Source organism: Ctenopharyngodon idella, chromosome 21 (assembly GCF_019924925.1).
Source record: "Ctenopharyngodon idella isolate HZGC_01 chromosome 21, HZGC01, whole genome shotgun sequence".
In the NCBI taxonomy this organism is placed as follows: domain Eukaryota; kingdom Metazoa; phylum Chordata; class Actinopteri; order Cypriniformes; family Xenocyprididae; genus Ctenopharyngodon; species Ctenopharyngodon idella.
In genome coordinates this window covers 431,111-500,000 of record NC_067240.1, presented here as the reverse complement: position 1 = coordinate 500,000, position 68,890 = coordinate 431,111, and the positions used below count along the sequence as shown (strand labels likewise).

At 37.8% G+C, this 68,890-nt stretch overlaps 2 protein-coding genes and 1 long non-coding RNA gene across 3 annotated transcripts in view; 2 read left to right on the top strand and 1 right to left on the bottom strand.

Moving 5' to 3' along the window:
* LOC127503844 (inactive tyrosine-protein kinase PRAG1) overlaps window positions 1–5,977 on the bottom strand; it is a 29,840-nt gene extending 23,863 nt beyond the window's left edge. Inside the window, exons 1-2 of the mRNA XM_051878007.1 lie at window positions 5,656–5,977; window positions 197–318 (exon numbers count right to left, since the gene is read on the bottom strand). The gene's annotated coding sequence lies outside the window, so the exon portion shown is untranslated. The remainder of the gene's footprint in view (window positions 1–196; window positions 319–5,655) is intronic.
* Window positions 5,978–17,411: 11,434 nt separating this feature from the next.
* On the top strand, window positions 17,412–35,069 carry tmem38b (transmembrane protein 38B). The gene is made up of 6 exons (XM_051878208.1): window positions 17,412–17,739; window positions 24,755–24,911; window positions 29,239–29,423; window positions 31,769–31,856; window positions 32,710–32,827; window positions 34,514–35,069. Exons 1-6 carry the CDS (start codon window positions 17,616–17,618, stop codon window positions 34,745–34,747), a joined length of 906 nt encoding a protein of 301 aa, XP_051734168.1. The 5' UTR covers window positions 17,412–17,615; the 3' UTR covers window positions 34,748–35,069.
* A 2,157-nt stretch (window positions 35,070–37,226) lies between these two features.
* Window positions 37,227–42,610, top strand: LOC127504363 (uncharacterized). The gene is made up of 2 exons (XR_007927352.1): window positions 37,227–39,286; window positions 42,183–42,610. It is a non-coding gene; the product is annotated as an uncharacterized LOC127504363 (long non-coding RNA).
* The last annotated feature ends 26,280 nt before the right edge of the window (window positions 42,611–68,890 follow it).

The following is a 68,890-nucleotide window of genomic DNA, read 5'->3' as shown; positions in this document are numbered from 1 at the left end:
CTGAGGAATTTGAGATCATTTGACTGAAAATGAAAAGCTTCGGAGCAGAAAACACTGTATGTTTCCAGAGGGACCATCATTATAATGATGGAGTTTGATGTTTTTGCTCCTTCGTCTTGTTTCGTTCGAACACTGAAACCTGCTGCATCTCATCAGATTTCTTCCTCAGAAGTGTTCCTGTGACCTTTGCTCTGACCTGTGACCTTTGGGTTAATAATTCAGAAGCCTCTCCTCTCCACGTGACGGATGAGAGATCAGCGAATCACAGGTGTGCCACACCATCACCATCCACAGATCTGACGGAAACCAGCGGTGTTCCTGTGAATGAGGGGAAAATGCGTCTTGGTTTTATGAACGTTAAGGAAACTTTCCATTGTATCATTCCTCGAACATGATGTGAGCGTTCCGAAACAAGATTTCAAAAGCGTTCAACTAAAATGTTTCAGGAAAAACGTTCCATGAGCAACGTATAAATAATGTTTTTGTGCTAACGTTTTCAGAACATCATTGAAAACCAGATAACTTTGAACGAACGTTTGTTCTGAGACGTTCTGTTTAGTGTTTTGGCAGTGAAGGAAAGGAAACTGCACAATAAAAGCAGGAAGACATGTGTGAAAACACTCCTTCATCTGTCCGTCGAGTCGAGGCCTGTCTCTGAACACACACACACACACTCAGATGGTCGTGGCTTTCGTTCGCTGGGAGAGTTTCTGATCCGTGAGAGTTTAAAGTCTTTTGTTTGGTGAATCATGTTGTCTGGAAGCTGTCAGGTGGATCCAGGGTTTCAGGTGTCTGAGACACAGAATACAGTGTCATTGTGAGCATTATGGATCCGTTACACCATATGGACACTGAATGTGACGAAAACACACCGCTTACTATCATCACCGCAGAAAACAAATCATGTTTCTGTCTTGTTTTCCAGCACAAATATCTAAACATTCTTAAATCAAGATACTGGAGAAGTCTTCACCTTCAGACAGTGTGTGTGTGTGTGTGTGTGAGGAGTGTCTGTTTGTGATTAAAACACACCTGAACAGATCAGATTCAAATTCTGCAGAAATTCTCTCGCTCAGATGATGAGAGCAGGAGGGGATTTACAGGAGAAATGTCTCTACACCGACCAAAAACATGATTTGACGTAAAAGATATTGAAAAGTTTCCGTTCAAATCAGTTCTGCTCTGTTCTAATTTAATCTAGTTCAGGAATATCACCCAAACTACTGAGGACACTCGCTTCTGCTGATTGACAAAACAGATCCTGACACACACACACACACACACACACACACACACGGCAGGAGGGGTGGGTGGGGTCGTTGGGGGGGGTCAGTGTGGTACCATGGCAACAGTATGTTTACAGTTCAGGGTGGGCGGAGTCTGGAGGAATACTGGAGAGAAAACTGAAGAGCCTCACCTTAAACACACACACACACACACACACACACATTCCTGCGATGTGTTAATGTGTTCATTCCTGCAGGCAGTAACTCGCTCTGCTCTCTGGCATGATGATTATGAAATAATGTCCATTCATTGGATGTTCGGACGGATTATTACAGTGATTTACTGCAGAATACCATCAACAAGTTTGTTCTTTCCACATCGCACAACTACACATCAGATATTACAACATATGCTGCATTATAAATCACATGCACAAGTGTTTTTAAATAGAACTATTATCAATGTGCACCACTGATTTACATCAATATAATACAAAATAGTCATACTTTAGTTTTTCATTTTTTCCAGATGAAGCTTTAAAGATCCGGGAGGAGTTACAGCAGAAACACTGGAGAAAACAACAACATTACATCATCTCTGTCCGACCGACATGACTAAACACTAATAAGAGCATCAGATAAATATTTTACGCTGTCAGACCGCTGTATCACGTGATGTCTCGGTTTATAAGTCCATCTGGAAGGACGAGATCAATGTAAGACACATCAGTCCATTAACACTCACCGTCCTGCTGATCAAACACACACACACACACACACACACACACACACACACACACACTGCCATCTGTTATGACCATCGCTGCGTCTCAAATGCCTCACAGTTAATGGTTTAAACATGTCGTCCTCACATCAGGAGCTTTACTGCAGACCCTGAACAGATCGATCACGAGATCGTCATCAGATTCTGATCTTCACATTTAAACTCTGACTTCGTATAGAGACAAGAAGCCTGATTCACAGCGCTGATTTACGCTTGAAACTAACCCTTTGCTTAAAATCAGAACAAAAAAGAGAAAACAAGATCATTTTTCTGTGCCCATTGGTGGATCTGTTTTCTTGTTTTAAGCAAAAACTCACTTAATTTTGATAGTTGTTTGGAAAATCAAGACAAGAACATCATTTTTTTGTAATGTTTTGTATGTTTTATATTGTGAAAAAATAAACTAAACTAAAAAAAGCCTGATATTTGACCTTTGTCTCATCTAGTTCACTATCATTCAGTAAGAAACGATGACAAATGAAAGACAGAAAATGATATTTCCATCATCACAGTTATTCAGATGCATGTAAGAACTGGACTGACATACATCTACAGCTGAAGAATTCAGATTACGTACAGTCATGAAGCATGTTTATATAGTGTGTGTGTGTGTGTGTGTGTGTGTGTGTAATATCTGTTCTGTCAGATTCATACCTGCAGGCCAAGAAAACCACTGACACAAATGAAAAACAAGAGCTCAGGAGAGACAGACACACAGACAGAGGAGTAGTGGGTAATTAGTCTATACTCTATAATCTACATGATTGACTTTCATTATAACCTAATCTAGTTGCCTTATAAACCTGGCACTGTATCAAAGCCTCGGCTAAATGCAGAAAAGTCACTGTAAATGTTTGTTTCATTCACCTGGCAGTCATTCTGCTGTACTGATTTACTCTCAAAACATTAGCACAAAAACAATAATTTTGGTCAAAAGGCCTTAATAATAATAAAAAACAAAGATATGACATCCAAAGTATGTAAGGTAGTACAACTAGATCTCTTTTATTGAATCCAAAAGGTTTTAATTATATTTTGCTACATATTTTAAAGATTTTAAAGTGTCATTCGGTTTAACCGTCCAAAGGCCAATACAGCCATTTCATTTGTGATTAAAATATCTTAAAATGTAATAAATGTATATATTTTTTATTCTGGCATGATTTTATAACATCATATATCAACATAGTGCAAAATGGTGTTAAAATTGTGTGTAGAAGTCGTTGCTTTGTTATGAGAAAGAATGTCTGGATAAATGAATTTCATTGATGTCATTCGGAGTAACCAATATAAAGGGACTATTTTGGATCAAGTCATGTGGTCAGTATCATGTGACAGGATGTGACATCATTCAGACACCTGCAAAGGACCACATGGTCGTGAAGCAAAGTAACTAACTCTCTCTTAACTATTTGACAAATTCATGTTTTCTCTTGATCATACGCATGTCCCGAAACATCAGGTCATTCGGTACAACCGCTATAAAACATGGAAATGTTGTAATATTTTAAAATTGTGTACTAAATATAAAATGTTTGATTGTCCTTTTGCTAGATATCAGCCTGTTAGCATTGTTTGAAAATATCGTCATTCGGTAAAATCGAAATTTTGGTTAAACCGAATGACTTTTTTGGTGACAAATTTTGTCCATCTTGTAAAAAATGATGAAATCAGTGTTAATAGATTATAAAAACCACATAATCTCATTGTTAACACTTAATAAAACTTCAAAATTAATTATATCTCCATTATATATTTTTTTTACACTTTTAAAAACCTTATTCATCAGTGTTAATTGATAATATACATCATTCATGGAACGTTTTTTCTGAAATGTTTTAGTTGGACGTTTGTCTAACGTTTTTTAAATGTTGCTACTTGTTTCAAAACGTTCAGAGAACATTCAAAAGTAACGTTCCCATAATGTTTGAAGAATGATAAAATGCAATGTTCTCTTAATATTTGCATAACCAAGGTTTTTAAAGCATTAAAAAAATAGATTTTTTGAATATTCAGAAATAATGTTTTCATAACTTAATGGGATATATTTTTGTTAGCTGGGTAAAATTCAGTAACTGCACTGATGAGAGCAAAACTTGAGCTGAATTGATCTGAATAATTGTCTTTTTAGAGCTGCTTTACAGCTGAAATTGAATTTTGCATCATTGATTATTGATCTGTAAATCTGCTTTGAATCTGTAGTGTATGAAGAGCTATAGAAAAAAAATCCAACTTAACTTCTAAATTCTAGAGTTTTCTATTGTTCATATAAACCCATTACTATCCATCATCCTCTCTGACCTGGACTCAATCTCAGTTCACTCATATGCTAAAAGTTCAGAGTTTTTAGGGTGGAATAATGTGAAATATTCCAGTGAGCCGTCAATCATTAACTCCAGTGCTGAAGCTGAAATGGGTCACTGCGTTAAACATGACGGAAATGAAAAACACATCGGATTTACACCTAAAAACTGTTCAACAGTTCAACACACACACACAAATCACGCGGCCTCCAGCATTTATAATGCAGCAGAGAATCTCTGAGCGCTTCACTGCACACTGGGAAAACACTGCACTAATGACACACACACACACACACACGCCTTGACCTGACTCGACACTCACTAAAGCAGACACAGAAATGATTGACATGAGAGTCACACCCATCACACCGTCAAAACACACGTGTGACGCATCAAAAGCACGCGGCAGTTCATGAGAAAGGATCGATTCAGTGACATCATATTGGATATAATCATTCATTTATAATCACTGATGCTCTTCCTCAGTATTTTTGTCTTGTTTTCCATCACAAACGTTCTTAAATCATGATACATTTACTGGAGAAGCAAAAATCTGTCTTGATAGATGTGAGATGTCGATCTGTTCTTTGTTATCGACACACAGATCTTTGTCTTCATTGTGCGTTCCTTAATCAGGAAGTAGCAGATGGAAGACAGGAAGTGCTTCTCATTGTTCCGTGTCCAGAGGGGCCGTTTCTTATCCTTCCTCTCTTTAGCGTCTGAAAGCGTGACGACAGCTGAAGGTGACCTTCAACACGACAAAAGCATCAGACACGAGCTCGTGGAAATGAACGTGTCGGGGAGCGGCAGCGTCTCTACTAGCACCAAACAAGAACAAATATCTGCCAACGGGGTCAAATAAAAATCAACTTCATTCAAAGGGCTGACTCCACTGGCAGATACTTGTTCTCGTTTCACTAAACAAGACTTACTTTCTTCAGTCGTTTTGCTTCTTCTCCAGTAAATGTATCTTGATTTAAGAATGTTTAGATATTTGTACGGGAAAACAAGACAGAAACATTGAGGAAGAACATCATTTTTTGCAGTTCTGCAGTTCTGATTTAGGACACGCGGTTCGCTGATGGAATGTGTGTAATTATTCATGTAGATTGAGAGAAGGCAGAGCCGCGCGTTGCACGAGATGGAGAGGTCAACGACGGAGGTTATCTGAGACACGGACGATTCATGGCCTTCTTAGTGCTGAACTGGAATCTGGACAGTGTAGCTTAAGTCGGAGTACTAAAATAACTAAATTAACTAAATCATGTGTGAATGCTAGTTAACCTCTCATAACAATCATAGCAACTCAATATGTACGCATTCATATTTATTCGTCTCCCACCTGTCATTGGTCAGACAGACAGGAAGTCCCGCCCACATCTGCAGCATTCCTGCGTTTGGGCGTCCTTGAACAGCCTCACAGCAGGAGAGATTCCCAGAGAACCTGAAAATGAAGCATCAGCGCGAGTGAAAAAGTCTGTCAACATGAAATATTCAAACCTGCCGAGAGAGAGAGAGATTATATGAGAGGAGATGAGGTAAACTATAACAACAACTTCCTGTTTGTCTGCAGGAAGCAGGTGTATTCTGGAATTATTCCATCGCGTTCCACAGTCCCGGTGACATCACAGGAATCTGGTGTTGCCATGGAGACGAGAATTCCAAACATCAGGATGACATCGAAGCTTGAATTCCTGGAACAATATATCAGTAACATTTATTTATGTTTAAACAATGCAGATTGTATCGAAGTATAAAAAAATAAAACAACAGTGTTCATGTTGCAAAATTCATCAGTTATGAAAATGTGAAGCAGCTCTACAGAAGACAATAGAGTCATTATTCAGTTCATGTTTTGTTCTCATCTGAGAGTGTCAGAGCACATTCCCAGGAAATGAAAGCATAATAAATATCAGACTTTTTATGGAAATAAGCATAATTTTGACTGTTGTTTGACGGTCACATGATTGATCATCAGACATATCCATCCTGCACTCATCAGGTTCCCTCAGAAACTTGATCTTTGACCCCATATTTTTTACTGGTCACCTGTCTGTTTTAGTCTCGTGGAGGGTAATCCGTCACTCAGACTCCTCATGCGTTTCTTTATTGATTTCTGCATTAACACGCCACATTAAGAACAATAAAGCCGCACAAGAAGGTCATTAGAGTACTTCCTGTTCACTCATGAAAAGATCTGACACACATCAGACGGTCTTAAAGACGTTCTTTATTCATGTTCCTGGTTATATTGTTATTTCAGTATTAGTTATGTACTAAAAGTCAGCGTTCTGTTTCTGACACTGAGAGGAACTTCTGTCACTCTGAACCTTTGATCCAGTAAAGGAAGAACAACGGACTCAAATTTGCTGCTCAACCACAACAAAAGAGGAAACAGGACGTTTGATGTCAGAGACGGACGTAAGATCTGTTCTGCAGGACAAGCAGATTTTTGTCTATAATCTTCTGGAGAATATTGCACATAATTTCCCAAGACCACTTTAACAAAGCTGCTCCAATGGAACCAAGCATGCATAAAGTCAAGTAGACAGTATCTGATCGCGATCATTTTTACACATCATCAAGTTTACAGTGATGCACTTACACTGGGAGTCTATGGGGAAAGATGCGTCGCTTGTTTGTGTGCTAATGCTTTGAGAACATTATTAAAGACCAAATAACTTTGAACGAACGTTACTGTTTGTAACTTTCAGAGAACCTTGTCTGTTTTTGCTTCTCCTCAGGAACTCGAGGAGAAGCAGGGGCCGCTCTCACCTGTGCAGGTACGTCAGTGACCCAGTGACAGATTTATGACGGATATGATGTGCTGTCTGTCTCTCTGTGATTCATTCGGTCTCACAGGCGTCGCGGTGAGTAATCTCACACCAGCTGAACTCAATGCTGCTTTATCTCCTGTAGATGCTGAAACACTTCAGACCACCTGAAACGACTCAAAAAGATCTTCTCTATTGTATAGTATGTCCATATGAGAGCTCAATGTTTGCATTCATGCTGTGAATGTTCTTATAAAAATATATAATAGTCACCCGGGTCGTGTTTCCCTGCTAACAAAAATATATTTTAAAGGGGACCTATAATGCTCTTTCACAAGATGTAATATAAGTCTCAGAATGTGTCTGTGAAGTTTCAGCTCAAAATACCCCACAGATAATTTATTATAGCTTGTCAAATTTGCCCCGATTTGGGTGTGAGCAAAAACACGCCGTTTGTGTGTGTCCCTTTAAATGCAAATGAGCTCCGCTTTCCAGAAGAGGGCGGAGCTTTAACGGCTCGCGCTTCGGTCGCTCAACAACAACAAAGCTGGAGAATCTCACGCAGCCAAAATGACGACGGTGTTCAGCCTTACATTGTTCAAACCGGAGTCGACACTGATGTTTTTGTGCTAACGTTTTGAGAACATTATTAAAGACCAGATAACTTTGAACAAATGTTCTATTAACGTTACTGGAAGAACGTTTGTTCATTGCCAGAACGTTCCCTGTTCCCTATGTTTCACCTGCTGGTGGCAGACGGATAATAAGAGAGATGAAATACAGATAGAACAATCAGGCGCACAGTGTGAGTCTTAAACGAGACCGAGAGAGATAAATGAAAATCAGCATTATAGAGATGTGTCTGTTCCTGCCCAGCCGAGCTGAACATGTCCGGGTCACTTACGCAACCCACCGGAGAGAAAGACACGCTTTATCCGCCCCGGAATTACTGTGTGTGCGAACGTGTCTTTGCTGGAAAACCCTTGAGGAACTCAGAAATACACATGTACTGGATTCAGACATCTGTCAACGACAAAGAGCAAACACAGAGAAACAGTCACTCGAGGTCATGTGACACAGTGAGGCATTCTCCTTCCACTAGTACAGGGCTCCCTTAAATGAATACTTAAATAAATAATTTAATAATTAAAAAAAAAAAAAAAAAAACGATTCACTGAAAAGCTAATAATTATTGCAATCATAAAATGTAAAAACTTTAAATAAATAAATAATTGCAAAATAAAAACATCAAAATAAAACACCTAAAAAAAATATGAAATATTTAAAATCAAAATAAAATAATTTAGAAGTAAAAAACAACAAACTAAAACGCATTAAAAATATGAAATATTTTATAATGTAAAATTAGAATAAAAATATTTTAAAATAGAAACCAGCAAAATCAAACTTATTAAAAATAATATTAAATATTTTATAAATGTAAAATGAGAGTAAAAATGATTTTAAAATAAAAAAACATCAAAATAAAACACTTATTAAAAAAAATACAAAATATTTTATAACTTCAAATTAAAATAAATAAATAATTTTAAAATAAAACCCATCAAAATAAAACACTTATTTAAAAAGTACATATTTTAGCATGTAAAATTAAAATTAATAAATATCTTTAAAAAAAAAAAAAAATGATATAAAGTTCTGGTAACACTTTACACTAAGATTTCATAGTTAATATTAGTTAACTACTATAATTAACATGAATTAAGAATGAACAGTTTCTACAGCATTTATTAATCTAAATAATTGCTAATTTCAACATTTACTCATACATTATTAAAATCAAAAGTTGTATTTGTTAGCATTAATTAATGCACTGTGAACATGAACAGTGAACGACTGTATTTTTTAATTAACTAACATTAACAAAGATTAATAAATACTGTAACAAATGTTTTGTTTATTGTTATTTCAACTGTTATACATTAACTAATGTTAACTAATGAAACCTTACTGTGAAGTGTTACCAAAGTTCTTACTAAAAAAGATTAAATATTTTATTTGTGTACCTGCATGTCATGTGACCATTAAAATACATCAGAGAACCATGAGCATGTGAATGTGTTGATAAATTATTTAAATATTATCTTAAAATCTCAGAGGGACTTCAAGAAAATATGTTTGGTATATTTACAGCTGTATATTTACTCTAAAATTGAAAACAATTACTGTTGGACTGTTGGTCTATGTAAACGAACATCATTCAGCGTCATTGGTGCTGTCGAGGTAACAATAGTTAAACCGTTATGACCCAAAACCAGCCTAATGAGACAGGGCTTCCTTCAGACCCACTAACTGATTGGATATCCAGTCTACAAGATACAATAACGTCTTTGACTCATGTCAAATGAGGGATCATGACATTTATCGCATCAGAACAGCTAATGACCACAGAAACGGATGCATGATGGGAGAAGGGTGTAGAATAGTGCAAGTTTTTATGACCAGCTCCGGTTTCTCTTCCTGTTATTTAAAGCAACACCGAGGCTGACATCACTTCCTTCCTACTCACAATTAGCTGCTTAAGCTTCACTTCCGTCCATCGTGAAAAAGCGTGCATGCAGTCAGAGATCCTGTTAAAAATGGCATTTTGAGGAAGCTTTACAGGTGCTCAAATAGATGTTGCCGTAAGTGCCATTATGGAAAAGGAAGTATAATGAAGAGAATATTGACTGATAAAACCTGACGGAAAAAACAGCCCATAAAGTGGAAACGCTGTTTTCTGAAAAACACTCTAGACCATCTCAGACCATTGTCATTTTTTTTTCCAGTGTTCATTGGGAAAATGTGTAAAATATGAAATCAAGTCACTGTATTGTCATGATATCATATACTCGAGTTTTTCTTAGAAAGGGCGATTTTACATGCTAGATTTGACAGTGTATATAGACTCACTTTTGATGTAAATAAACTCAAGCAGCATGAAAGCACATCTGATGATCACACTAGCTTCTTGTGGCTCTGTATTTGGTTTCAAATGGCTACTATTTAGTGCATGCTGGTCATTGATTAGTCAATAATGGTCTTTTTTGCAGTGAATTTTCTCAAGAGAACAGAGGGAAAGTTGATTAATGGTCCTCCGGAGAGTTCTCAGGGTAAAGTCACTGACTCATGGTTTTCTGATATACCTCTCTGATTGGGTGGAACTGGGACATCTGATACTCTTCAACGGCTCTGTCTTCCTGGAACAGTTACAGGAGAGCAGTTCAGACCACCACCCCCCCTCGGACCCGCATAGATCTGCTCAAAAAACAACAGAGCATTCTTCGGTTGTCTTGCATCTGATAGCGCAGCAGCCTCTGGCTACAACCGCGGGAATGTTGGGAAACAGAGCCGACCCACAGCGGCGTTCACAAACCCACTGCAGATGATGGAAGCTTGTCTACGCCATGGAATAACTAAATAAAAAAGGTAACATCTCTCACAGTTTAGACTTTATTCTCGCAATTCTGAGAAAAGTCAGAACTCTGAGATATAAACTTACAAGTAAAAAAGTCAGAACTGTGATATAAATTCAGAATAATGAGACATAAAGTCAATTGTGAGATATAAACTCACAACTACAAGTAAAAAATAAAAGTCAGAATTTTGAGATATAAACTCAGAATTACAAGTAAAAATGTCAAAATTGTGAAATATAAACTCACAACTACAAGTAAAAAAGCCAGAATTGTGAGATAAAGTCAATTGTGAGATATAAACTCACAAATACAAGTAAAAATGTCAGAATTGTGAGATATAAACTCATAACTATGAGTAAAAAAGCCAGAATTGTGAGAAATAAACTCACAACTACAAGTAAAAAAATCAGAATTGTGAGATATAAACTCACAACTACACATAAAAAAGCCAGAATTGTGAGATATAAACTCACAACTACGAGTAAAAAAGCCAGAATTGTGAGAAATAAACTCACAACTACAAGTAAAAAAGTCAGAATTGTGAGATATAAACTCACAACTACACATAAAAAAGCCAGAATTGTGAGATATAAACTCACAACTACGAGTAAAAAAGCCAGAACTGTGAGAAATAAACTCACAACTACAAGTAAAAAAGTCAGAATTGTGAGATATAAACTCACAACTACACATAAAAAAGTCAGAATTGTGAGAAATAAACTCACAACTACAAGTAAAAAAGTCAGAATTGTGAGATATAAACTCACAACTACGAGTAAAAAAGCCAGAATTGTGAGAAATAAACTCAGAACTGTGAGATAAAGTCAATTGTGAGATATAAACTCACAACTACACATAAAAAAGCCAGAATTGTGAGAAATAAACTCGCAACTACGAGTAAAAAAGCCAGAATTGTGAGATATAAACTCACAACTACGAGTAAAAAAGTCAGAATTGTGAGAAATAAACTCACAACTACAAGTAAAAAAGTCAGAATTGTGAGATATAAACTCACAACTACGAGTAAAAAAGTCAGAATTGTGAGAAATAAACTCACAACTACAAGTAAAAAAGTCAGAATTGTGAGATATAAACTCACAACTACACATGAAAAAGCCAGAATTGTGAGATATAAACTCACAACTACGAGTAAAAAAGCCAGAATTGTGAGATATAAACTCACAACTACGAGTAAAAAAGTCAGAATTGTGAGATATAAACTCAAAACCGTGAGATAAAGTCAATTGTGAGATATAAACTCACAACTACACATAAAAAAGCCAGAATTGTGAGATATAAACTCACAACTACGAGTAAAAAAGCCAGAATTGTGAGATATAAACTCAAAACCGTGAGATAAAGTCAATTGTGAGATATAAACTCACAACTACAAGTAAAAAAAAAAAATCAGAATTTTGAGATATAAACTCACAATGAGTAAAAAAGTCAGAAAGGTGAGATATAAACTCAGAATTACAAGTAAAAAAGTCAGAATTGTGAGAAATAAACTCACAACTACAAGTAAAAAGTCAGAATTGTGAGATATAAACTCAGAACTGTGAAATAAAGTCAATTGTGAGATATAAACTCACAACTACAAGTAAAAAAGTCAGAATTGTGAGATATAAACTCATAACTACAAGTAAAAAAGTCAGAATTGTGAGATATAAACTCAGAACTGTGAAATAAAGTCAATTGTGAGATATAAACTCACAACTACACATAAAAAAGCCAGAATTGTGAGATATAAACTCACAACTACGAGTAAAAAAGTCAGAATTGTGAGAAATAAACTCACAACTACAAGTAAAAAAGTCAGAATTGTGAGATATAAACTCAGAACTGTGAAATAAAGTCAATTGTGAGATATAAACTCACAACTACAAGTAAAAAAGTCAGAATTGTGAGATATAAACTCATAACTATGAGTAAAAAAGTCAGAATTGTGAGATATAAACTCATAACTATGAGTAAAAAAGTCAGAATTGTGAGATATAAACTCAAAACCGTGAGATAAAGTCAATTGTGAGATATAAACTCACAACTACAAGTAAAAAAAAAAAAAGTCAGAATTTTGAGATATAAACTCACAATGAGTAAAAAAGTCAGAAAGGTGAGATATAAACTCAGAATTACAAGTAAAAAAGTCAGAAATGTAAGCTAAAAAGAGATTACCTTATTTTTATTATATGGCAAAAAAAAAAAAAAACAGAATTGCAAGATATAAACTCAGTTGTAAGATACAAACTTGCAATCGCGAATAAAGTAAATCAGAACTGTGAGATGTAAACTCAACTGTGAGATATAAACTTGCAATTGCGAGTAACAAAGTTAGAATTGTAAGATAAAAGTCACAAATACCTTTTTCATTTTTTTTTATTCTGTGGTGGAAACAAGCTTCCATACCAACCTGATTGAGCGTTGTTGTGTTGGACTCACGTTAAATGAAGACCCCTCTTAAACCACAGAAACATTCACCGGATCCCCTGTAAATAACCAGCCGATTCACCAACAAACCAACACACTTCCTCTCTGAAAGCGTTCAGCATTCATCTCACTCTCCAGGATTTTACGAGGTACCAGAGTTGTAAAACACGACTAAAAGGGTTGTTTGTTTAAAGCCGCTCAGACGTCTCAGGCTTTCACAGCCACCTGCAGAACATAAATCAGGGCCGACGTCCTGAAACCTCCCCAGTGTGTGGTTTGGATTCGGGACTCACTGGATGGGGACTGGGTTACACCTGAAGGTGCCTAAACTCATTGATATAAGGGGGATAAAACAAGGATATTCATGACAAAAGTCAGCCTGGATATGTAGCTGTGAAGGGTTCCAAATATAAAGTGTGCCAAATGAGTCTGGCCTGGGAATGGATGGAAGATAAGATCCATCGGCCTCCCACTGCCACGCTGCAGGAAAGCACCAGGTGTGGAGCTTCTGGATGGTGATATGGAAGAGATTTATGTAGGGTGGCCATTTCTATAACACCAAAAATGAGGACAGGATGCAGGATTTAATAAAACAGAGCGACTTATTTTCTTGAAAATATGTTATTTTAGTTGCAAAAGCTGCATTGTGAAATGTTTCAGAACTCATCAGCAACAAAAAGCACAGAGACGCTCTATTCACTCGCTCTACTGCTGGACGTCTGTCTGCGCTTCACAGAATAAGGGTTGAATAGATAAACTCACATATTCACACTGCGTCCAGTGAGCGAAGGGCATTTACTTCCAGCTCAGCAGTGGCGGGTCGGTCTCTGGCACACTGAGCTAATGACCTTCAGTCTGACCGCGCTGGAAAAGGAAGAAAGCAGCAACAGAGCCGGAAATTGGACATGCAACATTGAAAAGAAAGAATGGGAGCGAGAAGGAAAGAATGTGTTTGGACCTCCTGTCTTTGTTGCCTAAAGCTGAGGTTTTCAAAGGAACTCGGTCACATTTAGACCCAAAACCCTCCTTTGAGCCCGACACTAACGCCTCTGATCCAACCGTCCATTCAGCAGGAATTCCTAAATGAAAATGCTCCGGCTGGGGCCTTTAGTTCATGAAAGCATTCAGACACACAGACGGCACTGTGTCTTTTTTTTAATCTGCTGCTAGCTGTAACGACACACAAACAGACCAAATCAGAACGAATCATGATGACAAACCTTCAGGCCATTTGTTCATTTTTGTAGGACGTCCTTCACTAAAACTAACAATGCCACAGCAACCACTCTGAACACCACAGCAAATGCACAGTAATGCCCTGGTAACCATGCAGAACACCCTAGAAACCACATGACGATGCTCAAAAATTAACTGTTGAAATATATTTAATTTCCAGATGCATCCTCATCATTTGCATGAAAACCCTGTGCAATAGTGTGTGAGGGTTTGTTTAGAAATACTTACTGGCATGTCTACTGCTCCTCCCCCTGGGTTATTACTCTCTCCTGACAGTGACCTCTAGGCTAAAGGTCACGGCGGCGTGTTCAGATGTGGGTCATCTGTGACCTCTTTCAGATCCGCGCTGACCTCAGAACGCAGTGTGTTCACTGCACTTTAACAGATGATCGGCGGTCGGATCACATGATGCTGTTACCAGTGTTGAGGAATGTGACTCATGAAGCAACACATTAACTGCATGTTTCTGAAAAGGTTCTTAAAAGTAACTGAGTTTCTAAACAAGTTCTAAATAGTAATGAATGTCTCTAAAAAGGTTCTAAAAACTAAATTAGTTTCCGAAAGGTTTGAAAAAGTCATGAGTGTTTCAAAAAAAAGTTCTAAAAAGTAACTGCGTGTTTCTAAAAAGGTTCTAAAAAAATGGTGTTTCTAAAAAAAGTTCTAAAAAGTAACTGCATATTTCTAAAAATGTTCTAAGAAATAAATTTGTTTCTAAAAAAGTGACTGCGTTTCTAAAAGGATTCTAAAAAATAACTGTTTCTAAAAAGGTTCTTAAAAGTAACCGAGTTTTTTAAAAAAGTTCTAAAAAGTAATTGTGTTTCTAAAAACTGTTCTAAAAAGTAACTGACTGTTTAAAGTAGTTCCTTTCTAAACACTAATTACATATTGTTACTTTTTATGGAAAATAACGTTACATTCTTTTGCACGTACATGTAGATTGCATGAATAGAAATTAAATTTACCTGGATAATTACATTTGTCTGATTTGAAAATACTCAAATAAAATGACTGTGAAATAAAACAACACATGACAAACAACACAAATAAAGCAAAATGCTTCTTTCAATCACATTGTTAATATATGGTACTAATGTGCTTAAAAGTACATTCTGTCTGAGGTGTATTTCTACCTGAACGTGACTAAGGTCATGTGACCTTAGTCCAAACTGCCAATTCACAAGCAATATTAGGGTCTCTAGCACCACTGTGTGGTCAAGTATTGTAGCATAAACTTCAAACCCAATACACGTCATTTTAATCAGAAAGTCATGATGTTAATATTTACATCTTCATGCATCTATTCACATTTACCAGATTTGATCTGTGTGTTAATATAGTTATGTTTTGTGATGATATAAACAATTACGCAGTTGAGATTTGCAACATAGTAGATGTTTATGTATACTCATAAAGTGACATACTAATAGCAAACCTCATCGGGTTGATCTCTCAAAATACTCATTCCTCATCATGTCAGGGGTCATTTGGCCTGAACCCCAACACCAAAACACTCACACACCATTAAACACTGACTGACACACACTATTCACACACACACTGCTATGTAGGGCAGGTTAAAGTGTCACGGTTTGTGTTGTGTATCAGGGCATGACGGTCGATCTTAATTAAATTCCTGAATAATTCAATTATAGTGTATTTACTCTAACAAATATGGGTTGCACCCATGTGTTTAGTCCCATGAAATCCTCTGCAAAGACTCACTAAATGGTTGGTTTAGCATGTATTTGTCCATTCTTGCTGTGGGAACTTCAGTTATGAAATAAAATGTTAATTCTTCTCAATTGTGCCTTATATCTGAGTGAAACGCTTCAGGAACAAGAACAAATGTAGGGCGGGGCTTGATTTGTTGGGAATTGATTGGATGGTCGTAGTTTGCTATTGGTCGATGTCTTGTGAGTGACAGGATGCCCCGCCCTCGCGTCAGTAAACAAACTATTAAAGACCGCCCTTCAGTCCAGAGCAGTGTTGCCAAGTTCGCGGTTTTCCCGCGTAATTGGGCCACTTAATACGGTTGCCGCGGTTTCATGCAACCCCAAATAACATATTTAGCCCCCAGAATTCAAATTTTACCAGAGGAACCATGCTAAAACCGCGGATTTTACCCCCGGGAACTCGATTTATACAGAAGGACCCCCCTGAAACGCGACTGGGCTAGTTTTGAGTAGCAATTGGGCGGGTTTTGTTAACAAAACTTGGCAACCCTGGTCTAGAGCAACAGAGCTTCTCAAATTCACTCATCTCTAAGTTAGACTAACCTCAATACTTGGAATTATTCTGTTTATCTGGTTAATAACCCGAGATAACCGGCTCAGTTTTTCCTGATGTGACTCATTGTCAGAAATCTTACTCATTTCACTATTTTCTGTCACCACAGTCACGTGTTTTACTGTCTTCGTACGTCATTATCCATAATTTCTCAAAGTCTGAGGCATTTAACACAAGATTACTTTGGCCACAATGGTAAACTTTTTAAGTTTTATCACAGAACTTAACCAGAACGTCTCATTTAGCCTACATTTCACGTACACCCTCCGTTCAGTCCTTGGCGCGCTCATAATCCCGCTCTTTCTGTTTCCGCTTGACAATGGCGCCATCTTGAGGAATATCGCGAGAACTGTCGCTCGAGCTCCTTCTGTTATGCTTCGTTTGTGCAGCAGGTGTCGCTATGAGAAAACCAGGAAATGCCGCATCTCAGGCAGCATCTTTAGTTTATAGTTGAGGAAGAGTTTTTGTTTAGCTACTACAAGAAGAAACCTTTCCAAAACGACCAAAATCTGTGGTACTTTATGTTGTACCATCATCCCAAACAAATATATGTTCTAAAATGGGAACAGTTTTTTGCAATGTCTCTAAAACGTTAAAATGTAGGCTAAAGTTTTCTGGTCGCGTTTAGATAACAATCCGAATATGTTCTCAGAACGTTTTCTCTCAACGTCATGAATGCTTATCACATATATTAATAATGATATAAGAACGTTCCATGAATGTTATTTAAAGAATGTTTTATCTTAACATTTAGCTGGGATGTACCGTAGTATTTCCAAGGTACCAAGTTAAGAATATCACGGCTAATATGTCTAAAAATGTATTATCAAAGTCGTGTTTGGTGCTGTTTTGCTCTGAAATAATAAGTAAATGAGATCTAACTCGTGTTAAAACTAAATGTGAGATCAAAACAATAGTTGTGGCCTGTTACGCAACGTAGGTGGGTGTGCGCGCGCGTCTCTCGCGCTCCAGCTCGCAGCATCCGCAGCAGTAATGGCGGCGGATCCGGTTACAGCTCCGATCAGCTGGATTGATTCTGTGTGTCCGATCATCTTCTGACCGCTGGAACTACATGCGTCCAAACACAAATCGAGTCCACGCGCACGAACCTGAAGGCGGATTAAAGCGCGTGCATGACGAGGATCTGAAGCGGTAGAATCATGGATGTGTTCGAGTTTCTCAATCTAAATGAACTCGCTCTCGGGCTGTCAAATCTGTCCATGTTCCCATACTTTGACATGGCGCATTATATCATATCAGTGATGAGTCTGAGAGAGCAGCCAGGTAAGAGGAATCAGATGCACTTCACTGTCGGACATTAATCTCAACTGTAACAAGTTTGTTTTGTTGCGTTTCTGATCATGTCACAAGTTTTCAGGAAACTAAAACTTGCATTGAAACAATATGTGAACACTTAAAGGTTCTTTATTTGCACCATAGCTTCTTAGCAATGATATACATAGTTTTATTTGTGCATTAACTGAATATTAATCTTGCATATCAAACACATATAAAGTCTGTCTTTTATTTAGTCAACATAGTTGTGTTAATATTCCAGATATTTACTGTGTTTTATGAATGTTCGTCATGCTTTTGGTCAGTTTCGTTCATCTGGGCAGGTGAAGCAACCGCGCACGCGCACACGTTTACAGTGCAGCGCGCGTGCACGACATTGTTTATCAGTGGCTTTATAATAATCCAGGTTGGAGTCAGTACAGAACGAGAGTTCATGTCTCAATAGGGCACATTTATGTTTATGATTTGATGACTTCTGAGTAGGTCAGTGTGTTAAATAAGTGTTTATTTGGTTAAAAGTGTCTGCTAAATGAATAAATGTAATGAGTGTACACAGGACAAAAGGGAAGAGAAATGCATTTAATCATTAACTCACTGTCAATATTATCTCTCTCTGTGTGTGTTTTTCTCCATGAAAAATGCAAATTGCAGTGGTTAGGAAGATTAAACATGCATTTTCACTGCAGGGCGGAGCCACAAAACCAGTTTGGCGGATTGCGTTACCAGTGCTGGGACACAAACATGCTGTTTGCTCCTGAGCCATCAGAGTTTATCTTCACATCCCGGCTAATTAAAATTAATTATAAGAATGTTTTGCTTCTTATACGTTCCCATTAAGCTATGAAAATGATATTTCTGAATGTTATTCAAAACATCCAGTTTTACTTGTTTATGGGCCATTCTACAGAAGTGATGTAAACTGCTGTCCCACGACCAAAAAACACATTTAAAAAGCATTTAAGTATTAAAATTTTAGATGTTTACTAAGATCCTTCTATTATCTATTGAATCCCACAATAATATTTAAAATATCAGTAAGATTAATATATATAAAATCATCATTTATTGGGTACTTTCAATTGGGAGGTGTCTGTCCTGAACCCTGACCCCTAAATCTCAACTTGTGAAAATGATATTGAAATAATTTTTGGAATTTGTAGTTTTTAAAAATATATTTTTGATTTTTTTTTTTTTTTTTTTAAGTGAAGTTTAAAAAATTATATATTTTATATTTCATTTTTAAATCATGAATGTTTATGTAAAAGAATGTGTCCTGCATGTTCACGTCACTACCGAAACAGTGTGTGTTTGAGTTCATTGATTTTTAACACACTTCTACATTTCTGATCAGGAAATATTCCTGTGTCCCTCCCTCTCATAGCCTCTCTTTCACAGTAGATAGCTCCATCATTCTGAGTTAAATGTGTTCGAAAGTCTGAAAATCTGTGTGGAACTTAAGGAACATCACTAACACCTTTTTTCTGCAATTAAGCAAACTTTTTGTGTGTTATTCCATAAAATGTAGTTTTTATGTGTGTACAACTGTTCAGAACTGTGCTAGCTAACCATGTGCTGATTAGCATCTTTGAGCGGCTCAAAAATATCAAAAATTGTCACTACCAAAACAGTCACAACCGAAACATGTCTTCATTGTTTTGGTAGTGACATCATTGTTTTGGTAGTGACAAAAGCGAACACAATCATTTATTTGGGGCAAATAAACTAAATTTTAGTACAGTTATGCAAATCATATGAATTTTAATGTTTTAGTATGTGAGTTAAATCCTGTCATGTGATGTGGTCACTTCCAACACATTACCGTCACTAGCGGAAATGTGCAGTCACGACCGAAACTGGGATGTTTTGTCAAAAATAAAGTATATTGAATGATCAACTAAGATGTTATTATAGTGTTTGGTTCAATGTTTATTCAAACTAATGAATCAGTTTGATGAACTTTATGACTTTTACAAAGAAAGATTGGATTCAAAATACAACAAATCTCATAAATTACACTTGAAATATTGTTAAAATTGTAATTGTTATTGATTTACCTGTGAAAACTTTTTTTAAAAATAGCAAAAAAAATATATTTACAAGGAAGACAAAATCTTAATAGGTCAATGTGACCCTTCTTATTAAATTATTTATTATTGTGTTTCGGTAGTGACAAATTTGGGGAGATGAAAAATATTCCGAAACTTTCTGAAAATACAATATGAGAATAAACTGTACAATTACTAGAAATGTGTACGTTGGATATTATACAATTTGCATACATACAAAATTTGTGGAAAAAGACACTTTTTTTTCAAGACGTTTCCGACTCTGACTTTGAACCAGTTCTGCAGAATGACCCGTATACAAACATTCCATTTTATCATTCTTCAAACATTATGAGAACGCTACTTTTGAATGTTCTCGGAATGTTCTGAAACAAGTAGTAACATTTAAAAAGCGTTAGAGGAATGTCCAACTAAAACGTTTCAGTTCTTCAAGACCAGATAACTTTGAACGAACGTTCTAGTAATGTTACTGGAAGAGCGTTTGTTCAGTGTTCCCTGTCAGCTGGATCCGAGCGGGCGATGCTGTATTGTATTGGCCGCAGCAGCTGCACTGGATCACCGGCTATTTTAGAGTCTCTGATCTGTACGGCATCTCGTTTCACCTGACCTGCTCTCTTCTATTGTTACTGAAATATCTGGAGGGGGAATGAGACCCGACACGTCCCTGTGTTTACCTCTGGATTCACAAGAATGATTCAGGTTGAACGTCTTTCTGTTTTGACTGAAACATATTGACTCTGACTTTATTCAGTGCACCTTCATTGACCTTAAAGTGGACCTATAACGCCCCTTTCACAAGATGTAATATCAGTCTCTGGTGTCTCCAGAATGTGTTTGTGAAGTTTCAGCTCAAAATACCCCACAGATCATTTATTATAGCTTGTCAAATTTGCCCCTATTTGGGTGTGAGCAAAAACACGCCGTTTTTGTGTGTGTCCCTTTAAATGCAAATGAGCTGCGGCTCCCGCCCCCTTTCCAGAAGAGGGCGGAGCTTTAACAGCTCGCGCTTCGGTCGCTCAACAACAACAAAGCTGGAGAATCTCACGCAGCCAAAATGACGACGGTGTTCATCCTTACATTGTTCAAACCGGAGTCGACACTGATGGAGAGACTCAGGAAGAAGTTACAACTTTTAGACGTTTCTGAATGGTTAGTGGATAAATTTATGTAGTTGCTGTGGAGTTGATTCAACTCATCCACTAGCATGTGTCGTCATGTTAATCTTTTGTGTTGAATTGACCCTCGTTTCTGAAGCAGTCCGGCGTAAAATGACGACATGTCAACAACACTCTACTACAACAACTCTTCCTCTTCTCTAAAGCAGCCCAACATGGCCACACCCCCTTTGTTGTGTGTTCTGGGGGGCGGGGTTTATGTAAATTTTAGGGTTAGTGATGAGAAAATATCTCCCTTTGCATTGAACTTTGAGCATTGTAACTTTACAGATGTTGTTTATGCTCAAACAGCAACATTACACACTAACTAAAGTTAAAAAGTGACATTATAATCAAGGACCGCTTTAAACAGTCTGTTTTCCCAGAAGAAAGATGTAATTTTGAGTGTGTGTATCTGCTAAAATTTCATTTTGTCAACATTTAGAAGAAGTTACGCCGCACTTCTTCATTTTCAGGCTGTTGTTGTTGCATGTAAACCTGCACGAGTAACTCAATGTTTTCATGGCGTTCGATGAAAGGATTAATGAAACAGCAGTCCTCAGTTCATTGTATTACAGTTTCCTAAGCAACTTTTATTCCATGAAGAATGTGTTCAGCCGGCAGTTCACTCAGCTTCTTTCTGCCTGATAAAGACGGAGACTGTTCTGGAAAAAAGCCTTTTTCCTGTTCCATTCTGTTCTCCGCTTGGGGAGCTTTTCCCTGAGTGCTGCGTGTCACTTCCTGTCTTCAGACTCATGCATGTTTAATGGGAACAGCAGAAACTCTTCTTCTCTCACGCAGGAACAAGAATTCACTTCTGTTTTCTTTACACTATCACAAAAATCTTCTCTGGCAGTAAAGAAATGGTATCAAATGTTCAAAAGTACTTTGATACATCATAGTTCTGAATGATCACTTTATTTACATACATGATTGGGTTGTTTTAACCCAGCGATTGGGTTAAATATTTGCTCAACATGCTGGGCAGTTTTATTTAACTCGACTATTAATTAAAAATCACTATATGGCTGGAATAAAATGAACCCAAAATAGGTTGGAGATTAAAAATCAGACACATAATTACTAGAGGAAACAATAATAATCAAAAGGAGAACATTTATTAATGAACAATTTAATAAATGTTAATTTCAAACCTATTTTGGGTTCATTTTAAATGAGCAATACAGTAATTTTTAAACAATAGTTGGGTTAAATAAAACTACACAGCAGGTTGAGCATTTAACTCATCCGCTGGGTTAATTTTCAACGCAACTTCGGTTGTTTTTAACACAGCATTTTTTTTAGAGTGTACCATATTTATGTGGTACTCAAAGAATAACATGGTATTACTATGGTACATGTCTAAAAATATACCATGATACTCTTTAAGATATTTATCTCCGGCATCATTATATTAAAGATAGTATTTTTAACTTCTAAACATTAAAAACGTATTTTAGCATTATATTTTCTAACTCTTATTGTGAATGATTTGACCTTAATTTAGAATAATTTGATCTTTATTTGATCAGACTGACAAGAGTTAAAACATTTTTTTCACAGAAGTAGATTAAAAATATAATAATCATCAGACTTTATTGCAGACTGAAGGTCCAAATAAAAAAAAGAAAAAAAAATATAAAAAATTAATGTATTTATCTCTGAAATGACAGCATGACGCCACTCACTGGATGTAATGTGGTCATGTGACGGAACGTAATGACTGCAACAGTGTAGCAAACCTCCGTTTGACACATTTATTCTATTTTGTATCATGCGATCGTTAGACGGGAAGAAACGACTGCATAGATTTTGTCTCTGTTTCTCCAGGAAAATGCTTGAATTGTGTTAAAATAATGATGTGATTGATCAGTCTTTGTTGTCTGTAGTAACGCGCCGCTCGTGATGATGTTGCAGGCGTCTCTCTGTCTGCAGGTAGACAGGTACGTTTCTACAGCGTGAGTTTAACACACGTCACTTCCCATCTCTCTGTGTGCTTTATCTGGAGATCAACGTCCATCGGTCAAACCATCAGAGCTCAAGGAGCCTATAACTCATGGTGTGTGTGTGTGTGTGTGTGTGTGTTGAATCATTAGCTCATACTGTGGTTCAGTCTGCTATCTTGATGTGAATTGTCTGCATCAGGATGTGATGAGTGAATCCGACTGTCTCATGAACTGTTGATCAAGTGTGTCATTGTTGCTGCATCACATGACCTGATTAGATCCGTGAAGGGCGTCACGTTTGAGTGTTTAACAGACATCAGAGCGACCACAGAAATCAGGCTTCTGAATCTGAAACCGTTCCCATGAGCAGTTTCATGATCACATGATGTGATAAAATATACATAAACATTAAAAAGATTAACATTATGATTTTCAGCAAAGCTGAAACAATGTGTGAAAGGCACTATAGAAATACGTTTGACTTGATACGTATAGTATTTTATGGAAGTTTGTTTCCATCATGGAATAAAAAAATATAAAAGGTAGATTTTACAATTCTGACTTTAGATATAAATAACCTCATAATTGTGAGATGAAAAGTCACAATTACCTTTTTTAGTCTGTGGCAAAAACAAACTTCTATAGTATTTTTATTCAGTGAAAATGTATAATGAAAAGTATTTAACTATTTATAATCACCTTTTGTCTGTTAGTTCATCTGAAATGCTGTGTGACATGAAGCACAAATATTCTATATGGTCTCTTAATTATTATGAGCTCATAAAAACTTTGTGTATAATAATAAAACTAGTAAATTGTAGTAGTAGCATGATTCACTGCTGACACGGATCGACATGTGATGCCTATTTGCATATTCATGAATGTGAGAATTTAAATATTTAAATCTGAGTGCCACAGGAAGTGGATCATCCTCATTCATGGTCACATGTTCAGGCTGGTCATCTCATCTTAATCTCGCTGTAATCTCAGACCAGCAGACGTCATGTAATCGTGGTTTATCTGTGAGTCTGACTGCATCTGAAATCATCTGTTATCAATGACTGTTGTTGGGATTTAATTACATTTTATTTTGAATTTCAATATTTAGAGCTTTCGAGGCCCAGTTACACACACACACACACACACACACACACACACATCCCAGCTAACAGGGAACGTTCTGGCAAGGTTCTCTCAAAGTTATGAACAAACGTTCTTCCAGTAACATTAATAGAACATTCGTTTAAAGTTATCTGGACTTTAATAATGTTCTCAGAATGTTAGAACAAAAACATTATTCATAGACCTTTTTTTATCCTGATAAGTTTCAGTTGGACGTTCATCTAATGTTTTTTAAATGTTACTACTTGTTTAAGAACATTCAGAGAACATTCAAAAGTAACGTTCTCAAAATGTTTAAAAATGGAATGTTCCCTTAATGTAACCAAGAAAAAACATTTTCGTTTAAAATGCTGGACAACATTCAGAAATAATGTTTTCAAAACTTAATAAGAACGTTCTTAGAGCATGTTTTTGTTAGCTGGTTGTATACAGATAGTTATAAACACTGTGACATTTTTACAGTTTTAAAAAAAGTTTATTTACTTTATTTTTATACTTTTTTTTTCCTTTTACAAATGAAGGCATCCCCAAAAGGAGTTTTTGTCAGGTTAAACTCACTCCAGGGTACAAATTTGTCCTTAAAATATGGTTAAGCAGGTCCAGACACACACGTGTATGTTTGATTTCTGTGGCGTGGCGCGTCTGTCTTTCTGAAGTGAATCTGCTGTGATGATGATGATGATGATGATGATGATGAAGGTGTGTTGTTTTGCAGGGGCGTTGGACGTGTCTCAGCGCAGTCCGTTTGCGTGCTGGTTCAGTTCGATGCTGTATTGTTTCGGTGGAGCCGTTCTCTCGGCGCTCATGATGGCAGACGCGCCGGTCGCTCCGCTGTCCAACACCACCAACCTGCTGCTCGCCTCGCTCATGTGGTGAGAAACACACTGTTAAAATACTGCCACAAAATGCTTTTGTGGGTTATCTGTCATAGACATTTTATGGTATTTTTTGAAGCACCTTGTCTCTAAGAATGTGGTTAACATCTTAAAGCATCATGCTGTTCATTCGTGTTCCTTTATCTGTTACAAACATGCTTCATTCCTCTTATATATTCTACATAAATAAATGAAACTAAACAAAAGATAATGTGATAGTGTACAAGTGTGATGTGATAAACCATTGTCCACATCACACGCCACCCCGAAATCAAATAAGAAGCAAAACATTCAGATGCACACAAATGAGAATTTATGGGTAAAATGTGTTTCATTGTCACTAAAATAATGTTTTTAAAATTTTAATGGTCCTAAAACTATAGAAGCTTGTTTCCACCACAGAATAAAAAAAGCTTGGAATTGTGGCTTTTTATCTCAAAATTCTGATTTTTTTTTCACAATTCTGACTTTGGAATTTCTGGAAAAATGTCAGAATTGCAAGTCATGAACTCGGAATTGTGCGAAAAATGTCAGATTTGCAAGTTATAAAGTTGGAATTTCTGGAAAAATGTCAGAATTGCAAGTTATAAACTTGGAATTTCTGGAAAAATGTCAGAATTGCAAGTTATAAACTTGGAATTTCTGGAAAAATGTCAGAATTGCAAGTTATAAACTTCGAATTGTGCGAAAAATGTCAGAATTGCAAGTTATAAACTCGGAATTTCTAGAAAAATGTCAGAATTGCAAGTTATAAACTCGGAATTTCTAGAAAAATGTCAGAATTGCAAGTTATAAACTCGGAATTTCTGGAAAAATGTCAGAATTGCAAGTTATAAATTAGGAATTGTGCGAAAAATGTCAGAATTGCAAGTTATAAACTTGGAATTTCTGGAAAAATGTCAGAATTGCAATTTATAAACTTGGAATTTCTGGAAAAATGTCAGAATTGCAAGTTATAAACTCCGAATTGTGCGAAAAATGTCAGATTTGCAAGTTATAAATTAGGAATTGTGCGAAAAATGTCAGAATTGCAAGTTATAAAGTTGGAATTTCTGGAAAAATGTCAGAATTGCAAGTTATAAACTCAGAATTTCTAGAAAAATGTCAGAATTGCAAGTTATAAACTCGGAATTATGTGAAAAATGTCAGAATTGCAAGTTATAAACTCGGAATTATGTGAAAAATGTCAGAATTGCAAGTTATAAACTCGGAATTTCTAGAAAAATGTCAGAATTGCAAGTTATAAACTCGGAATTTCTAGAAAAATGTCAGAATTGCAAGTTATAAACTCGGAATTTCTAGAAAAATGTCAGAATTGCAAGTTATAAACTCGGAATTTCTGGAAAAATGTCAGAATTGCAAGTTATAAATTAGGAATTGTGCGAAAAATGTCAGAATTGCAAGTTATAAACTCGGAATTGTGCGAAAAATGTCAGAATTGCAAGTTATAAACTTGGAATTTCTGGAAAAATGTCAGAATTGCAAGTTATAAACTCCGAATTGTGCGAAAAATGTCAGAATTGCAAGTTATAAACTTGGAATTTCTAGAAAAATGTCAGAATTGCAAGTTATAAACTCGGAATTTCTAGAAAAATGTCAGAATTGCAAGTTATAAACTTGGAATTTCTGGAAAAATGTCAGAATTGCAATTTATAAACTTGGAATTTCTGGAAAAATGTCAGAATTGCAAGTTATAAACTCCGAATTGTGCGAAAAATGTCAGATTTGCAAGTTATAAATTAGGAATTGTGCGAAAAATGTCAGAATTGCAAGTTATAAAGTTGGAATTTCTGGAAAAATGTCAGAATTGCAAGTTATAAACTCAGAATTTCTAGAAAAATGTCAGAATTGCAAGTTATAAACTCGGAATTATGTGAAAAATGTCAGAATTGCAAGTTATAAACTCGGAATTATGTGAAAAATGTCAGAATTGCAAGTTATAAACTCGGAATTTCTAGAAAAATGTCAGAATTGCAAGTTATAAACTCGGAATTTCTAGAAAAATGTCAGAATTGCAAGTTATAAACTCGGAATTTCTAGAAAAATGTCAGAATTGCAAGTTATAAACTCGGAATTTCTGGAAAAATGTCAGAATTGCAAGTTATAAATTAGGAATTGTGCGAAAAATGTCAGAATTGCAAGTTATAAACTCGGAATTGTGCGAAAAATGTCAGAATTGCAAGTTATAAACTTGGAATTTCTGGAAAAATGTCAGAATTGCAAGTTATAAACTCCGAATTGTGCGAAAAATGTCAGAATTGCAAGTTATAAACTTGGAATTTCTAGAAAAATGTCAGAATTGCAAGTTATAAACTCTGAATTTCTAGAAAAATGTCAGAATTGCAAGTTATAAACTCGGAATTTCTAGAAAAATGTCAGAATTGCAAGTTATAAACTCGGAATTTCTAGAAAAATGTCAGAATTGCAAGTTATAAACTCGGAATTTCTGGAAAAATGTCAGAATTGCAAGTTATAAACTCGGAATTTCTAGAAAAATGTCAGAATTGCAAGTTATAAACTCGGAATTTCTAGAAAAATGTCAGAATTGCAAGTTATAAACTCGGAATTTCTGGAAAAATGTCAGAATTGCAAGTTATAAACTCGGAATTGTGCGAAATACAGTCAGAATAGTGAGTTTATATTTCACAATTCTTAGAAATTAATTAGAGAAGCAAAAACATTCTGACACATGATGAGAACTTACAGTGAAGATGTGTTTCATTGTCATTAAAAAATGTCACAGTGCAAAATATCTCAAATAGGCTTTATTATGCAACATGTAATGTGTTGTTTCTTCGTGTTTTTGGGTGAACATTAGATGTTTGTCAGTAGGGTGAGAATCTGACCGCAGACAGTGTGTGTGTGTGACCGAATTCTCTCACGGTCGTGTTGAATGTTGGTCATGGTCAGGAAATGAGAACTCAACTAGTCCTCTGAACTAAACCTCTGACAGACTCAGTGATGTGACGGCGCCATCTAAAGGCCTCCAGTAAATATGCACATAAATGGAAACTCATGTTTGACTAAGCACAGAGAATGATGAATGATCATTTATGTTTTTTTTAACAGCATTAATAGTAATAATGTAAGTGTAATTTTTTCCAAGTGTTGTAGCCTTTGTTAGTAATGTCCACGCATCATTAGTTCAGTTTTCTGCTGGTCATCAACATGGAAAACTGACAATTATAAGGGAATTTTAAATAGTGATATCCAGATCTGCAGATGAATAAAGCACAGTTCGCTCCATACTGTCAGATGTTCAGAGAAACTCTATATAATGAAAGATTTCTACTGTTGATTTATGAAGACAGTCGTCAGTGCAGTGAAGGGAAAGGTCTTACACTGAAACGCTTTCAAAGTTGTTGTTTTTGTCTGTTCGGCGGGTCTCTGACATTTCAGAAAGAAATCATCGTTCACAGGATGAGCTCTTACCATAATTAATGGCCAGCATCGCAAATTATGCTAATGGATATTTAAACGAGCACTTACTGGGGCTGTGAGGGACAGAGATGGGCAATTAAATAATTAGCAGTGGACCGTCATGTGTGTGTGAGTGTGTGAGAGAGAGAGAGAGAGAGAGAATGTGTGTGAGAGTGTGTCTGCGTGTGTGTGTGTGTGTGCACGCGAATGTGTGAGAGAGAGAGAGAGAGTGTGTGTCTGCGTGTGTGTGTGTGAATGTGTGAGAGAGTGTGTGTCTGTGCGAGTGTGTGTGTGTGAGTGAGTGTGTGTGCCTGTGCGAGTGTGTGTGTTTGTGTGTTGTAAAAGTGTGCAGTGCAAGTGTTTGCCTGAGAGTGTGTATGAAAGCGTGTGTCTGTGCAAGTGTGAGTCTGTGTGAGTGTTTGTGTGAGAATGTGTGTGTTTTTGTGAGTGTGTGTGTGAGAGAGAGAGAGAGAGAGAGAGAGAGAGAGAGAGACTGAAATAAAATAATAAAAACTTCTGATAGTTGCCAAAGAAAAAAAATCTCATTTTCATTTAGTTTATGTACTAAAATAACTATTTATTAATTAAAGGTATTAAAAAATTAATATTAAAAAATAATATAAATATATTATAATAATATATATATATATATATATATATTATGTTATATAAATATAATAATAAAATAAATAATAAATAAATAAAATAAAATAATAAAAAACACTCAACATAATGACTACATTTAAAATGAAAACAGAATATATAAAACAAATTAAAACTCTTATGACATGATAAAACCTGACAAACACATTTATCCGATGATCTGCAGTGGACGTGTTTTAGTGAGATGTATCCCATCATTCCGATCTAATCCTCTGTACACTGAAGCTCTCTCTGTCTGCAGGTATCTGGTGTTTTATTGTCCTCTGGATGCCGTCTACTCGCTGGCGTCCATCTTGCCTGTGCGTCTGGTCTTGACGGGTATGAAGGAAGTGACACGTACGTGGAAGGTTCTGGGCGGAGTCACACAAGCAGGCAGGAAGTACAAAGACGGTCTGTTTGTGATGATCGCAGTGGGCTGGGCCAAAGGTACACGCCTGATCTTAATTAAGACACACTTAAGCGTGGATGTGTTTGTCATGTGCTCTGGAGCCTAATTACACTCATCCGTCTGTGTGCGGTTTTTCATTTCTTCTGTTCAGATATCGAGCGCTTTGTTGCATCAGGATGTGACAGTATTCTTGGCTTGACATTTTACTGTTTAAAAGCTCAAGGTTATTTTTCAGAATTTCATCACACTCATTATTAAACCCATGATGCATTTTACCCCGCCGTCCTTCAATTACACAGAGAAAAGGTTTGAAATATCAAGAGGTCGAGGTGACTGTAATTACGATCGGCGCTAAAATGATAAAAGTTTAAGAGCCAAAACACATCAGCCAGCGGAGCGTCAGAATCGAACGGACCCATGAATCTTCATGAACAATTCACTGAATTATTACACTTATGCAAATTTGGAAAAAAGGCATAATATTTCCTAATTTGATTCCAGCTAACCAAAATATGTTCTAGGAGTGTTTTGCTAATGTTCCCATTAAGTTATGAAATATTATTTCTGAATGTTCTCTGAACGTTCAAAACATTTTTTAAAAGGTTTTAAAAATGTTTTTTCTTGGTTACGTGAAGGTTAAAGGAAAACACATATATATTCTTCAAACATTATGGGAACGTTATTTTTAAATGTTCTCTGAACGTTCTGAAACAAGTAGCTGACTGAGGTATAATACAAGACGACTTCACCTTACAAATGGTTGTCGAAAGCAAAAATGCTATGAAATGCATCATGTTTTGCAATAGAGTGTGACGAGGCATTATTTTTGGAATCAGCACCCTGAAATGAGTTAGAAACAAGTATTGGATTTCATATTGGATTTTCTAATCTGATGCAGGGCGGTGAATTATCAGTACATTTCAAACAATATCTCTCATTTACAAACTCTTAGAAGAAAAGGTTCTGTATGGAACCTTAAAGGGTTCTGTCAGGCACTTCATAAACAGAATCTTTTAGGGGTTCCATAATGGGATCATTTTATGGATTTAGCTTTGATGAATATTTCATATTTAATTTTAATTAAAAGCTTGTAAACATACTTTATCTCTAGAAAAATGAAATAACCCGTTAAACAAGTATTATGTAGTCATTTAAGACATTTCTCCTTTTATGGTACCTTTTTGGCATATAAGGTTCTTTAAAATTGAGTCAAGAACCCTAGAGTTCTGGATAGAACCATATTGAACCTTTTTGGCATAAAGCGTTCTTTAAAATTGAGTCGAGAACCCTAGAGTTCTATATAGAACCACACTGAACATTTTTGGCATAAAGTGTTCTTTAAAATTGAGTCTAGAACCCTAGAGTTCTGTATAGAACCACATTGAACCTTTTTGGCATATAAGGTTCTTTAAAATTGAGTCGAGAACCCTAGAGTTCTGTATAGAACCACACTGAACCTTTTTGGCATAAAGTGTTCTTAAAAATTGAGTCTAGAACCCTAGAGTTCTGTATAGAACCACATTGAACCTTTTTGGCATATAAGGTTCTTTAAAATTGAGTCGAGAACCCTAGAGTTCTGTATAGAACCACACTGAACATTTTTGGCATAAAGCGTTCTTTAAAATTGAGTCGAGAACCCTAGAGTTCTGTATAGAACCACATTGAACCTTTTTGGCATAAAGCGTTCTTTAAAATTGAGTCGAGAACCCTAGAGTTCTGTATAGAACCACACTGAACCTTTTTGGCATAAAGCGTTCTTTAAAATTGAGTCGAGAACCCTAGAGTTCTGTATAGAACCACATTGAACCTTTTTGGCATAAAGCGTTCTTTGAAATTGAGTCAAGAACCCTAGAGTTCTGTACAGAACCACATTGAACCTTTTTGGCATAAAGCGTTCTTTAAAATTGAGTCGAGAACCCTAGAGTTCTGTATAGAACCACATTGAACATTTTTGGCATAAAGCGTTCTTTGAAATTGAGTCAAGAACCCTAGAGTTCTGTATAGAACCACACTGAACCTTTTTGGCATAAAGTGTTCTTAAAAATTGAGTCTAGAACCCTAGAGTTCTGTATAGAACCACATTGAACCTTTTTGGCATAAAGCGTTCTTTAAAATTGAGTCGAGAACCCTAGAGTTCTGTATAGAACCACATTGAACATTTTTGGCATAAAGCGTTCTTTGAAATTGAGTCAAGAACCCTAGAGTTCTGTATAGAACCACACTGAACATTTTTGGCATAAAGTGTTCTTAAAAATTGAGTCGAGAACCCTAGAGTTCTGTATAGAACCACATTGAACCTTTTTGGCATAAAGCGTTCTTTAAAATTGAGTCGAGAACCCTAGAGTTCTGTATAGAACCTCACTGAATCTTCTCGTGTCTGTAGGAGCGGGTGGAGGCCTCATCAGTAACTTTGAGCAGCTGGTTCGAGGCGTCTGGAAGCCTGAAACCAATGAACTACTGAAGATGTCATAGTAAGAGTCTCTAATGCCTCATGAAGCTGAAATACCTTGATATCGAATCATTTGTATATATATGAGGTACAGCACATGCCAGGAAGAAAATCCCTCTGAATTAATTCTGTAAACTGTTATTGGACGGCAGGTGCTATAAATGTTTTCTTCACACATCACCTGAAAACAGCACAGACTAAAAGATTGATTCATCAAAATGAGAATCGATATTTTTAACCCAGCCGTAGTCTACAGTAAATGTCTTTCCGGTCCAGTTTCTCCAGTATGACAGACAGATGTGAACCGCAAATTCACTGTATTCCTCTGTTGATTAATTTACATGTTAATGTTAAAGTTATAAATCAGTTTGAAGTGTTTTGCATCATTGACAGGACTGGCGTTTGTCTGCAGACACTCCAGAGGTGAAATCTCTCTAGTGCCGTCTGAAGCCTCTTATACATTGTGCATTTCGTGTCCAGAGTCTCTTTCTTTCAGAATAATAGCGTTTGGTCCCAGAATGCCGCAGGTAGAATAATTGGCTTCTGTATTGATTTCCTCTCGCCTTCAGCCGACACTTGTTGTCATGGTTTTTGTGCGAGTGGCATTTGAAAAGGTTTGTGTGGAAGAACGCAGGAGAGTAAGCGTCTCTCTCTGCTGTCAGTCGCCGTGAAGACAAACTCTTATTTACCGCCAATCAACAAGTCGTACAGTAGAGCAGAGGAATATCACTGGATTTATGTACAGAATAAAATCGACTCGCATATAGAATGTGTGTCGCAGCCGTGTGTTAATTGTCTATTTTAGAATGCCAGAGCTGTTATATTTAACTCCTTGGGTCTTGTTTAACCTTTGACCTTTGTGTGTGTGTGTGCAGCCCGACCAAAATCACCCTGCTGGGATCGGTTCTGTTCTCTCTCCAGCAGTGCCGCTTCCTCCCGATACAAACACATCACCTGATCCTCATCTACACGCTCTTCATCGTCACCAATAAGGTTTGTTGTGTTTGTCGTTCTGCGGCATTCAACACTCAAATACATTAATATATAATATTTCACAGTTTTTAATGTAAATTTCATCAAACAAATGCAGCCTTGGTGAGAGACTTGATTCAAAAAATCAGTTTACAACGAGGTTTCATTAGTTAACTACATCAATACATCTACAGCATTTGTTAGTCTTAATGCCAATCTCAGCATTTACTAATACATTTTTAAGATCAAAACATTAAAGCAGTGTGAACTATATAAATAAATATATATACACACACGTATATATGTGTGTATTACATATATTATATATTTACAAACTTATGTTCGATATTAATCGCACTCAATCGATTTGACAGCAGTTTTATTACGTAAAGCTCCACTAATGTCTTTTTTTGTCAAGCAGTTTGTGTTTTGTGTATATATATATATATATATATATATATGCACACACACACAAACATATATATATATATATATATATATATATACACATTTATTTACAAACTTTTGTGTAATATGCAATTAATCGATTTGACAGCATTAGTTTTATTACGTAAGGCTCTACTGTGTCTTTTTTGTCAAGAAGTTTGTTTATAACAGTTATAAAAGTGCTATATAAACTTTATTATTATTTTGACAAATGTACGTTACCAGTCAAAATAATAATAAACTTTATTTATATGGCACTTTTATAGCTGTTATACACAAACTCCTTGACAAAAAACACATTAGACTGACAAATCGATTGAGCGTGATTAATCGCATCTTACGTAAGTTTGTAAATATATAATGTGTGCATAATATATATATATATATATATACACACACACACATATATATACTCATACATATATTTGCAGACTTCTATGTTAGATGCAATTAATCACAATTAATGGATTTAGCAGCACTAAATAAGGCACATGTAAAATACTCCATAAAACCTAAAATCTGCAACCTATCCCACAATGCACTGCGTACGACCCGAACGAAATGCAACACGATTTGCAAATGCAAAATAACCGCATTTATAACAGGAAGCCATTTACTGAATTATACATGCAGATGTGATGAGGTCATGTGACTTAGTTTGACATCATAAATGATTGTCAGTGTACAGGTTTCTAGAATGCCATTCGCAGCTCGATTTGTGAAAAACTGCTTCTGTGTGTGTGTGTGTGTGTGTGTGTGTGTGTTTACTGATGAATGAACGTCAGCTGTGATATCACAATTAAACACGAGCCTGATGTTGTTTGATTGATTGGCGTGTCGTGTTTTAATTGGACAGGCGTCTGCTCGCATGCGTTCGGGTGAATTTAACGAACGACCTGCTAAAGCTCATCAAAGTGTCTCTGTGAATCCTCTCCTGCCCTTCAGTAGTGATCCGCGCTGCTGTCGTGACGCTCTTACACGTTTCGCTCGTTTTTTGCATCATTTTCATGTAATTGCATCATTCTGCTTTAAAAAGAGTGAAGTTCTTCAGCGAGACTGACGGCAAATCGTGAGTTCTTCTGTCAGATCTCTCGGTTAGCTCGGAAACGTCCTCTCTCACCTCTCGACCTTCCAGCTCTTCGTTTCACACGTGGAATTATTAGTATTGCTGCAGATTTTGGCTCTACTCTAATGCCTCTTTGTTTGAATCTAATAGTAATATTTTGTAGTTCTGATTCATGTCCATCTCTGTTGTTTCAGACACGGATGATGATGATGGGTTCGTCATCGTATCCGTTTTCGGCGCTGGAGTCTGTCCTCTACAAGACTCTGTTTGTTCGACCTCTGACCTTTTCACCCCTGAATGACTCGACCCAGGGGTCAGATCAGACCTGCCATGCTTCCCCAAAAAACGGCTCGATTTCCGCTCGGAAAACCCCTGGCACGGACCAAAAGAACCCGGAGGAGGCAGAAAACACCAAAAAGAAAGACTGAGTCCTGATTGAGATCGGAAGAGAGACGGTTTTCCTGTGTGTGTGTGAGATTTTCTTGTAGCAAAAGAAACTTTTCTACACCATTCCTGCTGATGCTGTTTTAAAATGCTCTTTTTAATCTTGTGATATCTGATATGTACATATTTGCTATTCTGAAGTGATTCACAGAAAATTCTATTCTTTTCTATCCTGCAATGGTGATGATAATATATTTTATATAATTTATAATGCATTTATGAATGCAATCACTCAAAGTGGAATGCTGAAACATGTTTTACTGTACGTTTTGAATGCAGAAATATAATATAATTCACTCGCTCTGACTCGTCTGCCTTCAGTTTGCTTTCTGTAGTTTGTTTTCTCTGCAAAACCGACTGATGAGTGACGAAATGTAGTGGAAATTCAAGGTAAGCGAATCACGATGGTTAACGAGGTGAAGGAGGTTCGGCCTGAGACGTCTTACATCCTACAGGAAGAATTCGGGATCAATTCAACTCGAGCTGCATGTGCTGAACACTATCTGTGACGAGCTGTCAGAAAACACAACATTCATGTTTACAGTAATGGGTCGACACATTACTCTCCTGATAATTTACTCACCCCCATGTCATCCAAGATGTTCATGTCTTTCTTTCTTCAGTCGAAAAGAGATTAAGGAAAACATTCCAGGATTTTTCTCCATATAGTGGACTTCACTGGGGTTCAACGGGTTGAAGGTCCAAATGTCAGTTTCAGTGCAGCTTCAAAGAGCTCTACATGATCCCAGACGAGGAATAAGAGTCTTATCTAGAGAAACCATCGGACATTTTCTAAAAATAAATAAAAATTATGTACTTTTTAACCACAAATGCTCGTCTTGCACTGCTCTGTGATGCTCCACGCATTACATAATCATGTTGGAAAGGTCACGCGTGATGTAGGCGGAAGTACCGCTGTAGAGCGAAAAATTCCATCTTATTTTCTCCTCCAACTTCAAAATCATCCGACATCGTTGTTTACCTTTTTTTGACTTAGTCTTTGCACATTCGCTTTGTAAACACTGGATCGGTACTTCCACCTACGTCACACGTGACCTTTCCAACGTGATTACGTAATGCGTGGAGCATCACAGAGCAGTGCAAGACGAGCATTTGTGGTTAAACAGTATATAATGTTTATTATTTTTATAAAATGGCCGATGGTTTCTCTAGATAAGACTCTTATTCCTCGTCTGGGATCATGTAGAGCTCTTTGAAGCTGCACTGAAACTGACATTTGGACCTTCAACCCGTTGAACCCCAGTGAAGTCCACTATATGGAGAAAAATCCTGGAATGTTTTCCTCAAAAACCTTAATTTCTTTTCCACTGAAGAAAGAAAGACATTAACATCTTGGATGACATGGGGGTGAGTAAATTATCAGGAAAGTGAACTAATCCTTTAAAGGCAGAAATGTGCTTGTATTTTTGTCACAGCTGAAGTGTATTTTCTGCAAAACCAAACAAAATTGGAAAAATAATGACTTTGATCAAACAGGTATAGCCCCGCCCACTCAGACCATTGGTTGAGCCAGTGTCAATCAAACATGTAATTCAGTACAAGTGGTGCAGAAATGAAGCACTTCTTCACCTTTAATTATTCAGTATGAATGTGCGTTATTAGAGCTGTTAATTATGAAATTGTTCTTTTGGAGCTGAAATAATGGATGCAACTTTACACAGATAAGGCCCTAGCTAACAAAAATATGTTCTTTTAACATTTTGCATCTCACATATGCTGTATACAGAGTTTAAATTGACACAAACAACAAAAAAGATTCACAAATCCATCACCAGAAGATCACATTTTAGATGAATCACCAAACAAACGCAGCACAGTTAAATTACTCGTTATTTCAAATGACGTGTTCTGCAGAATGGGATTGGTGTTTTATTATGATTTATGTAATGGAATATGACTCTGTGGAATATGTATTCCAGACAGCAGGAAATGATTTTCATAATCATGCTTTAGGTTTGTTAATGAGCGATCAGCAGTACATAATCTCATTTACTGGTGTGAAGGAGCAATCAACATCTCAATTATTCCCGCCTAATATCGTCAATGATTTCCAAACGGCCCGCGGCGGGAATTAACTCTGCCAAGAATGTGCGCGCGCTGCTGTTGCCGTGCCAACAAACAGCATTCTGAAGAAGAGAGCGGGAAATTTCCTTCTGCTGTCCGTTATGATGTAATCACGTGACACATGCAAGGTAAGAAGCAGTTCCCTCAGAACATGTTTTTCCTCTCCGCTTCGCTACTTTTTCGTTGTTTTTCGATGTAATCACGCGCTAGACTTGACTTTTTTTCGCGCTTGACTGACAACTTTAACCGTTGCTCGCGCATGACACGTCATTCTAAAACCGCGGTGTTTGTCAACTTGTAAAAAAAAACCGCGGGTTTTTTTTGTCGTTTAACTGACAACGTTTTTCACATTTTTAATAGCAAAAACGCTTTCTCTGCGAATCCGCCCTAAGAATAACACACTATTCGTGCTCTCTCTGCTGTGGGTGTACTGTTCGAGGTAAGCAAATTGTATTTATTTATTTATTTTTACACAAAATCAGATTAAAAAGACAAAATAACCATATTTATTTCTGAGAGGATAACTGCTTAACTTTCTTTATAGTTTTAAATCAAGACACCACAGGTGAAAAGGAAAAGATTAATTAATAGATATCTCCATATTTCCCATTTGATTGATTAAAAATAGTGCAAATTTTTTTTTACAAATTTTCTAAATTGTTGTTTAAATACACAAATGAGGCTTTATCTAATAAAATATGCACTCATTCATTTCCAAAAACAGAAATCTGATGATTAGATGAAGCCAGGGTCAAAATTATTTTCATTCTGGTGACATTAAAAGATTTTTACAAAGGGATTTCTGTTTTTATCACTCCAAAAAAATCAGAAATAAAATACAATTTCACCATGTTTTTAAGAATAAAATGTGAAGACAGATAATATACGAACAAATGAACAAGCCTTCAGTATATATATATATAAAACTAAAGTTTGGTGTGTGTAAAGATTTCTGACTCAAACTCACCACATTTACAGATTAAGATTGAAATCTACAGGCGCTAATAGATGATGCATGAAAAAAGCAACAATCTTGCCTGTAGTGTCTCGCCTTAAAGAAATGAGTAGACAGTATGCAGTATATTGTCAGTTCTCTCTGTCCCGTTGTGTTTTGTGATGTCGTCACACACATTCTCTTTGTGATGTCATCACATTCTCTGTAGCGTGTCTGTTCTGAATGGAATCATGCTGCAGCATCATGTGACGTCCACTAGGGGTCCCGCTGTGTGTGAGGGTCCGGTGGGAGGGACCGCCTCGCTCTCAGTGGAACGGCAGCGGATTGGTGACACGGAGTGGTACGTCCCAAACAAAGGCAGTGGCACACAAAGGGAGCTCACACACACACACACACACACACACACATGCTGGTACGCCCTCAGCTGTTGCAAACGGCCACCCAGACCCTCCTTCTTTGTGTTCTCCTGCGCTGGAGACAAAGACGACACAGAAGCAGAACGAATCAGAGCAGCTCCATCTGTACAGCAGCCATCAGGAGCGAAAGCTACTCGTCTTTTTACCCAAACACTGTCATTATTTACTCGCCCTCGTGCCATTCAAACCTTTATGACTTTCTTTCTTCAGTGGAACACAACAGAAGATGTTTTGAGAAATGTTCCACACAGTGGCCGATCGTAATAACATCCGTTGAGCACCAGAAAACAGTCGACTTGTGCGCTATTTTCCAGCTCTTCTGAAGTCAAATGATGCTTTATGTGCATCAAATCAATATTTGATGCCATACACGCTTAAAAATAATGGTTCCAAAATTAGGTTTCCATACATTGTAAAAAATGATTTATCTTTGAAAATACAATATCAGTCTTGTGTCTTAAAAATGTAATGTTTGATTCAATGTGTTACTTGCAGTTTCTTTGTAATTATTTGTGCAATTTACTATCAATTTCTGAGTGAAAATTGTTTCAAAGTAAATCCTACACCAGATTTTTTTTTGGTTTCCTGGAGAACCTTTCAGTGATGAGTTCTTTAAAAATATATATATTTTCTTAGTGTACACACTTAAAAACTAATGTTATGATGCTTCATGATCATCTTTGTGCCGTTTGCCTCCTCTTTCACCCGGATATTCCTCTTCATCTGTTGAGTTTTGAGCGACATGGAGAGTAAATGTTCAACTTTTCCTTTATTATCCGTCAGGTTCTGAGTTTATTCTCAAAGCGCATTAGTGCTGATGACAGACAGAGATCCGCAGAAGACGGGTGTGTTACATCACAGACCGAGGAGAGGGAAACAGGGACAGATGTAACATCAGTGACCCCAATCGACTGAAGCGCCGCTCTCTTCCTCTGGAGGACAGACGCAGGATTCTCTGCAGTCTCTTTCTTTTCCATTTCAGTCATTCCGTGTGTCTGTCCATCCTGCATCCATCCGTCAGTGATCCTGCATCTCTCCAGTGCCGCTCTGAAGGTGGTGATAAACCTGTGAGTGCTCAGATACATCAAACTAATTGTCTAATTTTCGAGGATAATTTGATGTCAGTCTGCAGATATTCATGCTGCTGTGACACTAATGATTCATAAATGTTTCTTGAGCAGCGAATCATCATATTAGAATGATTTCTGAAGGATCATGTGACACTGAAGACTGGAGTAATGATGCTGAAAATTCAGCTTTGATCACTGGATATAAATTACACTTTACTATATATTCACATAGAAAACAGATATTTTACATTGTAAAAATATTTCACAATTTTTACTGTATTTTCGATCAGATAAATGCAGCCTTGATGAGCAGAAGAGACTCTTTCACAAACATTAAAAAATATTGCAGAGCCTAAACTTTTAAACATTTATTTATATGTGTGTATATATTAAAGATATCTTCATATTTATTGAAAATATCTTAAAATTTTTGACTAACTGAACAAATGAAGAGATAAAAATAGACAAATGACAGGAGACTGAAATTGAAAAACATTTAACAATCTTCATATCAACAGTATTCCTATGGGATGTTCCCGGTAATAAATGGTGCCAGAGCTTAACAAGAGTCAATTATAGAAAAATAAACTGGTAAAGGTGGCATCAGTTATCTTTCTCCAAACATAAACCTGTTCTAGATCAAGTGTAAAGGGAAGAGCAGTGATCCAGCTCACCGGGAACATTCTGGCAAGGTTCTCTCACAAACGTTCTTCCAGTAACATTAAAGGATTAGTTCACTTCAGAATTAAAATTTCCTGATAATTCACTCACCCTCATGTCATCCAAGATGTTCATGTCTTTCTTTCTTCTGTCGAAAAGAAATTAAGGAAAAGGATTTTTCTCCATATAGTGGACTTCACTGGGGTTCAACGGGTTGAAGGTCCAAATGTCAGTTTCAGTGCAGCTTCAAAGAGCTCTACATGATCCCAGACGAGGAATAAGAGTCTTATCTAGAGAAACCATCGGACATTTTCTAAAAATAAATAAAAATATATACTTTTTAAGCACAAATGCTCGTCTTGCACTGCTCTGTGACGCTCCACACATTACGTAATCATGTTGGAAAGGTCACGCGTGACGTAGACGGAAGTACCGATCCAGTGTTTACAAAGCAAACGTGCAAAGACTAAATCAAACGGCCTTTACAAAAAAAACGATGTCGGATGATTTTGAAGTTGAAGGAGAAAATGAGGTGGAGTTTTTCACGTGACCTTTCCAACATGATTACGTAATGCGTGGAGCATCACAGAGCAGTGCAAGACGAGCGTTTGTGGTTAAAAAGTATATAATTTTTATTTATTTTTTAGAAAAAGGCCGATGGTTTCTCTAGATAAGACTCTTATTCCTCGTCTGGGATCATGTAGAGCTCTTTGAAGCTGCACTGAAACTGACATTTGGACCTTCAACCCGTTGAACCCCAGTGAAGTCACTATATGGAGAAAAATCCTGGAATGTTTTCCTCAAAAACCTTCATTTCTTTTCGACTGAAGAAAGAAAGACATGAACATCTTGGATGACATGAGGGTGAGGAAATTGTCAGGAAATTTGAATTCTGAAGTGAACTAATCCTTTAATAGAATGTTTGTTTAAAGTTATCTGGTCTTTAATAATGTTCTCAAAACGAAAAAAATTATTTCTACATCGTTCAGTTGAACGTTTGTCTAACGTTTTTTAAATGTTACCACTTGTTTCAGAACATTCAAAAGTAACGTTCCCATAATGTCTGACACAACGGAATGTTCCATTAACGTTCTCTTAACCAAGAAAAAAACATTTTAAGAAACATTTAAAAACCTGGAACGTTTTCATAACTTATAGCACACGTTTGTTCTCTAGCGTCTGAAGTCGTGGTCGTTCTGCCGGTCTCTGCAGTCAAGCGTCTCTCAGCAGATCTGCCATCAGTGCTGCTCTTCTTTGAGGTTGATCTGGGATCTGTTCAGGAGGGTCTCTGAGGACGGCGCTTCCGCCCAGCCGTCATTAGTATTCTGTCGGCCGTGTGCCGCCCAGGCGAGACATCTGAGGGCTGCAGCCGCCACAGATAAAGAAGAAGCTATTAATCCCTGCAAGATTACCAGCACTGATTCTTTATCCCGCAGTAACACTCCAGTACGAGCCGCTCGTTCCTCTTACAACGGCGCGTGCGGACGGCGCCGGGTCACGGCCAGACGCTCCGGTCACTGGAGGAGCAGCACTGATAGCGCTGCAGTCTGAGTTTACTGTATTTGTTTTAAATGGAGACTTCTTGAACACATGACTGTTAAATCTGTTACAGGTCGTGTGTGTTTGTGCTGTCGGATGATTTGAATTCAGGCGGCACACTGTCCTGCGTCTGCTGGTTGGGAAGAGACAGATGTCCAGCGATTCTGTACGACCAAATCAGCAAAAAATACCCCCCGCACACACACACACACACACACACACACACACACACACCCCAGCTGTCAGCTGCTCCTCTTTAAAACAGCACACTGTACATTTGAATGTGTTTAGAATCTGAGCAGGAGAAACACACACACACACACACACACACCTCCTCTCAGTTATTTCTCAGATGTCAGTGAGGTTAAATGACTGAATTCTCTTGATTTTCAGATGATTCTCTGAGACTCCAGTAATCTCATGTGTCTAAAGTCCTTCACAGCTTGTTTAAATGGAGCGAAACACTGTTGAGAAACATCTGAGCAGTCAAAACTGAGAGATCCAGAGTTCATAAAACTCTGAGTAAGGGACCTGATTGTAAACGCTGCTGCAGTCACGTTCAGAAGATGATTATTGAGGGTCAGTCTGCTGGTTAATGGAGAGCAGTCACCTTGACTCGGTGTTCAGTCGATGTCTGTTATGAAGAGTAATATCAGCTCCTGACTGCTTCACGGCTGTCGTTTTGTCTCCTCAGCTGCAGGAAACACTGTTGCTCAACTTTACTGTTCAGGACAGTCGAATCATTACACAACGAGTTTAGAAACACAAACAGAACGTGAGGACAGAAAACAGACATGAAGAGAGGAACAGAAGCTTCAGTCCCTCATGAGACGCCTACATAGACAGCATTTCCAGGCTGTTTAACAGGTGACTCTGAGAACTCATGTTCACCTAAGATGGCTTTTGATTTGAGAGAAATGTCAATTAGAAATATACTTAATATGCATTTATTTAATTAAATCTTGAATGAATCATAGTATCAAAAAACAATTAAAAAATAGGCTATTATTAAACAGATTCTGACTCATGTGATGCATCAGGTTGACTAACGTTTCTCTTCGTTTTTTCTCCAGAATGTGGCAAAACTCTTTGAAACACCAAAATAAAATATGAGGAACAAAATTCTGATGGATTTTTCATGTTTTAGTGACTTTTTAACACTGGCGAGTGACACTATAAACCACACAATTCAGTGATGTTATATTATTAAAAAAAAAAAAAAAAAATTGTTAATTGAAATTAACCCAAAATAAAATATAAATATTAGATGAAAAATGTAAGCAAAAATTAAGTAATAAATTTAAAGTTTTAAGTTGAAGTATTAAAATGACTAAAGCTGAGTTAAAAATAAATGAAAGCTAAATATAGATATAAAAAACAAATACTAATAAAAACGACAACTAAACAAATAAAAGCTAATTAAAATATTAATAAATACTATAATAATATATAGATAATAAAAAATTTGAAAAGGTGCTGGTCATTTTTTGTCATTAGTTCACCCAAAAATGAAATTTCTGTCATTAATTACTCACCCTCATGTCGTTCCACACCCGTAAGACCTTCAGTTCATCTTCAGAACACACATTAAGATATTTTTGATGAAATCTGAGAAGGTTTTTTTTTATCCTCCATTGAAAGCAATTACCACATTCAAGGTCCAGAAAAGTAGTAAAAACATCGCTTCCGTGTTTACGTCCGAATGCTGGCTCAGTATTGGCCGAAGCTGATCACGTGATCAGCACGACGCATCACGCAGGAGCCGGCCAATAATGAGTCGGCGTTCTGACGTAGAACCTGGAAGCGCTGGACGTAAACAACGTATGAGAATGACACAGAAGAGAAGAGATTGTTGAATAAAGTGGTTATTTTTGTTTTGTTTTTGCGCACAAAAAGTATTCTCGTCTCTTCATAACATTAAGGTTGAACCACTGCAGTCACATGACTGTTTTAACAATGTCTTTAGTACCTTTCTGGACCTTGAAAGTGTTGATTCTACTATATGAGTCATAAACCTCTTGGATTTCATTAAAAATATCTTAATTTGTGTTCTGAAGATGAACGAAGGTCTTATGGGTGTGGAACGACACGAGGGTGAGGAATTAATGACAGAAATGTCATTTTTGGGTGAACTAACCCTATAAGTTTATGAACATTTAAACACCAAAATGAAATAAGTAATTCAAAATATGGTTAAAACACCTGTGATTCATCTGTATGGAAAATTCCTTCATATTAACATGGTAAATTGGGCTCTATTTTTACAGACTTTTCTACTAAAATAACACTGAAACTATTACATTCTCATGTAATCATGTTGCAAACAATTCAAAATACAGTTTCATGATGATCTGTAAGAAATATTCATAGCTGTTTATTTCACAATTAACAGAACATTAGGAAGTCTTTGCACTACTTCAGGTTTAATCATTAATATATTTTATGCGACATCTATTTAACAGACCAGGTTTACATTTCACTGCAGGTTGTATTCTGTATATGACTGTGTATGTGACATAAAAATCCTTCTTTTTGGATCCTGTCTGTGTGTTTTGGTCAGTGAAACGCATCTGTTGGCAGGCGAGACCAGAGGAAACACCATCTGCTTCAGACGGGTCCAGCACAGGAGAACAACACCAGCACCACCATAAGAACACCTCCATCACTGACAGAGAGAGAGAGACAGACAGAGAGAGAGAGAGAGAAAGAGAGACAGAGAGAGAGAGAGAGAGAGAGAGAGAGAGAGAGACAGAAGTAATGGTCTGAAGGCAGCAGATGGGTGACAAACAGTCTGGCTGCAGGAGTCAAGGTGAACGCTACACACCTGTTGTTTACCTGACAGAGCTCTGGACAGGTAAGACACAGGAGGACAGGTGTTCACACACACACACACACACACACACACACACAGGCATCAAATTCAGCTGCAGAGAACCAGCATGATTCAGAGGCACAGAATGATCCGATGCAGCTGATACCATCACTGCACCAAAAAAATGATTTTCATGCTCAGTGTTTTTGTCTTGTTTTTTAGTACAAATATCTAAACATTCTTAAATCAAGACACAATTACCTGAGAAGCAAAATGACTGAAGATATTAAAGTGCCCCTGTTATGCTCTTTTAAAGGCTCCTAGTGTTGTTTTGGCGTCTCCAAGGTCAAAAAACACTTTAATTTTCTCCTAATATCCATTCCAGCAACAGATCTTTTCTCTCAGTGTCTGAAATTCAGTCTCTCTAAACCCCGCCTTTCTGAGAGCTGCTCTGCTCTGATTGGTCAGAAACCAAACGCTCATTATCAAATCTGAATCTCAGCTCTTGATTCACAGCGATACGAACAGTAACGATGCTTTGGCAGCAGAAAACAACATCTTCTCGACATGAACAACATGAACCAAAGTCGTCTCAGATACAACTACAGTGATTGAGGGCGGGGCAAAGAGACGCTGTTCGCCAGCAGCCAATGAGCTGACATTATGCAAATTAGTTGCATTAGTTCAGCAGGAAGTGGGACTGAATTACTGACGACTCGTTTCTGGCAGTTCAGAATCGCTTTTGCACTTTGATCTTGAAACTTTGTAGAGCTTTTATTTTTCTGACCGCATCGGCAGATATTTGTTTTTGTTTTAAGCACAAACTCACTCATACATTTTTCACTAAACAAGACTTAATATCTTTAGTCGTTTCTCTTCTCCAGTAAATGTATCTTGATTTAAGAATGTTTATATATTTGTGCTGGAAAACAAGACAGAAACACTGAGGAAGAACATCATTTCAGCACATCACTATCAACACTCGTGAAGACTGACTTGTGAACAGCACTAATGATTCACCTTAAACAATCCCTGTATTATCCGCACATCATCATATTTCACGGTCTTTCAGAACAATCTCATCTTCAAAACATGGAGAAAGAGGAAGAAAGCTCCGCTCCACCGGGAGCAACACGGATGCGTCGTTACAAAGGAAATATCGCAGCCGTTTCCCATTGGCTGCTGCGTTCTGCGGCCTGAAGCTGCTCTGAATGATCGCCGTGTCTGTTTTTGACAGGCTGGAGATAAGAAAGTGCCCTCAGGTATTAGATGTCATTCCTTTTCGGCGGGAAAAAGCAGTTAGAGCCGTTCTGCCTGTGAATAGAGTATCTTGGCACAACAAAGCTTTCTGTTCTCATTAAGTCTGAGGAAAGAGCCGAGCACAATAACGGAGACACACGTGTAATCCTCGGCTCAATCGCACACCGCCGCGGAATTTCAATTGTCCTTAATAACTGAAGTTCACTATGAAGGGCACATGCACGTCTTCAGCACACACATGGTGAGCGTCCGGCTCTTGTCCATTATCTCGGATCAGTTGGCTGATCTTGATTCAATGCATTCTGAGATAACCTCAGGATCTGAACAACTGAAGATACGAGAAGCATTTTACTGTCCACAATTTTAGGATTGTTAAAATATGACTGGCTGAAACGTTTATACATTTTCTGGAGCTGTAATTTCAGTGTGCAGACATCTATCCTTTTTTTTTTGTCATGCACAAGAACCCAATTTGTATTTTTTTTGACTATCCTAACTATTCACATTGCCTTGTTTTCCCTCAGTCTTAGAAGGCAGCAGCTGCTCTTTTTGATTGGAGAACCCTTTGAATGCTGTCTTTGTAGGGAGCACACTAGGTTTAGTTTCTGAGAAGAAGCTCATCTGTTTCCCTGAAGAGCAGGAAACGTCCTCTTCATGTTCTGGTCCAGATACTGAAGGCTGCGCTGGTAAAATCCATTTAGTTTCTGCTTTGAGATGCTGTCGTGAGTCAGCGCTTTCCCTCAGGATGAATCATTCATCATGGCCTTCTCGCGCGAAAGAGGTCGATCAGATTCTAATGGCAAACTCTTTGCTGACAGAGTGTGTGTGTGTGTGTGTGTTTGAGGGACAGAAGCTGGAAGAACAGGAAGTGAGTATGAAGCCTGAAAGGTGGATGGAAGATAAGAACGCCAGAGGAAGAAGAGGAAACGCAGACGTCCTTGAGCTGAAGGTTCTCTGGAGTGCCGTGTGTGTCGTTCCTCCAGGATGTGAGCTTTCAGGAAGAGCTCTCATCTGTTTACAGTGTTTTCATGGGCTGTGTGTTTAGGAGACAGTCCTTCCTACTGTCTTTAATATTGTAGTTAAAATAGAACTTCTGAAGTATGAATTTGCTGCTAGTGATGTGCTGAAACCTCTCTCACAAAGTGTTAAAGATGAGTGTGTGTGCGTGTGATGCACCATTTTCACCCTCTGGACCATAAAACTGCTGAAAAAATCCCACAGACGCACATTGAAGGAGGAACATTTACTGTCTAGAAGATCACTGAGAGTCTTTTCATACCAGACAGACTCAAACCAGCCACAAAACCCTAGCAACCACATAGCAACAACCTGAAACACAGAACAGCCTAGCAGCTACATTACTACAGCCTAAAACACTGAGAATACCCTAACAACTGTATGACAACAGCCTAAAACACCCAGAACACCCTAGCAACTGCATAACAACAGCCTAAAACACTCAGAACACCATAGAAACTGCATAACTACAGCCTAAAACACTCATTACACAATTAAAACTGCATAGCAACACCCTAAAACACCCATAACACCCTAGCAACTGCATAACTACAGCCTAAAACACTCAGAACACCCTAGTAACTTCATAACTACAGCCCAAAACACCCAGAACACCCTAGCAACTGCATAACTACAGCCTAAAACACTCAGAACACCCTAGCAACTTCATAACTACAGCCTAAAGCACTCAGAACACCCTAATAACTGCATAACAACAGCCTAAAACACTTAGAACACCCTAGCAACTGCATAACAACAGCCTAAAACACACAGAACACCCTAGCAACTACATAACTACAGCCTAAAACACTTAGAACACCCTAATAACTGCATAGCAACAGCCTAAAACACTCAGAACACCCTATCATCTTCATAACTACAACCTAAAATACCCAGAACACCCTAATAACTGCATAACAACAGCCTAAAACACTTAGAACACCCTAGCAACTGCATAACAACAGCCTAAAACACACAGAACACCCTAGCAACTACATAACTACAGCCTAAAACACTCAGAACACCCTAGCAACTACATAACTACAGCATAAAACACTCAGAACACCCTAGCAACTTCATAACTACAGCCTAAAACACCCAGAACTACAGCCTAAAACACACAGAACATCCTAGCAACTATATAACTACAGCCTAAAACACTCAGAACACCCTAATAACTGCATAGCAACAGCCTAAAACACTCAGAACACCCTATCATCTTCATAACTACAACCTAAAATACCCAGAACACCCTAATAACTGCATAGCAACAGCCTAAAACACACAGAACACCCTAGCAACTACATAACTACAGCCTAAAACACTCAGAACACCCTAGCAACTACATAACTACAGCATAAAACACTCAGAACACCCTAGCAACTTCATAACTACAGCCTAAAACACACAGAACTACAGCCTAAAACACCCAGAACACCCTAGCAACTGCATAACAACAGCCTAAAACACCCAGAACACCCTAGCAACTGCATAACTACAGCCCAAAACACCCAGAACACCCTAGCACCTGCATAACAACAGCCTAAAACACTCAGAACACAATTAAAACTGCATAACTACAGCCTAAAACACTCATTACACAATTAAAACTGCATAGCAACACCCTAAAACACCCAGAACACCCTAGCAACTGCATAACCACAGCCTAAAACATTCAAAACACCATAGAAACTGCATAGCAACAGCCTAAAAAAAACCATAACACCCTAGCAACTGCATAACTACAGCCTAAAACACTCAGAACACCCTAGTAACTTCATAACTACAGCCCAAAACATCCAGAACACCCTAGCAACTGCATAACAACAGCCTAAAACACCCAGAACACCCTAGCAACTTCATAACTACAGCCTAAAACACCCAGAACTACAGCCTAAAACACCCAGAACACCCTAGCAACTGCATAACAACAGCCTAAAACACTCAGAACACCCTAGCAACTACATAACTACAGCATAAAACACTCAGAACACCCTAGCAACTTCATAACTACAGCCTAAAACACCCAGAACACCCTAGAAACTTCATAACTACAGCCTAAAACACCCAGAACTACAGCCTAAAACACCCAGAACACCCTAGCAACTGCATAACAACAGCCTAAAACACCCAGAACACCCTAGCAACTGCATAACTACAGCCCAAAACACCCAGAACACCCTAGCAACTGCATAACAACAGCCTAAAACACTCAGAACACCCTAGCAACTACATAACTACAGCCTAAAACACTCAGAACACCCTAATAACTGCATAACAACAGCCTAAAACACTCAGAACACCCTAATAATTGCATAGCAACAGCCTAAAACACTCAGAACACCCTAGCAACTTCATAACTACAGCCTAAAACACTCAGAACACAATTAAAACTGCATAGCAACAGCCTAAAACACTCAGAACACCCTAGCAACTGCATAACTACAGCCTAAAACACTCAGAACACCCTAGCAACTGCATAACTACAGCCTAAAACACTCAGAACACAATTAAAACTGCATTAAAACAGCCTAAAACACTCAGAACACACTAGAAACCACATTGCAACAGTGAGTTTTGCCATCACAATTTGTATTTTCTTTATAAATGTAAAAATGTAGTTAACATATCAGAGACTGTCAGTGAATTCCTGATGGAGAGTGTTCAGCACAGAAGGTCTGGATACGCTGATGGTTCAGGGTGGCAGGTGAAGAATAGCAGGAAGGAAGTGGATTCTTGTTTGAAGGGCATGTGATCCTGAGGCGATTTCATATAACACGGTCTAACTACGAGCATGTTGCTGTATTTGATGGGGATCTCTGCAGCTGTTTACAATATTGCAAGTCTAAATTTATCTGCTCTACTGTGGAAGGACAGAAATGTTCAAAACTATTTGTCAAGTTTATGTTTCAATGAAGTGTGTAAAATCACCAAAAACCTGTCCCTTCTTCAGCTCAAATATGGCTAAAACTGTCTTTCAGGTTATACGTCAGTGTTATATGTCAGTGATTCATCTCTATCACATTTCAGTCTGTCTCTGATTGGTTCAGCAGTCCTGCATGCAAATTTTGTTGCTTTTACATCTGGATACATGGATAAAACCGTTCTCAGATGGTTCTCTCAAAGTTATGAACAAACGTTCTTCCAGTAACATTAATAGAACGTTCGTTCACAGTTATCTGGTATTTAACAGTGTACTTAAAAAGTTTGATTAGGAACTGTGTTCAGATTCAAAGACTGAAGGAGATGAAGTAACCAACTCAACCGGTTGTTTGTGTACATTTGTAAAATCTCTCCCGTAGGTTATGATTATGATGCTGCTCTCAGACACGTTCAAGGCAACCATCATTTAAGACGAGATTATGAAAAGCGAGGGAAGCAGTCAGCCATGGTTATTTTCCTCACGTTAGAGCCGGATATTAGCGCACTTCATTACGTACTGAAGGTCAAGCCAGACGCTCCAAGACAGACGATTAATAGCCGATAAAACTTCGCCAATGTTTCATCTCGAAAACAAAGAGCTGCGTGAAGAGAACAGAGCAAATTCTGTGGATCTGATGAGCTTCTGTTTTGGAAACATGATCTTGTTTTTGATGGTGACACAGGAGCGTGTGATGATTATAACTTCCATAGAAGTGCTGACACCATCGACATGAGAGTCTGTGTTTACCAGCCCGACTGATCCAATGCATCTCAATGATTCACTGTTCCTTATTATTATTATTCTTTGTCGCTCAGAAGAGAAACATGAATAAAATGTTTAGCAGAGCGCTCAAGCTGTTCCGTATAATGAGAGTTAACAGAGGCAACAAACTAAAGAAATGTTTTGCCTTGCAAAAAAATGATATTTTTGTCTTGTTTTCCAGTAGAAATATCCAAACAATCACTGGAGAAGCAATGACTGAAGATATTAAGTGTTGTTTAATGAAATATCTTCTTGTTGTTTAAGACAAGAATATCTGCCAATGGGGTCATAAAAATAATCTTGTAAGTTTAGTTTTCTGACCCCAAAACTTGCATAAGTGTCAAACACCGACGGCACTGTAAAGTTTCTGAAATGATTTCTACACAGTGATTTTTTTTTGAGCTTCACGTACATGTGTTCCTACATCAGTCTGTGTTTAATGATGGAGAGAGATTTGAGGATTTGATCTGTGAGTCGTGATCCGTTTGTTCATGTTGTTCTGTTGTGTGTTATTTGCAGTGATTTTTGTATTCAGTGCTGAGAATGAATCAGTCGGGAGTCTCAGAGCGGCTTTAGGAGAATATTGACTGAAAGAAGCTCTTCATGAAGGTATCTAACACACCTCATATTCATAGATGGATCAGAAATCACAGGATGAGGGACGACGGTCGGCTGATGAAATGATTATGGATCTGCATTTCGACAGGATTTCTCATGAACCGGCAGCAGAAACATCACAATCACTCGCTGAAGCATGCAGACAAACCTCTGCTCACTCACTTCTATATGTGTATAACCTTATGAGGTGGTGATATCGTATGAATTTGTACAAAGTGAAACATAAAAATGTAAGATTTTTAGAAAAAGTAAGCATGAACAATCGATTTTCGAATCGAATTTTACGAGGCAAAATAACCTTTTTAAATAACCGCCGCTGAGACGTAACAGATGGTACAAAAATGTACGAATGACATTGTACGAATCCAATTTGCCAAAACGTAAAATAGTTACGAATGGAATTGTGTTGGTCTCAATCACTAACTATGCGCACTTGTGAATTTGTGTGTGAAATCTGCATACGAACGTTACGAACAAATTGTGATTCATCAGTATATCCCAATGAGTATATGAATCTGACTGTACACTAAAAAAATTGGTGTAGAAACATTTATTTATTTATAAGTGACCTGAATGAGTAACATCTAATCATTATTCACTGAACTTTTCTAGGAGGTTACTTTAGTATTCCAAAGTTTCATTCTGAATATTAATGAATCTATTCATGAATTTGAAAGAAACTATTTGTCTGTACAACTAATGTTCAGTCGTTTCAGCAGAAGCTCATGAATTCGGTCCAGTGTGTCCAAACATCTCACTGCTGGTGTTCATATGTGTTTATTATCTCTCTCTCTCTCTGTATATGTACAGTATGTAGTGTATCTGACAGATAATGAGTTATGGAAGAGCTCCGTTCCTCCTTTGTTCTGCCGTTTTGATTTCCTGATGTGACATTGGCATGAGATTTGCCTGAGAAGAGAGACGTCTCACAGTGGGAGTTTGTCCTCAGCGTCCTGTCAGAGGACTCCAGAAATGATTCCCATCAGCCCTCTCTCTCTCTCCTTGGGCGCTTTTTCCCAAATAATGAAATTCTGGCGTGATACGTTCAGTCATTAACAGATAACGGATATATGTGCAGAAACTGCTGCTGGAGGATTGTGGGTCATTAGCTGGTGCTTGTGAAGGAGCATAAAGGGTCTTGTGTTATCAGCACTGTTAAACGAGTCTGAATGACGTGAGGAGGGTCTGATGATCTGAAGGTCAAAGGTCAAAGAGACCTAGAGTTCAAAGGTCATAGTTTACATGATGTGTTCTGCTCATTTCAATGCGTCAGTCATTTAATGGGTCAGAAGAGACGTGTTTGTGTTGTGTGTGTATAATCGCAGCTAACAGGGAACGTTCTGGCAAGGTTTTCTCAATGTTATGAACAAACGTTTTTCCAGTAACATTAATAGAACGTTTGTTCAAAGTTATCTGGTTTTTATAATAATGTTTTTCATACATTGTTCATGGAGCGTTTTTTTTTTTCTGAAATGTTTTAGTTGGACGTTCGTCTAACATTTTTAAATGTTACTACTTAACGTAACGTTATCATAATGTTTAAAGAATGATAAAATGGAATGTTCCCTTAAAGTTTGCATAACCAAGAAAAATAGAATGAATATTCAGAGATAACATTTTCATAACTTAATGGGAATGTCAGCAAAACTTTCTTAAAACAGATTTTTTGTCAGACACAATCACACAAAGTTAAAACTGAACCGTGTCATATTTTTATACCTAACCCTTTTATAGCTTATTCTAGCAAGAACAGACAGTCTGTTTTAAAGTGTAGTGAACTTTAGACTTGTATTTTCTTAAATTAAGAAGTAAAAAGTAAAGTCTTGACATGAGATCTGGTGTTGAATGTTAACATCAGTGCTGTGCGGTTAGTGTTGAGATTTAACATTCTGGACAGCTGATGTTCTGCATTCAGACAGAGAGATGATGGTGAGTTGATTATTTCCTCTTTACTCAAACAGTACAGCAGAGACCTGAGGTCTGTATTTATTTATAGAGTGAGATACTGAGCTGGGCATTAATTAGAATGAAACTCCTGTTAAAAACCAGCCAAAACACGCTAGCAAATACCTAGTAATGTTAGAACACCACATCAACTGCCTAACAACACCATAGAAACCGGCCAAAACACACTAGCAACCACATAGTAATGTTAGAACACCACAACAACTTCCTAGCAATGCCCTAAAAACCACTCAAAATACCCTAGCAACCACATAGTAATGTTAGAACACCACAACAACTTCCTAGCAATGCCCTAAAAACCACTCAAAATACCCTAGCAACCACATAGTAATGTTAGAACACCACATCATCTGCCTAGCAACACCCTAAAAACCACTCAAAATACCCTAGCAACCACATAGTAATGTTAGAACACCACATCAACTGCCTAACAACACCATAGAAACTGGCCAAAACACACTAGCAACCACATAGTAATGTTAGAACACCACATCATCTGCCTAGCAACACCCTAGAAACCAGCCAAAATGCCTTAGCAACACCTAGCAATGTCAGAACTCCAGAGTTAACTTCCTAGCAATGCCCTAAAAACCACTCAAAATACCCTAGCAACCACATAGTAATGTTAGAACACCACAACAACTTCCTAGCAATGCCCTAGAAACCACTCAAAATACCCTAGCAACCATGTAGTAATGTTAGAACACCACATCATCTGCCTAGCAACACCCTAGAAACCAGCCAAAATGCCTTAGCAACACCTAGCAATGTCAGAACTCCAGAGTTAACTTCCTAGCAATGCCCTAAAAACCACTCAAAATACCCTAGCAACCACGTAGTAATGTTAGAACACCACATCATCTGCCTAGCAACACCCTAAAAACCAGCCAAAATGCCTTAGCAACATCTAGCAATGTCAGAACTCCAGAGTTAACTTCCTAGCAATGCCCTAAAAACCACTCAAAATACCCTAGCAACCACATAGTAATGTTAGAACACCACATCAACTGCCTAACAACACCATAGAAACTGGCCAAAACACACTAGCAACCACATAGTAATGTTAGAACACCAGAGTAACTTCCTAGCAATGCCCTAGAAACCAGCTAGTACACCCTAGCATCTACCCAGTAATGTTAGAACACTACATCAGCTGCCTAGAAACACCCTAGAATCCAGCCAAAACACACTAGCAACAACCTAGCAATGCCAGAACACCAAAGCAACTGCCTAGCAACACCCTAGAAACCAGCCAGAACAACCTAGTAACCACCTTGTGATGTCAGAACACCAGAACAACTTCCTAGCAACACTCTAGCAACCACCTAGCAATGTTAGAACACCAGAGCAACTGCATAGCAACACCCTAGAAACCAGCCAGAACACCCTAGCATCCACCAAGCGATGCCAAAACACCTGAACAACTTCCTAGCAACACCCTAGCAACCAACTAGTAATTTCAGAACACCAGAGCAATGTTCTAGCAACACCCTAGAAACCAGCCAGAACACCCTAACAACCACCTAGCGGTGTCAGAATACCAGAGCAACTGCCTAGCAACACCCTAAAAACCAGTTAAAAATGTCAGAACACCACAGCAACTTCCTAGCAACACCCTAGAAACCAGCCAGAACACCCTAGCATCCACCAAGTGATGTCAGAACACCTGAACAACTTCCTGGCAACACCCTAGCAACCACCTAGTAATGTTAGAACACCAGAGCAACACCCTAACAACCTTCTAACAATGCCTACATGCCTCAAATGGCTCCTCGTCTGCTCAGGTGCTCAGACTTCAAAGCCGTTTAGATGTTTTTTAAACTTTCTCTGAACTTTCATCAACATTTGTGTTGACAAACGTTCCATTTCTAGTTTATGATTACTATTGAAATGAATGAATATTCCAGTGATGATGGCTGTTTTTATTATTCCGTGTCCGTCCAGCGCCGCTCCGGTGGAACAGTTAAAGCATGTGGATGTCAGTCTGTGTTCTCTCTGTTAAACCTTCTCTTTGACTTTTCTATCCTCTCCATCACTTCAGAGGAGTCTCTCCCCGTGTGACGCTCTGATGTTAATCTCAGATGACATGCCGGCTGTAATTAGTGCCTCTAATTGGCAGAATGTCGTCACCTGTGAAGGGAACAGAAATGAGGCCCAAATCAAGAGCCGTGCCGCACGACTCCTCCAATCTCACCTGTAATATGATCTTAAAAACAGAGAATCAGCGTTCATGCAGACACCACCTGAAATCATTTCATCACAGTGAAATTTGACATGATTCTGCGGCTGTGTCCTTGTGTGTGTGATTGAATGCAGGAAATATGAGGCAATCATGTTCATCAAGCCACAGTCGAGCAGGAAATCATTTGCAACCGACATCATCATCCACCTGTTGGAGTCGGAGCTGCTTTTCAGACTCTCCATTAACCTGCAGCAGAGTTCACGTCTGAGGTCTGTGCTTCTCTTTCTCATGTAAGACATGTGAAGCGCTGCGTTTGACACAAAAACAGTAATTTCAAAGAGATTTGAGCTTTTAGCATGGTCTGAAACTTCCAGTCTAACATTTTCTTTTTCCGGAGAGCTTCCATTAAAACTACATGGCAAAATCTGAGCACTGTAAAATCCAGCTTCTCCAGTAAATGTATCTTGATTTAAGAATGTTTAGATATTTGTGCAAGAAAAAAATACTGAGAAAAACTTTTCTTTTTCTTTTTCTTTGCCGTGCAGTCCTGCACGTCCCTCTGATTAATTAAAATGGAATAATAAATAAGCAAAAAGTAAGTGAAATCTCCAGTGCGTCTCTTTTGAGATTGTTTACTCCGTTATGCTGATTAGAGTTTATACAAATTGCATCAGGACAGCCATATTTGTGGTTTTGCTCTTCAGGACTAATTCATAAAGACAAACAAACGAATCCTCATTACATGTAAAAAAGAGCTGATTCCTTTGTGACTTGTTTAGTAATATCGGTTGTGAAGACGCTGTGGAAGAAACTAACACTGAAAAACACTTCACACACTGTAGTGTTGTCATCCTTCATCTGCAGCCCACTGGGATCATCCCTCTCTACGATTCACCATTCTGACTTCTGAGTGTGTTTAGAGTAACTTAACTAACCTGACAGCAGTCAAACACACACTTGATCACTTATTTCTGTCTGATCCACTCACAGGCTGTTCATCAGTTTGAGTTCTTTATTTGTATGTTTGATTGGCGTCTGCTGTCCTCGGACACTGAGACTACAGCGAGAAGTGCTGACATCAGCGTTCCTGCAGTGCACTCTGGGACAGACACGTTCTGCTGACACACAGTCCTTTCTCTCAAAACCTCATATTAGACCACAAACTTCTTCTTGTCTCCATTTTTCAGGTCAGTTTAATATTTTTTCCAGTGTTTGCCTGATGTTTTGCTCAGATACACTCTTAAAAATAAAGGCTCCAGAAGGGGTTTTTTGCAGCGATGCCATACAAGAACTATTTTTGGTTCCTCAAAGAACTTTTAATGGAAGAGTTCTTTAAAAGAACCTTTTTTTTCTTTATGTGAAGAACATTTTAATAATGTAAACTAAAGAACCATTTTTTTCCGGCTATAAAGAACCTTTTGTCCAATGGAAAGGTTCCACGGATGTTAAAGGTTCTTCATGGAAACATCAATGCCAATAAAGAACCTTTATTTTTATGAGTGTACTTTGAGAACTTTCGATCAGGATTATTATATTTAATTAAAACTAAAACCATAAAAAAATGTATTACTTTTAATTAAATTAATTTAAAATTAACTTTAATTTCCTCACCCATATGTTGTTATAAATCTGCATGACATTCTCTCTCTTCCACGAAAGATAAAAGATGAAACTGATGAAACATCAACTAGCAACACCCTAGAAACCAGACAAAACACCCTAGCAACCATCTAGTAATGTTAGAACACTGCATCAACTGTCTAGCAACACCCTAGAAACCGGCCAAAACACCCTAACAACTACCTAGTAATGTTAGAACACCACATCAACTGTCTAGCAACACACTAGAAACTGGACAAAACACCCTAGCAACCACCTAATAATGTTAGAACACCACATCAACTGCCTAGCAACACCCTAGAAACCGGACAAAACACCCTAGCAGCCACCTAGTAATGTTAGAACACCGCATCAACTGTCTAGCAACACCATAGAAACCGGACAAAACACCCTAGCAACCACCTAGTAATGTTAGAACACCACATCAGCTGCCTAGCAACACCCTAGAAACCAGATAAAACACCCTAGCAGCCACCTAGTAATGTTAGAACACCGCATCAACTGTCTAGCAACACCCTAGAAACCGGCCAAAACACCCTAACAACTACCTAGTAATGTTAGAACACCACATCAACTGTCTAGCAACACACTAGAAACTGGACAAAACACCCTAGCAACCATCTAATAATGTTAGAACACCACATCAACTGCCTAGCAACACCATAGAAACCGGACAAAACACCCTAGCAACCACCTAGTAATGTTAGAACACCACATCAACTGTCTAGCAACACCATGAAAACCGGACAAAACACCCTAGCAACCACCTAGTAATGTTAGAACACCACATCAACTGCCTAGCAACACCCTAGAAACCGGACAAAACACCCTAGCAACCACCTAGTAATGTTAGAACACCACATCAACTGTCTAGCAACACCCTAGAAACCAGCCAAATGTATCAGAACAACAGAACAACTTCCTAGCAATGCCCTAGAGACCACCCAGAACACCGTTTAATATTGTTTAGAGTTTTCACACTGCTGATTTGCCTTTAAATGCACAATTATTAAATTAAACTTGTCATCATATACTCTTCCTCATGTTGTTATAAACCTGCATTTCTGTCTCATCCATGAAAGATGAAATATGAAACTTTTAAGGACAGTCATATCAGTGTAATTACATGAGCAATCAGCGATGAACTGTTCCTTTAAATGAGTCTGTAAATAAACTAATGGGCAAATGAATGAATTGAATGCCAGTATGTTCAAGTTAATCAAACTTATAAAAGCTCAACATCTTTTCTTGATGATCAGGTGAATTCACTGTCCTTCGCTGCATCAGTCTTCATTAGACCTGGAGGTCAGTGAATTAAATCTCGCTGAATGTGTCCTTGATCGTGATCTACAAATCATTCAGTGGATGTTCATGAATGACCCTGATTTCCCATCATTCATCTTCAGTCTTCAGATCAGCTCTAGCACATTCTCTATGTATAGTGCATACAGTCTGCATATTGTGCATGAGATACTGTATCCCACAATGCAGTGCGCTCAACGTCCAATTCCAGTGTGATGATGGATGAATCAAAGGTTTTTGTCCACAAAAATAAATTAAAAGTGCAACATATTCATTTCCTTGACGATAACTGAACAGGATTCATGAAACATTATAACATCATGTTGAACTGTTTATTGTCACATACTGCGTTTGAGTAGGCAAATAGTGTGTACTGTGCAGTACACTAGTGTTTCTGAGTGCCGACCAGGGTTATTATTGTTAAAGGGGCGGTATGTAGAATTCAGAAACCCTTGTTATTAGCGACACCAGTGGCCGTTAAGTGAACTGCAGCAGCAACTTACTGCGCGTGCTCGCGCACACATAACTACAGAGCCCCGTGCATTACATGCAGGAAAAAAATCAGTAGTCTAAATCATGCGCAAATCGAGGGAACGAATTAGTAAATCAAGAGCACGATTTATAAATTGAGGGAATGAAATAGTAAATTGTGCACACTATTTACTTTTTTGTCTTGCATGTCATGTGCGGGGCTCCATATATAAGGCACAAGAGACTGAGCGTGATTCAAGACGCCGATATACTCACAGTGAAGTTCTTTTTCATTGCTTAGAAGTAAAAATACCTTTGCAGCGATATACTGTTAACAAACATCCTGACGCTGCTGAGAGCGACGGTTAGATGTGAATATGTGAATATGTGCTGCGTGTTTTCCTCTCGATAACAAAATAAACACAACAAAAATGACAGCGGTGAGAATCAGCAGTTCACCTCATCATGTCAACAGATGAGGTGATTAAAAATAGTAATGATCGTTTGATGAAGTATATTTGAGACTATAGAATAGATCTGACTGTGTGAGACTAGATTGAATTAATCAATTTTCTTTGCATGACACATTGACATTAATGTACAGTAATGTCTGAATTATTCTGAACATAAGTATCCGTTTCATGGGTAGTCGTTCAATGGAAGAGAGGCTCTCCGTCACATCCTTTTGATTTTCCCGGCAAAACCGTCCCGAGTCCTTCACGTAAAAATCAGTCTACAGGCTTTCATAGACAACCTAGGAAGTCAGGGAAGGTCTCGTTCTGCATGTCCTGATGCGTCTGATCAATATTGAATATATTTCCAGTGAATACAGTGTGTTTGTGTGCAGTGCATCTGTTGCAGTTTCACAGTTTGTCATTAAATCAGTCATGTGATCAGAATATGTGATGAATCTGTTGATGTCCAGCATCGGTGTCATTGATCGCACGTCATTTCAGTGATTTATGTGACGACGCTGCTCTGACTGGAGTAAATTCACCATGTTTCTCTTTCTGCTGGTGGTATTTTCAGACACTGACAGTGAAATGGATTAAAGCGGGTTTGCTGACAGTGAACATATCAAATGTGCCGCGTGTGATTGTAGAGCTCAACATTCACAGGGCTTATGAATGCGCTGCGTCTCTCTATCTCTCTCTCTCTCTTGATCACCTGCTTTGTCTGAAGTGAGTCACCTTGCAAATATATGAATAGTAAATGCAGGGAAAGTAATCTGCTTCCTGACGGCTACACGGCTGCATTTGCATAGCTGCCAGCATCTCCTCGTGAACCGCTGCCGCTTCGGCCCGCTGCGACCGGAATCCACAATAACGCGCGCGCAGAAGCCAGACGCTTCTTTCCCTTTACCGCCCTGTGCGTGTGTTTATTAGTGATAGTTTGTGTGCATGTGTATGCTCAGAAATGAGAAAATATATACTTTTATGCATTTAGCAGATGCTTACAAACAGCAATTTGTTACTGAGCCAACAATAATTTTCATTTTTTATTATTATCATCCTATTTTTAATGCAACATTTATAAAACATTCATAGTAGTACACAATGCCAAAGACATAACGGCACTATGGGAACATTTAGGGAGGCCCTCAGTTATAAAAATGACTATTAAAACTATTTAGTCTGTGATTATTGGTTAAAGCTGATCATGTGATCAGCACGATGCATGCGTGTGATGCTGACGCAGGAGCCGGCCAATAATGAGTCGGCGTTCTGACGTAGAACCTGGAAGCGCTGGACGTAAACATATGAGAATGACACAGAAGAGAAGAGATTGATGAATAAAGTCGTTATTTTTGTTTTGTTTTTGGCGCACAAAAAGTATTCTCGTCTCTTCATAACATTAAGGTTGAACCACTGCAGTCACATGACTGTTTTAACGATGTCTTTAGTTCCTTTCCGGACCTTGAAAGTGTTGATTATATTGCTGTCAATGGACGAGTCATATACCTCTCGGATTTCATCAAAAATATCTTAATTTGTGTTCTGAAGATGAACGAAGGTCTTACGGGTGTGGAACAACAATGAGGGTGAGAAATTAATGACAGAAATTTCATTTTTGGGTGAACTAACCCTTTAATATCTCCTGATGTTCTAGATAGAAGATGTTTTCTCAGTGTCTGATTGATGAAGCCAATGTGATGTCATCAGTCACATGACATTTACGGCTCAGCTTATTGGCTCTAAAATTTCCATGGAGCAAAAATGATCTGAATCAGAATCGTTCTACATTCCTTCCGAATCGTGTTCATTTATATCTGTGCAGAAGCTAAAGCAACTTACAGTCAGAGAAACATAATAATTGAATTTGGATCAATAATATGATTGATCATGGGAGATAAAACCTTCTAAACAATCGTCACATGTGAGCGTTGAGCTTCATCCAGACTGATCTGAGATCAGCTGCTCCAGTTCATGAATATGTTGATTTTTCTTTCATAAATCGCAGGACAATCTGTGCACTGAAAGCCATTCGTCATTTTCCCATCACTCGCACACAAAGACTCATTATAATAATCAGATAGACACGTTCTGTGTGTCTCTCCATCCACGTCTGAATCTCTTTCTGCTTCTGCTGTGATGGAGAACCATGAGGATTTGTGTCATCACATCGAATTATGGTTTTTCAAATGTATTCAGAAAGAAGGAGGTCATTTAGATGCAGGACCACTCGTGTGAAAGTGTTTCTGACAAGGTTCTCTCAAAACGTTCTTCCTGTAACGTTAATAGAACGTTCCTTCAGAGTGATCTTTAAAGGGTTAGTTCACCCAAAAATGAAAATTCTGTCATTAATTACTCACCCTCATGTCGTTCCGCACCCGTAAAACCTTCGTTCATCTTCAGAACACAAATTAAGATATTTTTGATGAAATCCGATGGCTCAGTGAGGCCTGCATCTCCAGCAATAACACTCCCTTTTTCAATGCGCAGAAAGCTACTAAAAACATATTTAAATCAGTTCATGTGACTACAGTGGTTCAACCTTAAAATTATAAAGCGACGAGAATCAAAACACAATAATGACTTTTCAACAATATCTAGTGATGGGCGATTTCAAAACACTGCTTCATGAAGCTTCAAAGCTTTACAAATCATTTGTTTTGGAATCAGTGGTTCGGAGCGCCGAAGTCACGTGATTTCATTAAACGAGGTTTCGTTATGTCATAAGTGTTTCGCAATTTCAATAGTTCACGTGACTTTGGCAGTTTGATACGCGCTCTGAACCACTGATTCGAAACAAAAGATTTGTAAAGCTTCGAAGCTTCATGAAGCAGTGTTTGAGATCAGCCATCACTAGATATTGTTGAATAAAGTCATTATTTTGTTTTTTTGGCGCACAAAAAGTATTCTCGTCACTTTATAACATTAAGGTTGAACCACTGTAGTCACATGACTGTTTCAAATACGTTTTTAGTACCTTTTTGGACATCTGAAAATGTTAATTATCTTGCTGGTTATGCAGGCCTCACTGAGCCATCGGATTTCATCAAAAATATCTTAATTTGTGTTCTAAAGAGGAACGAAGGTCTTACGGGTGTGGAACGACATGAGGGAGAGTAATTAATGACATTATTTTCATTTTTGTGTGAACTAACCCTTTAATAATGTTCTCAAAAGTTTACGCTATTTATACATCATTCATGGAATGTTTTTACCCGAAACGTTTAGTTGGACGTTCATCTAACGTTTTTTAAATGTTACTACTTGTTTCAGAATGTTCAAAAGTAACGTTTCCATAATGTTTGCAGAATAATACAATGGAATGTTTCCTTAACGTTCGTGTAACCTACAAAAAATAAAAATTAAAAATTAAAAGAGAGCCGAGAAGACCCTTATGTGAGCACATCTTCACATTAAAGGTCATTAAAAAAGTTTAAATTATCAGCCCAGTTAAAGTGTTTCTCGGGTTTTTCACGACTCTCTGTCTCCAGATTGAAAAGAGACGCACGTTTCAGAAGGATTCTGGGATGCGTCTGGTTTCACAGACGGCCGCTTCCACTTTCTGTCAAAATACATCAAAACGCCTCGAGCACAAAGTCGTGGTTTTCATTGAAAAGATTTTAAATTGCATTCAAATTACACAGCAGGAGCCTCTTGTTGTGGGTTTTGTAATTTCTTTTTGATTTGCGTCTCACAGATTGTCAAAGCGCGAGTCCCTCTCCAAAATCACCTGTCGTCAAAAGACCAAAACAGTCCCGAAGGCTCGTTCTAATCTTCCTGTTGATTCTTCATCATGAATCATTTTTAAGAGCCCATTACAGATCCTCCAGTAGCTCTTAAACGAATGAAATGCCACAATGTTTTTATCTTTCTGTCTCTCGCTTCAGTCAGAATTTACCATGAGAAGAAAATGATCCAGGCATTTTTGTTCAGCTACAGCAACCGGTGATGTTTACGTCCGTCAGCGTTCATAACTGAAGATCTAACGTCTAATGATCATCATTTAATGATGAAGATTCGGACGACCTCATGAAGAGTTGATCTCAGGATTGTTAGAGTCATTTCGCTTCTTCAGTATCTTGATTTAAGAATGTTTAGATTTGTGCTGGAAAACGACAGAAATGCCGAGGTGTCAGTGCAGTTGAATCAATAATATTACTGAATATTAAGTGTCTTTTAAACCCCAACTGAGAAAGCTGCCAGGTTTTGATGTTTCATTACAGGTTCTGGTTTCTTGGTTCTTTAAACACAGATTCTAGGAGATTCTCATGCACATCCGTTTGGTTCTACCTGGAATCTTCCAGTCTAAATGTTGTGATGAAGTATTTCTTCTGCATTTACAGATGGGTCGGTGTTTCTGCTGTGTGTGTGTGTGTGTGTGTGTGTGTGTGTGTGTGTGTGATCTGGAGCGGATGCTGATGGATGGACTATCCGTGGCTCTCTGTTGATTCAGCAGTTGGATTCAGCACTTTCCAGGAAAAACACCTCCTCTTCAGGATGGATGAAACCTCGGCTTCATGAGCGGCTCTACAGCAGGACCATCAATCCATCATTATAAGATGTTTAAATATGCTACATGCAAATGGAGCGAGTGTTTGATCTGCAGTAACGTGTCAGAGTTCAGCAGCGTCACACAGGAAGTGACACTACATATATTCATACATGCTAATTCTCATCATTCGGATCTAATACAGTTTTTTAGAATTGCTTACACGCTAAAAGTGAGGCTTTTACTCTTCATGTACTGAATCTTCAGAGCAAGTCACATTACGTGCTTTAAAATTAGTTGTATTTGTAAAGCAAACTTTTTGCAAAACTCTAAACACAGTTCTCTACTGTGGACACATCACTCACAACTAACAGCTTGTGTTTTATTTGGGAAACACTGATGTTTAAATACCACAATCATTTACTGATGACCTACAGCCAATGATCATGTGTGAAAACACTTTGATCACTTAGAAATCAACAAACACGCATGTGTGTGAGTGTGTGTGTGTGTGTGTGTGTGACTCCTGTAAACTGATCTGACCGCTAAAATACTCTGTGTCCCAGTCACATGACCACGATGACGGAGGTTGCATGAATAAATTTGGATTCTCTTGCTTTTTTTCTTGTTGAAACCCAGTCCCACCGTGAGACCCGCAGACCCGTCCTCAGCAGGACCATCTGAGTGTTTGACGTGTGTTTGTCTGTTTTTAGCCGCTCTGGAGGAGAACCTGGCAGCGCGCGGCCCGGAGCGGCTGGGTTTTCCCGGTGCAGCCTGTCCTGGTCTCCCAAATTAATCAGATTTACCGCGCCGGCCATATGTCGAGGCAGCATGTAACCTGCCCACCCTGATCCCAGATCAGCTCATCCTCAACGCAACAAACATCTCAGGTCAGCACAGAACAACCGCTGATGGATCCAGCTATTCGGATGCTGTCGGTTCTTCACTGGTTAAAGGTTCTTCAGTGGTTAGGATCAACAAATAAGCAGAAATATGTTATAAGAATGTTAAGTTCTCTGAATGTTCAAAATGTCAATTTTTAAAAAAAAATGTTCCATTGTATCATTCTTCAAACATTTTGGGAATGAATGGGTACGGGCCGGCTTTGGGCCTCAGTTTTTTGGGCCTCTACTCGAGAATTAAAGACCAGAAAACTTTGAACGAATGTTCTATTAACGTTACTGGGAGAACGTTTGTTCATAACTTTGAGAGAACCTTGCCAGAACGTTTCCTGTTAGCTAGGCTCTTCTTATCAAGAAACATGTTTTGCTGTATATGATTCTTCAGGGTTTAAAATGTGATCACTCATTTATCCTCATTAAAGGGTTAGTTCACCCAAAAATGAAAATTCTGTCATTAATTACTCACCCTCATGCTGTTCCACACCCGTAAGACCTTCGTTCATCTTCAGAACACAAATTAAGATATTTTTGATGAAATCCGATGGCTCAGTGAGGCCTGCATAGCCAGCAATGACATTTCCTCTCTCAAGATCCATTAATGTACTAAAAGCATATTTAAATCAGTTCATATGAGTACAGTGGTTCAATATTAATATTATAAAGCCACGAGAATATTTTTGGTGCGCCAAAAAAACAAAATAACGACTTATTTAGTGATGGCCGATTTCAAAACACTGCTTCATGAAGCTTCGGAGCGTTATGAATCAGCGTGCCGAATCATGATTCAGATCGCGTGTCAAACCGCCAAACTGCTGAAATCACATGACTTTGGCGCTCCGAACCGCTGATTCGACACAAAAGATTCATTATGCTCCGAAGCTTCATGAATCTTCCGGATTTCTGTTAATGGATTAAACCTGGTAAACTGTGTAAAGTTGAGCTGTAAGTACTGCATCCATATTGAGGATTATCAAATAAAAATATTAAAATAAAATATTAAAAAAATAAAAATAAAAATATTAAAAAATATTAAATAGGCCGTTTTAAACTGCAAGAGGCGTTACACTTTCTTCGTACGCTGAATACGGAAGGCGATCTGGTGGAAGATTTCACATGAAGTGAACTAATCCTTTAAACAGTCTAAATGTATTTTTTATAAATATATATTATATGTGAAAGTCGTATAGGACTATAAAATGTCCATCCAATCATTATATTCGTTCCGAATGAAATAATACTATGTCCTACCTGTCGGTGTATGTTTACATTCCCTCGCGCATCCTGTTCGCGCAGACATCATACGTAATCAGCGCGTTTTACGCTAAAATGTATACAGATGTAAGTCACAAGCACTGCAAACAAACAGCAGCCACTTTTTACAGTTCCTACTGAATTAAAACATCGGGCTTATGCTGCGTTCACGGCATAACGTCCGTAATTAAGAGACGGCAACGCGTGACGTTAACCGGAGCTGTTCACTTTCTCAGGCTCGAAATTTATCCATTTCCATGTCAACAGTATCAACACCGAGATGAATCTGAAGCAGTCCGGTACAAACTTTCATTATATTAGTAATGTTATGTACTTTCAGACATGAGGTAACGTTAGTTTAATGCCGACTCTTGTGTTTGTGTGCCTTCGACGGTTTGTGAGGAGGCGTGGCTTTGATGACGCTCTGAAGGGAGGGCGGGATGTTATGATTTGAAACTGCTAGCTCACTATTGCTAACCTCTCCGAAAATTTCAGATTGCATTTGTCATACATGAATAAAACAGGTCATGTTTATGTAATAACACTACTAATAAACTGTGTGTTTTAAATACACCATAACCAGGTTTATATGTTTATCATAAATGAATCCATTTTGTTTCATTCTCATACATTTTAACTTTGCTTGATCCACAGCTAGTCATATTTTAACCATGTTCATACTTTTTAACTGAATACATTTAATTGTGTTTACAATGAACAGATTTATGCTGATTCTAAGCAATTTGATTAAATGTATTATTTCAATAAAATCAAATAGATGCAAATAGTTAAAGGATTAGTTCACTTCAGAATGAAAATTTCCTGATAATTTACTCTCCTCCATGTCATCCAAGATGTTCATGTCTTTCTTTCTTCAGTCAAAAAGAAATGAAAGTTTTTGAGGAAAACATTCCAGGATTTTTCTCCATATAGTGGACTTCACTGGGGTTCAACGGGTTGAAGGTCCAAATGTCAGTTTCAGTGCAGCTTCAAAGAGCTCTACATGATCCCAGACGAGGAATAAGAGTCTGATCTAGAGAAACCATCGGTCATTTTCTAAAAAAAATATATACTTTTTAACCACAAATGCTCGTCTTGCACTGCTCTGTGATGCTCCACGCATTACGTAATCATGTTGGAAAGGTCACGCGTGACGTAGGCGGAAGTACTGTGGTAGGGCGAAAAACTCCATCTAATTTTCTCCTCCAACTTCAAAATCATCTGACATCGTTGTTTTACCTTTTTTTGTAAAGGCCGTTCCCTTTGTAGACACTGGATCGGTTCTTCCGTCTACATCACGCGTGACCTTTCCAACATGATTACGTAATGCGTGGAGCTGTCACAGAGCAGTGCAAGACGAGCATTTGTGGTTAAAATGTATATCAATTTATTTTTTTTCAGAAAATGGCCGATGGTTTCTCTAGATAAGACTCTTATTCCTCGTCTGGGATCATGTAGAGCTCTTTGAAGCTGCACTGAAACTGACATTTGGACCTTCAACCCGTTGAACCCCAGTGAAGTCCACTATATGGAGAAAAATCCTGGAATGTTTTCCTCAAAAACCTTCATTTCATTTCCACTGAAGAAAGAAAGACGAGAACATCTTGGATGACATGGAGTAGAGTAAATTATCAGGAAATTTGTATTCTGAAGTGAACTAATCCTTTATTAATAAATAATTGTTTATGCAAAAATCTTAATTAATGACTGACAAATATGCATCACATTAAGTTTATCAGTTCGATCATGTTAAAACTGTAATCAAAATGGATGGAATTTGTATATGCAACATTGAAATCTTTCTCACTCAATCTGCAGAAGTAAAACAGGTTGGTTTCAGTAGATGAGGTGATGTCGACTGCGCTGCACTTCCAAGACGTCGCTAAACGTGTGAAAGACATTTAATGAGGTGCAACTGAGTCCTGAGGGGAAATACTACGGTAAGTCATCACCTCACAAGGCTGCTGTCTATTACACCTGCCTTTGTGTCCAAATATTTACCTGAAACATGATGCGGTGAAGTCGAGCAGGTAATGAAGATTTAGAGCTCACCTGAGACGCAACACAAACATCTTTTATTCTCTTCCGTCAATATGAGTTTGTTTTATTTTGCTGTTTCTCTCAAGGGTTTTGCTTGGAATAGAACACTAGCTCACTACACACTACATACTGGACACTGCTATTTTTAATATATATACCTATGTATTTTGTGATAATGTTTTGTCAAATGACCTTATCATGATGCACATGAGTGCCCTGAATTAAATATTTTGAATATTAAATATAATTAAATATTTTGTCAATTTATATCTCATGTTGAGTTTAAGTGCACTTTACTAGAGGGTTTTTACTTTTAAGTTCGAGTTTACCGACATATTCTTCATGCACTTTATAATTGCATTTACATTTATGCATTTGGCAATATGCATTTTATCGTTTCATGCATTCTTTGGGAATCAAACCCATAACCATCCGTGTCGTCCATTATGTTTAATGACATTTGGAGTAAAACAGCACAAGTCACACATTCCAACACTTTCCATGTCAATGATTTATGATTGTGTCATGCTTTATTGGTGTTCTGTGTCAGTCAGGCTCATTGAGTTATGATTTATGAATTAGTGGTTAAGAGCAGCTAAAAATCTAATTAACCGTTGTGTCAAGTGGCCACAGATAGAAACCCAGAGAGAAGGAATGGGTGCGAAAACAAGCGTGCCGTCTTTCATAAATACTGCTGGAGAGGAGAACGATATCCCAGCATGCAATCTGAATGCGAATGAAGGTTCAGACACTTGCATTGAGTCTTCAGACAATCAGCTGCTTTGAACTGGAATACGCATCAATTCGTTCTTGAACAGCTTGGCGTTAAAGTTCAGATGCGTTTATTCTCTCGTTCGTTCATTCTGTCCATCTGTGAGCCAACCTCACATACACTTTTTAAAGGATTAGTTCACTTCAGGATTAAAATTTCCTGACAATTTACTCACCCTCATGTCATCCAAGATGTTCATGTGTTTCTTTCTTCATTTGAAAAGAAATGAAGGTTTTTGAGGAAAACATTCCAGGATTTTTCTCCATATAGTGGACTTCACTGGGGTTCAACGGGTTGAAGGTCCAAATGTCAGTTTCAGTGCAGCTTCAAAGAGCTCTACATGATCCCAGACGAGGAATAAGAGTCTTATCTAGAGAAACCATCGGATATTTTCTAAAAAAAAAAAAAACATTATATACTGTTTAACCACAAATGCTCATCTTGCACTGCTCTGTGACGCTCCACGCATTACGTAATCATGTTGGAAAGGTCACGCGTGACGTAGGCGGAAGTACCGATCCAGTGTTTACAAAGCAAACGTCAAAGACTAAGTGAAGTCCACTA

Bases quoted from the DNA above. Each gene is read 5' to 3' on its own strand.
- tmem38b (XM_051878208.1), top strand. From the start codon at position 17,616: ATGGATGTGTTCGAGTTTCTCAATCTAAATGAACTCGCTCTCGGGCTG. The intron at 17,740-24,754 runs GTAAGAGGAATC...GTTGTTTTGCAG, and splicing joins GAGTCTGAGAGAGCAGCCAG to GGGCGTTGGACGTGTCTCAG. The intron at 24,912-29,238 runs GTGAGAAACACA...CTCTGTCTGCAG, and splicing joins CTGCTCGCCTCGCTCATGTG to GTATCTGGTGTTTTATTGTC.